This window comes from Dipodomys merriami, unplaced genomic scaffold (genome assembly GCF_024711535.1).
Source record: "Dipodomys merriami isolate MVZ:Mamm:240054 unplaced genomic scaffold, mDipMer1.0.p SCAF_2, whole genome shotgun sequence".
NCBI lineage: Eukaryota > Metazoa > Chordata > Mammalia > Rodentia > Heteromyidae > Dipodomys > Dipodomys merriami.
This window is the reverse complement of record NW_027203381.1, coordinates 87,268,203-87,340,291: the sequence shown is the minus strand read 5'-3', so window position 1 is coordinate 87,340,291 and position 72,089 is coordinate 87,268,203. Positions and strand designations below refer to the sequence as shown.

Genomic DNA, 72,089 nt, shown 5'->3' with positions numbered 1-72,089 from the left:
CTCATAGTTCTCAGCATGTTGGGAAATACCTTGATGCAAGATCAAGGGATGTGCAGTGTCTGGTATTGTCTGATTCTGTTTTTTGTTGGGTCTTTGAAGGAAAAGGAAATGTTATATCCTCACATGGTGGTGAGGACAGCCCACTCCGACATACTCTTTCACAAGGACACTAATCATGACTATAGATCTCATCTCTTAATACTATTGCATTTGGATATTAGATTTTGAAATAAGGAATTTGACAAGGGATGGCTAACATTCAGATTCAAGCAGATTTAGCCACTTCCTAAAATTAGAGATGCTGTTCCTTATGGATGTGCTGAGGAAGTTTCTCATTAGTTTCTAATTTGTAACTGCTTGATTAAAAGCTTAGAAAATATTGGTAGAAAATATATACATACTTACATATGTATATGTGTAGATATATGTATATTTGTATACACATATAGATATATGTATATTTATTTATATATGTATATTAATATACACATATAAATGTATATTTTATATATATATATACATATATAAGTTGGTTATTTTCACTCTTTTAGATGAAGTCTCAAATGCTGTCTCCTTCAGTAGACTTCCTGCTACTCTTCCCCTTGGATCAATATTTTCAGCTCTTCCACAAGTTTTCCAGACTTACCAGAACATATTTGGTGTCTCATTTTTCTAGGCATGCCCATCTCTCACTCGAGGTCCCTCCACTGTAATGTTTCTGTGAATCTTGGGAACTGTTGGCTCATTGGCGTTAATCACAGTTTAAAACTTAACTACCTTGGAACATTCTGCAGGAGTGAGAAGATGTGCGGTCACAATATCGATTTCTTAGCTAATTTGCGATTGGTTGCATCGAAACATTGCTTTAAGGACAGAAAGTTAGCTTTGCAGGGAATATTGCTTCATTTCTATTGTCTATGATTCAACATACCTTTGATCCTAATTTCTCATCCTGAAGCCCAGTGAGTTACTCAAGCTTTGCTATATGTTAGTATTTCTTCCATCTCCAGAGATCAGAGCTACTGATCAGTGCCATTGCAGTGCCACTGCTATTTATTGATTTATTTGCTTTTATTTGTTATTTTTGTATTGGGATTTAACCCAGGGTCTCACGAACATTAACTACCACACTGGAGTTCTTTTCAGTTTGACAAAGGACTTTCTAACTTTATCCAGACTGACTTCAAATTTGCTGGTTTTTTTATATTTTGAAATATTTATTGGGCATTGAGACATTTAAAGAATAAAATCATGACGAAAACATTTATCTGCTGACATATTCAATAACAAATATAATTCAGCCTATCTAAATTAATTTTGTATTGTTTTATTTTATTTTTTTAATTTAATTTTATTTTATTTCTGAACATACTGTACAGAGGGGTTACAATTACATGGGCAGGATAATGCGTACATTTCTTACCAAGCATTGCACCCTCCTCCTTTGGTTTACCCTTCATATCCCCCCCCAATCCCAATCCTTCTCCTTCCCCTCCCTTTCCTCACCCCCCCCCCACACCGACCTTGTAAAGCTCATTTTGGACATGACCACTTGTACTTCTCATTGTTGCAACAGGTCCACCTGTATCCTTAAACAACTGGTTTTTCCCCATCTCCTCCACAAGTTATACTGACATCAAATATAGTGAAAGCAGGGGTTATATTGTGGGGGAGGGACATACAAAGCAACAAAGAGATAATCTTATAAATGCACTAGAAACACATGCATGAAAGAAAAAAACATTAAAATACATATCTAAGGGTTCATTTTCCTGACATCACATTATCTGACCTTTTCCGCTTGACTCATACATATACCAGATATTGCAAATAAGGGAAACCATGGGACCTATGTTTCTTTGGGCCTGGCTTACTTCACTTAATATAATTTTTTCCAAGTTTTTCCATTTCCTAACAAATGGGGCAAGGTCATTCTTTCTGATGGAGGCATAGAATTCCATTGTGTATATATACCACATTTTCTTGATCCATTCATCTACTGAGGGGCATCTGGGTTGGTTCCATATCTTAGCTATGGTAAATAATGCTGCAATAAACATTGTTGTGCTGGTAGCTTTAGTGTGGTCTTGTTTGTAAACATTTGGGTTAATGCCCAAAAGTGGGATTGCTGGGTCATAGGGGAGTTCTATGTGAAGTCTTTTGAGGAACCTCCATACTGCTTTCCAAAGTGGTTGAACAAGTTTACATTCCCACCAACAATGAAGTAAGGTTCCTTTCTGTCCACATCCCCTCCAGCATCTGTTGTTAGAGTTCTTGATTTTTGCCGTTCTAACTGGGGTGAGGTGATATCTCAATGTTGTTTTGATTTGAATTTCTTTTATGGCTAGGGATGTTGAACATTTCTTCATGTGTCTATTGGCCATCCTTCTTTCTTCTTCACTTATTTATTGGGTAGTTGTTTCTTTGAGGATTTGTTGTTGGGGGGTTTAATTTTTTGAGTTCCAAGTATTTTTTAGATATGAGACCCTTGTCCGTTCTATGGCTAGTAAAGATCTTCTCCCAATCGGTGGGCTTTCTATTGATCTTGCTAGCTATGTCATTTGCCATGCAGAAGCTCTGCAATCTTATGCAATCCCATTTGTCCAACCTTTCTTTGATTTGTTGTGCTTCCGGGTCTCTATTCAGAAAATTTCGGCCTGAGCCAAGGAGACCTAGGGTTTCTCTTATTCCATCCTGTAATGTTTTCAGAGTGTCTGCTTTGACTTCAAGGTCTTTGATCCATTTGGAGTTGATTCTGGTGCAGGGTGATATATAAGGATCTAGCTTTAGTTTTCTACATGTAGTTAACCAGTTTTGCCAGCACCATTTACTGAAGAGGCTGTCTTTCTTCCATTCTATTGTTTTAGCTTCCTTATCGAAGATTAGATGGCTATAGGTCTGTAGGTTCATTTCTGGGTTTTCAATTCTATTCCATTGGTCCTGAGGTCTGTTCTTATGCCAATACCAAGCTGTTTTGATTACTATGGCTTTATAGTAGAGTTTGAAATTTGGTATTGATATTCCTCCAACAGTGTTCTTTCTGTTGAGGAGCGTTTTTGCTATTCGGGGTCTTTTATTGTTCCATATGAATTTTTGGATTGCCTCTTCTATTTCCTTGAAGAATGAGGGCGGAATTTTGATAGGTATTGCGTTGAATTTGTAGATAGCCTTGGGAAGTATTGCCATTTTCAGGATGTTAATCTTGCCAATCCAGGAGCATGGGAGGTTTTGCCAATTTTTTAAGTTCTGTGTTGATTTCCTTTTTCAAGATTTTAAAGTTTTCATCATAGAGGTCCTTCACTTCTTTGGTTAAGTTAATTCCTAGATATTTTATTTTCTGTGGGGCTATTACAAATGGAGTTGCTTTCCTAATTTCAGCCACACTTTTCTCATTGTTGGCATATAGAAAAGCCATTGATTTTTGGGGGTTAATTTTATAACCTGCTACTTTGCCAAAGTTTTGAATCAGCTTGAGTAATTTGGGAGTGGAGTCTATGGGATTCTTTAAATACAAGGTCATGTCATCTGCAAAGATGGAGAGTTTTATTTCTTCTTTCCCTATTTGGATCCCCTTTATGTCTGCATCTTGTCTTATTGCTGTAGCTAGGCATTCTAATACTAGATTGAACAGAAGTGGAGTGAGTGGGCATCCTTGTCTTGTTCCTGAGTTAAGAGGAAATGGCTTTAGTTTTTCACCATTGAGTATAATGCTGGCTGTAGTTTTGTCATATACAGCCTTTATTGTATTGAGGAATGTTCCATGGATTCCTAATTTTTCCAGAACCTTCATCATATAGGGGTGTTGGATCTTGTCGAATGCTTTTTCTGCATCTATTGAGATAACCATGTGGTTCTTATTCTTGGTCCTGTTGATGTGATGAATAATATTAATTGATTTGCGTATATTGAACCAGCTTTGCATCCCTGAAATGAATCCTGTTTGATCATGGTGTATGATTTTTTTGATGAATTGTTGAAGTCGATTGGCCAAAATTTTGTTGAGAAGTTTTGCATCAATGTTCATCAAAGAAATGGGTCTATAGTTCTCTTTCTTTGATGAGTCCCTGCCTGGTTTTGGGATGAGGGTTATGATTTCTCCATAGAATGTGTTCGGTAGTGAGCTTTCTCTTTCAATTTCATTGAAGAGGTGGAGGAGTATTGGTGTGAGCTCTGCTTTGAAGGCCTTGTAAAATTCCGCTGTAAAACCATCTGGTCCTGGACTTTTCTTAGCTGGGAGGTCTCTTATTGCTGTTTCTATTTCAATGCTTGATATGGGCCTGTTAAGCTGGTTTAACTCATCTTGGTTTAGTTTTGGCATGTCAATATTTGCTAGGAAAAGGTCCATTTCTGTAAAGTTCTCAAACTTACTAGTATAAATTTTTGAGAAGTATTCCCTTATAATGTTCTGAATCTTGGTTGTTTCCATGGTGATGTTTCCATTCTCATCTCTGAGTTTATTAATTTGGGTGTGTTCTCTCCTTTTTCTGATAAGGTTTGCTAAGGGTCTGTCAATTTTGTTAAGTTTTTCGAAGAACCAACTCTTTGTTTTGTTGATTCTTTCTATAGTTTTTTTGGATTCTAATTCATTTAATTCTGATTTAATTTTGATTATTTCTTTCCATCTACTGGATTGGGGTTTATCTTGCTGCTCTTTTTCAAGGAGGTTTAGATGTGTCATTAAATTGTTAGTTTCAGATCTCTCCAATTTGTTGATGTAGGAGCTCAGAGGTATAAACTTGCCTCTGAGTACTGCCTTTGCTGTGTCCCAGAGGAGCTGGTAATTTGTGTGTTCATTTTTGTTGAATAGCATGAACATTTGAATTTCCTTTCTAATCTCTTCCATGACCCACTCTTGATTCAGCAGTGTGTTGTTCAGCCTCCATGTGATACCGGACTTTCTTTGGTGGCTTTTGGTGTTGAGTTCTAATTTTATTCCCTTGTGGTCAGAGAGAATGCAAGGTATAACTTCAATGTTTCTGAATTTAGACAAGTTTGCCTTGTGGCCTAAAATGTGGTCTATTTTAGAAAACGTTCCATGTGCTGCTGAGAAGAACGTGTATTCTGATGCTGCTGGGTGAAATGTTTGGTAAATGTCTGTTAAGTCTAGTTGATCTATGCAGCTGTTTAGATCTGCGGTTTCTCTGTTGAGTTTTTGCCGAGTTGATCTATCTAGTGGGGAGAGTGGTGTGTTAAAATCCCCAACAATTAATGTCTTTGGATCTATATGGGATTTGAGGGAAAGTAGTGTTTCTTTGATAAATTTGGGTGCTCCATTGTTTGGCGAATAGATATTTAGAATTGTAATATCCTCCTGAAGGAGGATATTATCTCTTCTCACGAATTTTAATTTGAAGTCTATTTTATCTGATATTAGGATTGCAACTCCCGCCTGTTTATGAGGGCTATTTACTTGGTAGATTTTGTTCCAGCCTTTAACCTTGAAAATGTGTTTGTTTTTATGGGCAAGGTGTGACTCCTGCAGGCAGCAGATAGAAGGGTCTTGTTTTTTAATCCAACTAGTCAGTCTATGTCGCTTAATTGGAGAGTTTATTCCGTGAACGTTAAGAGATAGGACTGAGAGGTATTTGGGAGTTCCTGCCATGTTATCCACCTTCTTGGGGGCTGTGAAAACTGGGTTCTTCCTATGGTTCTTGGATTCTCCGTTTGGGTGCAGTTTCTTAGCCTTTGTTGCTGTCTTGTTGGTTTTCTATGTGTAGGACATCTTTAAGAATCTTTTGTAGGGCTGGTTTGGTGGAGATGTATTGTTTCAATTTTTCTTTGCTATGGAAGGTTTTTATTTGGCCTTCAGTTATGAAGGAGAGTTTAGCTGGGTACAGTATTCTTGGTTGATAGTTGTTTGTTTTTAGGGCATGGCATACGTCATTCCAGGCTCTTCTTGCTTTGATTGTCTCTGGTGAGAAATCTGAGGTGATTCTAATTGGTTTCTCTTTATAGGTGATTACCCTTTTCTCCTTGACAGCTTTAAGGATCTTTTCCTTGGTCTGGGTTGATCCTGTGTGGATTATAATGTGACATTGGGATGTCCTATTCTGGTCTGGTCTATTTGGGGTTCTAAAAGCTTCTTGTATCTGAATAGGCCTATCTTTTTGTATGTTTGGGAAGTTCTCTGCTAGGATCCTGTTAAACAAATTTCCTAGACCATTAACTTCTGTTTCTAGGTGCTCCTCTACACCCATTATCCTTAGATTGGGCCTTCTGATGGTGTCTTCCAGGTGTTGGATAGACCTATCATATTTCTTGGACTTGTCTTGGATGGTTGTATGTTCTTTCTCTATAATATCTAGGCTGTCTTCAATCCCTGAGATTCGATCTTCTGCATGGTCTAACCTGCTGTCAAGACTCTCTACTTTGTTTTTTATCTCTTTTCCTTCTAATTGGTCAGCTTTGATGGCTTCAAGTTCTTTGTTGAAGCTCTGTTTTAGGTCTTGTATGAATTTCTTTACTTCCTTAATTTGGTGTTCAGTGTTTGTTCTCAAATCACTTAGTTGATTGGTTATGGTTTCTTTGGACTCCCATTCCTTCTGTTGGGTTCCATTCAGCATTCCCTTTGTGGTCTCCCTGACTTCCTTCAGCTCTTTGTTAATGGATTCCATGAATGCCTTTAGTGATCTTTGTGTATTCTCTACCTGGTCTCTCAATTCCTGAATTACTCTTTGATTAGCTTCCTCCCGTCTGTGGGATTCCTGCAGTTCTCTTTGAGTGTTCTCTGCCTGCTCACGCCATTCCTCCCTTTCTCTTTGAGTATTCTCAAGTTGTTCACGCAAATCCTGTATCAGTTTTTGAGTAGCTTCCTCACGCTCATGATATTCCTATATAAACTTCTGGGATGCCTCCTTTCTCTCCCTATCACACTCATACAGTGTCCTTTGTACATTGTCAAACTTCTCATTTATCATGTTTGCCACCAGTGTTTGTAGAGCTATTTGGAAACTCTCCTCTGGATTATTCTTTATCTGTTCTAATCCCTGATTATCAAGATTGGGAATTGAGATACCCGAATTTGCCATTTTTCTTGTGTTTTTCCGGCTTACTCGGCCCATTTGAGATGAAGATTGCACCAGTTTTGTGCTAGAACACTATCTTAAGGCAACCATCAACCAAAGTTTGCGTTTGTACAGTCAATAGTCTACAGATATAATCTAGTTCAACAGATACATCTATTCAACATCAAACAACTATATGTTAAAGGACTTCGAACCGCAGAAAAGAATTTGGAAAACTAGAAATTATTGGGATTAGGGAGAGATGTGGGTAAAAAATAGGAATAGATTGGAGTGGGGAGGCACAGGGAGAGTTAACTATGTCCTAATCACAATGCAGGAAATGGGTTGGGTAGGATGCAAGTAGAGAGAGAGAGAGAAAGAAGAGACAGAAAGGGGAATGAAGAGAGACCAGAAAAAGAATAGAAACGTAAAAATTAATGTTATTATAGAGGATAAAAGATCGTCTATTTAGAGAGGAATGTGAATATGTTCAGAGAAAGGGAGGGACATAGAGGAGATGTGAAAAACTTTAAGGATGGGAAAGGGAGAAGAAAAGATCAGAAGTTCAGTAGAGCTAGACAAAAAACAAAAAGATAATTAAGAAAAAAAGAGAAAGAGAAAGAAGACAAGAAAAGAAAGGAAAACGCTCATTCACATATTCCTAAAAAAAAAAATTATAAGATGAGAAAAAAAAAAGTTACTGGAAAACAATTATTTTTTCAGAAGAGGCAAAAATTAAAGATTAATAAAAGTTTAGAAGGGAAAAAAATTTATATATATATATATATATATAAGGTAACAAAAAACAAAAAACAAGCAAAAAAAGAAAAGAAGAAGAAGAAAAAAAAAGAAAAAAAGTCTTTTGATTTTTTTTTTGGGGGGGGAGGAGTGGGAAGAATCCTGTATCTCCCTTTTGTCTGTAACCAGTCTCTTGTTGGAGTCTCTGGTCAGCTTGAGGTCCTGTGGCTTGATTGGTTTCTTAAGTCGGTTGGTTGGAAGAGGCTGAAAAATGCTCTGCTTTACCCAAGATTTTGGGTAACCCCTCCCAGGTTAGTTTTCTGGGAGGGTGATCTGCTTTGAGAATCACAAAAGAGGGGGATGTGGTGATGAGGCTAGGTTCTGGGCAGAGTTGAGGCCTTTCAACAAACAGTAGCTTTTCCCTGGGGCTATTTTGTGATAAAGCTCACAGCGCCCAGTCTGGAGCCATTCTCAGGGTTTCTGTTTTTCAATTGATTGTGGTGGCTGCTAGAGGGAGGGGCAGCTTCTGGCTCTGGTTACCCAGTGAGGCAAGGCACTCCAATGGCTGGCGCCTGAGCTGGGTGACTTTTCCCTGGATGGAGCTGAGTCTGGCAGGTCACTTCACTGTTAAGTTCTTGTGACCTGCTAAATGACTCTTTTATTCCAAGGCCTGAGCTGGAGCTAGCAGCTCCTCCGAGCTTTGTCGGTATTCAAGATGGAGATCACCGGTGCTGGGGGGGGGAGGGGTGGCCTTCCCTCCTCTGCTCCCTGAGAAGGAGTGAGGACGTCGGGCTTGTACTCACGCCGAGTCTTGGATCCTGGGTCGTCTCTGGTCTGCAAACTGCAGGATGAAGATGTCCGCTCCTTGTCGGTTCTTGTTGGTGTTGAGTAGAATCCTCTCGTCCGCTGCGTCTGGCTCCTTCGTCCCGGACTCTCTGTGTCTCAGGTATGAACCCACGGCGGTGGTCGCCGTCGCGACCCTGCCGCCGCAGCGGCAGCTGATGTTTTTCCTTGGCTTCCCCTCTCTTGTCTAACTCTCTGTCCTGTGATGGCACACTTGGTGTGATTCTCTGGCTTAGGACTGTTCACTGGAACTCTAAAACTGCTTTCTATGCGAGAGCTTGTTCAGATTCCAGCTTCTCCTCCGCCATCTTCCCGGAACTCAAAAAAATGCTTAAAATATTATATTGGTATAAAGAGGTAGTACTGCTATTAAGGAATTTAAGGCTCAGAGGTTTTGGATTGAGTAATAAATTTGTGGATTAAGTGTGTACACAATGGGGGATAGGGTCTACTAGTTAACTATGGGTTTATCTGAGGATGTGCAGGACAAGAGTTAAGTCACATACAGAAGAACAAAAGAGAGGAAAAGGTTAAAAGGATAAGAAAGGGAGAAAAAAAAGATCAGAAGTTCAGTAGAGCTAGACAATAAACAAAAAGATAAGAAAGAAAGAAAAAGAGAAAGAAGACAAGAAAAGAAAGGAAAACGCACATTCACGTATTCCTAAAATAAAAATTATAAGAGGGAAAAAAAAGTTACTGGAAAACAATTATTTTTTCAAAAAAGGCAAAAATTAAAGAATAATAAAATTTTTAGAAAAGGAAAAAATTTTTTTTATATATGTAAGGTACCAAAAAAAAAAAGAAAAAAGAAAAGAAGAAGAAGAAAAAAAAAAGTTCTTTGATTTTTTTTTTGATTTTTTTGGGAGGGGTGGGAAGAATCCTGTATCTCCCTTTTGTCTGTATCCAGCCTCTTGTTGGAGTCTATGGTCAGCTTGAGGTCCTGTGGCTTGACTGGTTTCTTAAGTTAGTTTGTTCGAACAGGCAGAAAAATGCTCTGCTTTACCCAAGATTTTGAGATCTCCCTCCCAGGTTAGTTTAATGGGAGGGTGATCTGCTTTGAGAATCACAAAAGAGGGGTGATGAGGCTAGGTTCTGGTAGAGTTGAGGCCTTTCAACAAACAGTAGCTTTTCCCTGGGGCTATTTTGTGAAAAACTCACAGAGCCCAGCCTGGAGCCATTCTCAGGGTTTCTGTTTTTCAATTGATTGTGGAGGCTGCTAGAGCGAGGGGCAGCCTCTGGCTCTGGTTACCCAGTGAAGAAAGCCACTCCAATGGCTGGTGCCTGAGCTGGGTGACTTTTCCCTGGATGGAGCTGAGTCTGGCAGGTCACTTCGCTGTTAAGTTCTTGTGACCTGCTAAATGACTCGTTTTATTCCAAGGCCTGAGTTGGAGCTAGCAGCTCCTCCGAGCTTTGTCGATATCCAAGATGGAGATCACCGGTGCTGGGGGGGAGGAGTGGCCTTCCCTCCTCTGCTCCCTGAGAAGGAGTGAGGACATTGGGCTTCTACTCACGCTGAGTCTTGGATCCTGGGTCGTCTCTGGTCTGCAAACTGCAGGATGAAGATGTTCGCTCCTTGTCGGTTCTTGCTGGTGTTGGGTAGAATCCTCTCGCCCGCTGCGTCTGGCTCCTTCGTCCTGGACTCTCTGTGTGAGTGCTCAATTATGGCCCCGGCTGCAGTCTCCGCTGCGACCCTGCCGCCACTGCCGCGGCGGCTGCTGGCAAGAGCTCAGATATGTCTTCTTGCCTTGCTTTCCCTCTCTTGTCTAACTCTCTGTCCTGTGATGGCACACTTGGTGTGATTCTCTGGCTTAGGACTGTTCACTGGAACTCTAAAACTGCTTTCTATGCGAGAGCTTGTTCAGATTCCAGCTTCTCCTCTGCCATCTTCCCGGAACTCCTGCTGTTTTTTTTTTTTAATTGTGAAAATACCATATAGAGGGGTTACAATTACATGGGCAAGATAATGAGTACATTTCTTATCAAGCATTGTTGCCTCCTCCTTTGTTTCTCCTTCCCATCCCTCCCCATCTCTTCCTGCCTCCCCCCATGCCAAAGTTGTAAAGTTCAATTTTCAACATAATGACTTGTACATCTCATTGTTACAATGGGTCCACCTGTATCCCTACACATATTATACCAACATCAAATACAATGAAAGCAGGGGTTGTACAATGGGGGAGGGATATACAAAGCAATAAAAAAATCATCTTACAAATATGTTAGAAACATCACAAGAAAGAAAAAAAATTTGAATACTTATATTGGGGTTCATTTCACCTAACATCAACTTATCTGACCTTTTTTGCTTGTCTCAGACATATACTAGTTATTGCAAATAAGGCAAACCATGGGACCTATGTTTCTTTTGGCCTGGCTTACTTCACTTAATCTAATTTTTCCAAGTTTTTCCATTTCCTTGTGTTTTAGCCACCTAAGTAGCTAGGATTACAGATGTGTACCACTTAGCTTGTCCTACAGATTCTTGATGAGGGTTGAGAGAGAGTGAAAATGTACTCTCTGGTAATGTTTCTGTGACCACTAAAACATTTGTATTAGAACTATCATAGCTTTAAGATTTGTTTTACTAGCTAATTCAGTGCCTTTTATTCTTCAATATTTATTAGGTGGCTAATTCAACAACTAACTTTACACACAGGGTGAACCAAATAAATTATAGCTCTTGTCACTCTTTTCTGGACCTAATAGCTTCACCTTTTTATTCTTCTAGATTGGTTTTAAAATGTTTTGATCAAATTTCAAAAACAATATTTCTGATGCATTCAAGTTAATTGCTGTATCATTACAGGAAGCAAGGCATTATGAAAAAAATGAGAAAGGGGAGGAAGAACTCTGAAATAATTGGGTTGGAAATGAGTAGAAAACAATGTTTTGAGCAAATCAATAATATGATACATAGCCTACTCCATACAGGAAGGTATCATAAAAGTACCTAAAGATTCTGAGCTGTTTGGGGCAGATAGCTATCTAACCTGACCCTGAGACCTTCAGCTCCACACAGAATTTAGGTGTTGTGTGTCAGTTGTATGAGATGGAAGAGATTTTTGAGTAGTCTCAAACACTATTCACTTTTCAGAATACTTTTGACAAGTGATCATGCTCAGAATCAGTTGGCTCATTTAGAGGCAATTCATAGATATCACTTTAAATGGAACAGAAGTCCATGTCTTGAAGAGGATGTGAGGAGGCAGGAGAGTTATCTTACAAATGGACATGAGGCTCAGTTTCCTTTTCTTTTCTTTTAGTTCTGATGAAACAATCCCTTAGATGGATACAATGCACACTTTGCTACTTACTTAGTGAGCACTGTTAATTCTTAGAAGATTTGAGGGCAAAGCTTGATTTGAGCACTTGAGCACCTGCCTTATTAAGGGCAGAGGTGTTAATATAAGTTTTAGCCCCTCAACCAGAAAAGCACTGTAACAGCTGCAGCCACTAAATGATTCAATTAGTCTAACTTCGCATTTGCCCTTCATAGAAAAGAAATTTCTCTGCCATTGCAGTAGCTTCAGACCATACTCTTTGTTCACACTGCTCAGGGTGGAGTTTTTTTCCACACTGAAAGCTTTTGTAGAACAGATCTAACTCTAAGGGAAAGGAAAAATGATTGCTGATGATCTGAGGCCATGACTTGTACTATCACACTTGCCCATTCTAATAGACTATAAAGTGTTAAAAAAAAAAAAGAAGAAGAAAAATCTCACTAGTATCTGTGTCAGTGCTTTGACAACCTTCACGTTAAGAACTGGGTTTACTAACAAATTGTGGATTCCCAGGCTTTTTCACTACACAGTAATTTCCAGGCAGTTTAAAACCACTTCTGGTCTGCCCTCTTTTCTCCAATACTGCTGAGTGTAAAAAGCCTGTCTTGATTCCCCTGCATTTATTACAGATTCCTTCCCATTTGAAGAATCAATACTAAATGCAGGCATAGTCTGACAGTGTTTTATACTTGGAATGTGAAACAATGGGAGGTCATTATTTATCTGTACCTTTTCAGACAACAGAAAATTATAACGCAAAAGAAATTTGTAGACAGAACCATTTTTCAATTACAGAAATTATGGCATATCAGTTCTGAACTAGATACACTTAATTTACTCACACACACAAATCCCTGATAAGAATGTGAAAATGGTTTCAAAGGAACCAACACAGTCAGTCTAGTAAAGCCAAGGAAAATATTTTGTCTCTTCAAAACTTTTCAAGAGTCCTAAAAGCAAGAGCTGCTTGAAAAGTAACACTATGTGGAGTGACACTTCCAAACTTTCCTGTTGAAAAGGAGAAAGAAAATGGTGAATTAGTCATTTATTTATGTACACACACACACACACACACACACACACACACACACACACATGCTTTAGATGTGCTGCATATTTTGGGAAAATGCACTCATTCATAGTCATCAGTGTGAGACACTGATAAGCTTATCAAATGTTTCCATTTGCCATTGTCAGATGCCAATCAAATCTGCATTAATTTGATCCAAATGATTTGGGTAATATTCTCATTGATAAATTATACTTTAAACATAACCATTTAGTTCATATTCTTGTGCTCAGATAGATACAATTTAAGACAGGAAAAGAGCTGAAATTGTAAGTTGAAACATTCTTGTAGCTCATGGATAAATCTGTATGGATTGTCATTTGCTGCAGCTCCCCCTTTACTGTAGAAGCTGTTTTTTGTTTTCTGTTTTGTTGTCGTTGTTGATGGTCTCCATTGTGCTGGGTTTTGAGTTCAGGGCCATGTACTTTACTAGGCTGGCACTCTATCACAGATCTCATAAACTTTTCTTCCTCGACTGCCCCAGAACTGGGATTCTTCAGCTCTCAGCCTGTTGAATAGCTTGAATTAAAGGCATGAGCCACCAGCCCCAACCCTTACTGTTTTATTTAAATGTCAGAGATTAATTCCTGCTGTCTACTAGTTTCACACAAAATCTTAGCACAACCCGGAGTTATATCTCAATTACTCTGGAGAGTGTGATTTTGTAGTAGCTAAACTAAAATATTGCTTTTATTTTAAAAAGAACTATAATAAAATTAAACTTTTATTATCTTGGAATGTAGAAAAATGTTTTCTATAATTTATATGTTTCTACTGGATTTCTTTCACTGTTAGCTGTATCAAAATGAAGCTGTAGTTTTGCATTTGGCTTTTTATTTAACATTTTATCCAAAAAAATCCAATCAAAGTTATTACTAACTCCTTCATGACTTACCTCCTAAAATTTTCTGCATCTGATTACTTCTCTTTGTTTCTATCATCTTCAATCAAGCCACTAGCTTCTCTTTCCTGGACTTGAAGCAAGATCTTTTCAACAGTTCACAGTTAAGTAACTTTGTTCTATGATTAGAATGTTCTTTCATGAAATGTGAATCTACTCATAATTATTAATACCTTTCAAATGTATACTGTTAATCTTGAGATTAAAACTAATCTTTTACAAAGGTTTTCCATTTGCTCCTCCAGCCTCATTTTACTCTCCCCAGATCTGGAAACTAAAAGTCCAAAATCCATGTCTTTAGGGCCATATTCTCTGGGCAAATTCTAAGGGAGCTTCTGACTTTTCCTTTTCCTGCTCTTTGTGGCCCCATTACATTCTGTGTACCTCTGAGTCCTTTTCTCTTATTAGGACCCCAGTGATTGGAGGTACAGCCCAACATTAATCTAAGATAACTAATTATATCTGATATTCTCAATTAATTGTATCTTAAAACATACTGTGAAATGATAATGCTCCATCTTGAGGTTACAAATGGATGTGGATTTTAAGGAGACACTATTCAACTCACTTTGAATTTGGATTATTTATAGACTTTGCATATGTTTTCTATTCTTGTTTTACATTTAGAAGCTTCATAATAAATTGCATAATGTATAAAGGATTCCCTGAAATTAATTTTAATATCCAACAAACCAGGCTTTATGCATTAATCCCCTTTTCCATGCCCCCTGTGGCTTTCTTACTCTTTTTATTTGTGTATATTTTTCATATTAGCTTTATAACAAATGTCTATTTTCAGGAAAGAATCCTGCTGGTATTTTTGTGGAAACCATTTTAAGTGTAAAAAATTAATGTAGGGTATGTTTCTGTTATAAATATACTTAATTATTTTTGCTTCAGATATATTATCCTTTTTTTTCCTGTCTTGAGGCTTTAACTCAGTACCTGGAAGCTGTCTCTGAGCTTGTTTCGCTCAAGGCTAGCACTCTAATGCTTGAGCTACAGTGACACCATTTTTTCTGAGTAATTTATTGGAGATAAGAGTCTCATGGACTTTTCTGCAAAGGAGGGTTTGAGCTACAATCCTCAGATCTCAGACACCTGACTAGCTAGGACTATACACATGAGCCACCAGCGCCTGGCTTATATTAGCATATTAAAGATAAAACAATCTCTCTTTTTAAAAATTTCATCTGGGAAGTGGCGCTGTAGCTCTAGTGGTAGAGCTCGCCTTGAACTGAAGAGCTGAGGGACAGCGCCCAGGCCCAGAGTTCAAGCCCCACGACCAACAAAAAAAAAAAAAAAAATTCATCTGTTCTATTCACTATTTCTTTCTTGCAATTTTGGTTTTTGTGTTGGTGTCTTCTTCCACCTACACCAACATTTATTATGTTAGGCTTGTATTCCCCAATAATCAAATTGAATTGGTTTGTTTTTTAATTTATTTCATCACCAAATTTTGTTTTTTTTTTAATTTTAACAATTTTGCTGCTTCTTTTGTAAGTTTTGAAATGCCCTATCTAATACTTATTTTATTGGTATTATTATATCATGTTACTAAGTGAAATAAGATGACATTTACAGAAAGGTAAAATCATAGATATCATTCAGATATAATAACTAACAGTACATTAGGTATTTTATTAACAAACAAGAGAATCACATGGATTTACAAATTGTTCAAAGATAATTTTATGAAGACCTCTAATATAAATCCATTATTTTTTCTTGCAAATAATTTGAAAAAATCCACATATGTTAAAGAACTGATTTTATTTCATTGTCTTAGAATTGTTCACTTGGGGTCTACTCATTTGGGGCCTTTTCTAGATGTAGCCTTTCATAGACTTGCATTGTTTTCAGGCAACCTTAAAATATGTGACAAAATCATAGATGACATATCATTTAAAGAACTGTTCCTTATTTTAACGTCCTTATAACTTTTATAAATGCTTTAAAGTTTTTACTGTCGTTAAATAGTTGTACAAAGGAGTTGGCATTCAACCAAGTAGTTTCTAAATACAATGCATTTTGACTACTGTCACCTCTATTAACATTATTGCCCATTCCAATCCACCTTTTCCCTCATTTTTCTTAACTTAATAGGAAATGTATTTAATAGGAAATGTATTTAATAGGAATTGTATTTTTGACTGCATTGTCCTCCTTTCTTTATTTCATTCATCTACTACCCTCTCCTTAACCCCACCCCATCTTTTTTAAGGACTTGTTTCCTGGTGTTTATTTTGTTGAACTATATTTTGCCTTTCTAAATAATGACACTGAGTTCTCTCCTTGAATCTATAGTATTTGTCAATACATTGTGTATACTTGAATACCACCTAATATATTTACTTACATATTTATAAAAGAATTCTAGCCTCCACATATGAGAGTTTAATCATCCACAAAGCTAGTTATGGCAATGAAATGGGTCTGGTATCAGTATCAAAGTTCACAAATGCTAGAATATGTTGCCTGGTTTTAAATAAATACCAGCACTGCTGCTTTATTAGCTGTGCAATCTTGGACACATTTCTTAACTTCTCTCTGCTTCACTTTTACCTTCTATAATACAAATGGATATAGTAGCTTCTTCTTAATGGATTTGCTGAAACTGAGATAAATTAAATCAGATAAATTAATCAGTTAGTAATATTATAAGTGGTACAAGGTACAAAATGCACTAAGACTCACATATACTCATTTTCATTTCATAAGAAAAACGTCAATGAGTTCTGCAGGTTATTACTATCAAACAATTTCAGCTTCAAATTTTCTGTGTAATTACAAACGTTTCTTTGCCTAAGTTATATATTATAAACAAATACAAAAATAGTTGAATCACTTAAGGGAATTGTGTCTTCTAATCTTTGATTTACTATGTACTTGAATCTATCTGCCAATGACTTGCAAGACAGATACAATATCTGCACAGACCTCAGTGATGCTTCACCTGCCTCAGGAACTTTTTTATTCTCTTTTCCTGGTCACCTAATTATTATCATTAAAACTTCAGGCTGTGTTTTTCTACGTTCTCAGGGTACGAGAGCTCCCAGAGCAGACTCTATTAGCTTCAAGCTAATTTAAATTATATGACAATCTTCTATGACAGTCTTCCAGTTTTATGACTATTCCCTTCTCTCAGAAGTGACTTATAGGCAAAAATAATATTTAAGAACTTGTTTCCATGGAAAATGAAAAAAACGTTAGTTAAGTTTTCCTGAAAACATAAGTGTAGGGGCTGGGAAGGTGGCTCAGTGGTAGAGTGCTTGCCTTGCATGCATGAGGCCCTGGGTTCGATTCCTCAGCACCACATAACCAAAAAGAAAAAAGCCGGAAGTGGCGCTGTGGCTCAAGTGGTAGAGTGCTAGCCTTGAGCTGAAGAGCTGAGGGACAGCGCCCAGGCCCAGAGCTCAGGCCCCACGACGGGACCCAAAAAGAAAAAAAAAAAAAAAAACAAAAAAAAAAAAAAAAAAAAAAACATAAGTGTAAAATGTTTAACAATGATAGATAACAGAACTCAGAGTCAGAGAACTGAATGAAAGGAATTATGCTATTTAAAATCTAAATAGATTCACCATTGTAAATAAGAGAATCAAGGACATCCACTCCTTTTTAAACCAAACAACATTACTAATATATCAAATGATATAGAGTTACCTTCTAAGAGGCACACACCTCACTAAGTGTTGCTTAATTATGTGCTCAGTCATTTAAGGAGTGAACAATTGACTGTTCATGTTGTTTTCCTCTGTGATGTGTATGAAAACCCAGAAAGTCCCAACTAATATCTGAGCTCTCTCAGCAATGCCCACTTATAAATGTTGTAAATGTCTCTGCCCTATTAACAAAGGTATAGCACCATTTCTATTCATGTGATATGCAACAAAATATAGTGCCACTTCTATTAATGCAGTGTGTAAACTTTCTATTTAGTAATCATATGCTAATGTAAAAATATAAAAGCATTGTGAATATGAAGTCAAAACTCTGTGCAGCTAGAAAGTATCAGTGCCATTAAGGTGAAATTTGTTCTCATCATCTTTTAGTATTTCATTGGGGTGTTTTGCCCATCTCAACCACATCTATAATCATCATTATCATGATATTTTAGTAGATGAAAGAGAAGAGTATGGTGTCATAGAAAACAATTAGGAAACTGTAATAGTATGAATTACTAGTATGATCCTACAATCGCTCCTTTTCCTTACTGAATTAAGTCTAGATTGCCAATTTAAGAGTTCAAGTATTATTTACATGTGTTGCATATGTATCTTTTACCCTAATATATTACCTCTGCAAGATTCTGCTCTTAATTCACAGTAGCTATTGCTTATTCTATTTTTTTTTTTATTGTGAAAATACCATACAGAGGGGTTACAATTACATGGGCAAGGTAATAAGTACATTTCTTATCAAGCATTGTAGCCTTCTCTTATGTTTCCCCTTCCCATCTCTTCCCATCCTCCCCCCACTCCCCCCACCCAACCCCCCCCCCCGCACCAAAGTTGTAAAGTTCGTTTTCGACATAACGACTTGTACATCTCATTGTTGCAATGGGTCCACCAGTATCCCTATTTAAATGATTTGTTTTTTCCCCTTCCCTTCCACAAATTATACCAACATCAAATACAATGAAAGCAGGGATTATACCGTGGGGGAGGGACATACAAAACAAGAAATAAATATCTTGTAAATATGTTAGAAAAAAATCACAAGAAAGAAAAAACTTTTGAATACTTATCTGGGTGTTCATTTCACCTAACATCAACTTATCTGACCTTTTCTGCTTGACTAATATTGCAAATAAGGGAAACCATGGGACTTATGTTTCTTTTGGCCTGGCTTACTTCACTTAATATAATTTTCTCCAAGTCTTTCCATTTCCTAACAAATGGGGCAATGCCATTCTTTCTGATGGAGGCATAGAATTCCATTGTGTATATATACCACATTTTCTTGATCCATTCATCTACTGAGGGGCATCTGGGTTGCTTCCATATCTTAGCTATGGTAAATAATGCTGCAATAATCATAGTTGTGCTGGTAGCTTTAGTGTGGTCTTGTTTGTGATCATTTGGGTAAATGCCCAAAAGTGGGATTGCTGGGTCATAGGGGAGCTCTGTGTGGAGTCTTGTGAGGAACCTCCATACTGCTTTCCAAAGTGGTTGAACAAGTTTACACTCCCACCAACAATACAGGAGGGTTCCAAGGGATCCAAATAAGGAAAGATGAAGTAAAACTATCCCTCTTTGCAGATGACATGATTTTGTACTTAAAGAATTTGGGACTCAACTCCCAAATTACTCAGGCTGATTCAAAACTTTGGCAAAGAGGCAGCGTATAAAATTAACTCTCAAAAATCAGTGGCCTTTCTGTATGCCAACAATGAGATAAAATACCTAGGAATTAACTCAACCAAAGAAGTGAAGGACCTGTATGATGAAAACTTTAAAAACCTAAAAATGAAATCAAAACAGAACTTAGAAAGTGGCAAAACTCCCATGCTCCTGAATTGGAAGGATCAACATCGTGAAGATGGCAATACTTCCCAAAGCTATCTATAAATTCAATGAAATGCCTATCAATATTCCAACCTCATTCTTCAAGGAAATAGAAGAGGCAATCCAAAAATTCCTATGGAACAATAAAAGACCCTGAATAGCAAAAATAACCCTTAACAGAAAGAACAGTGCTGAAGGAATATCAATACCACATTTCAAACTCTACTACAAAGCCATAGTAATCAAAACAGCTTGATACTGGCACAAGAACAGACCTCAGAACCAATGGAATAGAATTGAAAACCCAGAAATGAACCTACAGACATATAGCCTTTGATAAGGGAGCTAAAAATAATAGAATGGAAGAAAGACAGACTCTTTAGTAAATGATGCTGGCAAAACTGGTTAATCACTTGTAGAAAACTAAAGCTAGATCCTTATATAGCACCCTGCACCAGAATCAGCTCCAAATGGATCAAAGACCTTGGAGTCAAAGCAGACACTCTGAAAACATTACAGGATGGAATAGGAGAAACCCTAGGTCTCCTTGGCACAGGCCGAAATTTTCTTACTAGAGACCCATCACCACAACAAATCAAAGAAAGGTTGGACAAATGGGATTGCATGATTGCAGAGCTTCTGCATGGCAAAGGACATAGCTAGCAAGATCAATAGAAAGCCCACAGAATGGGAGAAGACCTTCACTAGCCATACAATGGACAAGGGTCTCATATCTAAAATATACCTGGAACTCAAAAAATTAAATCCCTCAATAACAAATCCTCAAAGAAACAACTGCCCAATAAATAAATGGGCTAAAAACTTAAAGAGAAACTTCTCTGTTTATTCTTTCTTTAAGATACAGCTTAGTGATTTTTCTCCACTTCAGGTTTATTGTCATGGTCACTTCTGTATTTTTTTCTACATGCAATTATCACTTATTATTCCTTTGTTCATCCATGAAACTCCTATTTATTGCATTATTTATATGTAGAGCCCAGTACTTTATACTGAGTATTCAATATATGTAGTCTATGTCTATTAAAGTAATATAGAGAAACAATGAGCAGTTGTTCCTTCATTTTTACATGATATTTTGTATTGTTTGTTATAGAAAAGTTTTACTCTTTATTGTCTCCCTCACGCCATTTTACATTTTCAAAGAATCTTTATTTGCTCTTTTCTCAGAAAGCTTATATTCAGAGAAACTGCTAAGTAGGTTGTAGACAATAACACAACCATTGGACCATACGGGCATACTCATGATTTCAAGCTAGGACAGTACAATTTTCTTTCTAGGAACTTCTAATTTGGACTCACAGTTGATTTATCCTTGTGGCATTTGAATTATGAGATGGTGAAGAATGGGAAACAAATGCAGGCAGTCTGCCATGTCAACAAAGAGTCAGAAAAAATAACCAATGTTAAAAGGAAGACAATGCCAACACAGATTTGCAGCATAAAATAGGGAGTTAGGGTCACTAATCTTGGTTATCAACTAATTTCACTCTTGGAGAGTCCTGACCACATTATCAGTATTCTTCTAATATATCTTCAGTTTGCTTAAGTTGAGTGAGTTTTTGTGTCTTGTGCCTTGAAAGACATTTATCAGACAGTAGGCCTGGAAGTAATAGACCCTTGGGGGAAATTATAGGCCATTAGGGACAGTGGCCCTTCATTCATTCAAAGTAGAGAGAATGATCTTCCTTATGGGTGATGAAATACTTAATAAGCTGGTTCTTGTGTTTTCTCAGAACATGCTAACACTGAGTATTAAATGAAATTATCATAAGGGAGAAATTTGCCAGCCCCAGGAAGAAAGATACAATGTAGCAAATATTAAAAACTCTTGTGACATCCTGGCTCTGCCTGTTCTAGATTCTGAAATTGCCGAAGTCCTGAGGAAGGAACAAGGTAAGTTCTGTGTTGAACAGCAGCTGCTGAATTCTCTGCACAGTCATCCATCTGTGGCCAGACTATATAGTTCAGCAAAAAGTGTAATTCTGACTTTCAAGGTGATGAGAAGGAGTAGCTAAAGATGTTGGAAGATACCTCAATCTTTCCATATTATTCCATATATTTGGTGGTCATCTTGTCTTGAAAACATTGATAATGATTCCAAAAATCCTGTGCCTGCAGTTACTACAATTCATTCGAAGCTTAGGGGAGTCTGGTATCCTGTACATATTATAAAAACAACTATAAAACATCTGATTGCTTTCCTGACTTTGTTTATTCTACCATCCATTCATTTATTCATTAATATCTTTCTTCATTCATTGGTCTTCTAGTGAGTATTGAATGTGTGCTTAAGCCATATACTGCTCAACAGTGAAGGAAAAAGAGTTTCTCTTCACAGAGGTCACATTCTAATGAAAAAGAAATTTCACAAATGTACCAACATCCAGTACAGTGAAAGCAGGGGTATTACCGTGGGGGAGGGACATATAAAGCAACAAAGAAATCTCTTATACATATGTTAGAAACAATAGCCAGAAAGAAAAAAAAATTTGAATCCTTATCTTGGGGTTCATTTCGCTTAACATCAACTTATCTGACCATTTCTGCTTGTCTCATACATATACTAGTTATTGAAAATAAGGGAAACCATGGGACCTATGTTTCTTTGGGCCTGGCTTATTTCACTTAATATAATTTTTTTCAAAGTCTTTCCATTTCCTAACAAATGGGGCAATAAGGGGAAGGGAAAAAACAAATTGCTTAAATAGGGATGCAGGTGGACCCATTGCAACAATGAGATGTACAAGATGTTATGTTGACAAACGAACTTTACAACTTTGGCACGGGTGGTGGGGATGAGAGGGAGGGGGGGATATGGGAAGGAATGGGAAGGGGAAACAAAGGAGGAGGCAACAATGCATGATAAGAAATGTACTCATTACCTTGCCCATGTAATTGTAACCCCTCTCTATGGTATTTTCACAATAAAAAAAGAGAAATTTCAGACACCTGTATGTTCTTTGAAAAAAATATGAAGAGATGCAATAGAACTGATGACAGAGGTGTAGAAATACATAATTTAGGGTGACCAGAAAGGTATTTGGATTTTATTTCAGTTCTGACTGCTGAGATATTAAAAAGTTGTTGGAAGAGGCATATAATCATTTGTAGATTGTAAAAAGAAAGATGCTGTGTTTGCTTTAAGGAAAAGGAATTGAAGAAAACATACAAAGGAAATGCCAAAAAGAGACATTGGATGTGGTGTGAAGCAGAGGAAGTGACTCATATCGTTTAGGGTTAGGGCTTTACCATCTGGGTTGCTATTGGTGTTGTAAATTAAGATGGAGAGGGGAGAGAAGATTTGAGGGATGAATATTAATAACTGGATTTTAATTGTATAGAGCTTGAAAAGTCTGTTAGCAATCATGTTAAAGAGAATTGGATATGCGAGTTTGAAGCTAGCTCATAAATCTGTGCTAGGCAAGAGATTTTAGAATCATCTAATTTCAAGAGATTTGAGAGTCAACAGAATATAGGTATTGCATAAAGCAGAATGTAGAACTAGATTAGAACATTTATGGGGTGAAAATAGGTAAGGGTGTCTAGGATTGCATTCTTAGTAACTGAAGTCAAGGAGAAAAAAAAAGCCAATTAAGACACCAGGAATGTATAGTCAGAGAAGACCAGAAAATGCGTACTTCAAAAAATGAGTGACCAATCATGTGAAACATTGCTGAGAGGTTGAGCAAGAAGTGAAGACAGACTTAAGATATGATTTAACAAGGAGGTACTGCAAGTGGCCTCAATAAAGAGTTTAAAGAATAGTGAGCGTGCTCTTTAGGAGACATCAAGAGGAGAACAAAAATGGAACACCAATTATAGAAAAAGAAATCTTTTGAAGAGTTTGTGCTGAAGAGTCGCACCAAAATATCAAAAAAGTTCTTAAAGATAAAGGAAATTAAATTGGTATATGGACTAAAATGATCCAGGAGGTGAAGGGAAACTAATATGACTGGAAACATGGGAATAATGGCAGAAATGAAGACAATGTGTAGGCAAGAAGGGGCAGGATTTGGGGGCAGCAAATCCTATAGAGATATTGTGTGAATCCCTTATTTCTAGTGGCTACAAAAAGGTAAAAATGAATTGGTGAAATGATTTTTATCAGTGCCTTTAACACAATAGGCTGAAATATTATAATGGAGATATTTTTCATTATTTTCAATGAAGTCTTTGAAATTTGATAAATATTTTATATGTACTACATAAATGTGCTTTGGTTAGTTACATGTAAATTACTACAATGGAATTTAAATACGGAGTTTGGCATGAGATGAATGTGTAGAAATTTCATCTGCTGTAACACAAGATATGAGAAATATTTCTCCTATGTTTAAGGCATTGTTAATATTTTTAAATTACATAGAATATTACGTATGTTAGACACATAAGAAAAAGACAAGGCAGAATCATTATGAAATGGTCATTTAGAGGTTAAAAAGACGAATCTGATTAGGATCATTAGCTTAAGGACATTGGAAATGGCTAAAGTCCTGGTTTAAGTCTTTGCTGAGCCACCAAAATTAGGAGTAGCTGCCAAATTTGACTGTTGCACAGGGGATAGCATTGAATAGAGCAGTACAACTCAATCCACTTTCTACCTGGAGACTTTTGAAAGGAGTTCATTGTCACAGAAAAAGGAAATCCAAACACCATGATTGAGGGACAGTATTAGAACCCCAAACACTTTAGATCCACTACAGAGCAGAATAGATTCAGGGGAAGAGGAGGATACCCTCCATTATATGTGAGCAGGAAGGATGAAGAACTTTTAGGAAATGGTGAATGAAGCATTTCAAGACAAAAAAAGAGATGAGACCAACAAATTCAGAGTAATGGAGAGAAAACCTTTGATTCTGGTTCCACTCCTATTCCTTTAAGTATCACTACGTTTCTTGGTTTAGGGTTGTAAGACATCATTCTACACAACTGTTAAGGGAATCATTCTCCTTTTGTTATTCTAGTTTAGTAACAGTTAGGAATGGCAATGTTGCCCCTTTCTCCCTCTCTTCCTTTCTCTTTCTTTTTGGTGCTGGTGCTAGCCCTTGAACTCAGGGGTCTGGACACTATCCCTGAGCTTTGGCTCAGGGCTTGCTCTCTACCACTTGAGCCACAGCACCACTTCCGGCCTTTTTCTGAGTAGTTTACTGGAGAATAAGTCTAGTGGACTTTCTTGCCTCGGCTGGCTTCAAACTGTGATGCTCAGATCCCAGCTTCCTGAGTAGCTAGTGTTAAGGCATGAGGCACCAGTGCCCAGCTTTGCTACTTCTCTTAAATAAAGAGATAATGAGGTCCCGACTTGCGAGTAGCGTCTATTGGGTGAGAGTCCTAACATGCAGTCCTGGAACAGAGCAAATTCTTACTAAATGCCGTTTTGTTTTTGTTTTTGTATTTGCCAGTCCTGGAGCTTGAACTCAAGGCACTGTCCCTGAGCTTCTTTTGTTCAGGGCTAGCACTGTACTACGTGAGCCACAGCACCACTTCCAGCTTTTTATGTTTATGTGGTACTGAGGAATCGAACCCTGGGCCTCATGCATGCTAGGCAAGCACTCGATCACTAAGCCACCTTCCCAGCCCCTAAATACTTTTTACTCTTACATAAATTATACTTAATTGACTCAACATGTAGATCACAATATTAGAAATAAGAGAAAACACTAAAAACGAAAATCTAAAACAAAAAAACTAAAACAAAAATCACCCTAACTCCGATAAGCAGAATGCATTACTATTCTGATTTCTTTTTAGTGTATCATTTACTAAATTGAATGAATATATATTTCCAGTCACCAAATTACCTCTTCTTTGCAAGTATCAAAAAGGCTCAATAAGTAGAACTCTGTCTCTAAAGAACTTTATTTTCCTTGCCTTCTTTTTTTTAAACAACAACAACAACTCTGCTTTGTAATTTCATTTTTGAAAAGAATTATTTTCAGCTGTTATTTCTTGAACTCCCTTCATTGCAGTTCTTCAAAACACCATAGAAATACTGGCACACTTCTGGAATCTCGGTGAGAAATTCCATTCATGCTCTTGTAATTGCTGTTGCACAGAGCGATCAGGCTATTGCTGTCCAGGAGATTTCTAGAGTAATCACATTTTTAATTTCTGCAGCAATAACCAATGTTTTGTTTGGGAGCTCCTCGAATGCCGCCGCTTAGAGATGGCCTGTGGATCTCGAGACCAGCTCAATGTAGCTGTCACTGTAATAGCAACAATCTCAACAGAACCTTGAACAAGAAGAAATAAAAAGCTTTGCACTGTTTACACAGGGGTTTTTGCAAAGGCTTTTTGGAGTGAAATAATTAGTCTGGAGCATTACCTGTTGACAAAATGGCACCCCAAGAAGCTAGAGTTAAAGGCCAGCGACTTCTGAAAGCAGAAAGAAGACAATCCTCAATTTCAAAGTCCTTACCTTTGGCAGCCCCATTGTTCTGTGATGGGAGAAGAAATTTGCCCTAAGCTTAGCACCGTGATGAGCATGGGTTGTGAGAACTTTTTAAGATTCAATCAATTTTCTGTTCTTCTCCCTGCTACAAGGCTCTAAATAATGCTGCCTATTCGCCAGTCAAGAGAGGAATTTGATTTTGTTTTTTATTAGACTGAAACATCCCTGGATACTCACAGTGAGTCCATTGGGGAGCAGTAACACAACATGTATCTGCTTCTTCAATTTAGGAAATCTTGCTGAATTTGTAATGAAATGGCTGGGATGGGCTTTCACAGAAGCTGTACATAGCCCTATAAAGCCAGGAACATTTTTCTCATCTACCTCTCTCATCAGCTCTCTTTCTTGTCTGCACATGTGTTACAATCATACTGTTGACACCAAAATCATTCACATTTTCTTTTCTATTTAGCAAAGATCCTCTGGCCCACAGATGACAGTTTACATTTGTGCACAGAGTGTCTTTCTTCTTTTCTTGAATGCAATTCTTATGCCTTCGACGAATAAAATATAAGCATCCATTTATTGAAATGATATGTATTTATTACATTATCTCTTAGAATGATCCACAAAGTCAGGGCCCATCTCTATGTGTTTGGTCTGGACTAAACTAATACAATCATTACCAGTTAAGTCATAGAAGGTGCTCCCAAAGTTTATTGAATGAGCAGACTTGCCTTCTCTAGTCAAGACTGCATAAATAATGATAGGCCTCATTTTATACAAGGGCAAACCAATGATTTAGTTACCAGTTAAGTAACCATACCAAGGTCTCACAATAGTAAGGAAAGAGCTGTGTTGGAATCCCACTGTTCATCTATTATTCTTCCACCTCATATCACAATGCTTCCACAAATACAGCTTTGATATACAAGTCAACTTTTCTCTCAAATTTTCTTGGGTAACTTCATACTTTTTGCTTTAATGGGAATAAAGTATAAACTACCTGTGTCATTCAAATACTAGAAGGCATGAGGTCCTTAGTGTAGATTTTTTTCATTTTGTTTACTCAGATGTACAAAAGCTGTTGTCCTAGTTAAGAGATTGGAAACTGTGTCAACCATTTCCTTTTCTGTATACTTCTTCAATAAACTGTTCTGTTGCTTCAACCTCCTACCCAAATATACTACTCTATTAAAAAAGAAACACATGGGGAAAAAATCACTTTCTAGGTGGCATTAAAGGGGACATTCTTAGGTTTTCATAATGGTAACAAGGTTTGGTCTATAGTCTTGTGAAAGATAACTGGTAATCTTCCATCTTCTAGTTAGCCAAATTTAATGATTGAGGTTCTTATTTTTCCAGTTGGATTTCATAAAAACTTTGTCCTGAAAGAGTAGAGTAAGATACATACACCAACACACGAGCTCCTAGAGAACTCATCTCCACCACGATATTTTCAGGTGAATTCTTACAATTCTGGCATTTTAGTTCTGCTTTCCTTCAAGGCCAATCACATTCCCCCAATGTGATTTAAATGCTCCACTTTTCTTAGTAGCATTTCATTTCTGTTTTTGTTTCTCACTTGTTCATTTTTGCTACCCTTCTCTCTTCCTTTTAGTTTTCCTTTTTATAAATATATTCTATGTATACTTAAGTTGCTACTTTGGAGAATATATTTGGTAGGAAGAAAAGTCTGTTCTCATTAATGACCAGACAGCCACCAGCCTTTTCTTCCTACCAAATATATTCTCAAAGTAGCAACTTAAATATACATAAAATATGTTTATAAAATAACACTAGTCACAACAGCAAAACATACAGAGTTTATGTGGAGAAGAGATTTCCAGATATATATTGTCTGACTTGTTTTCTAAGTATGTTGCTTTTCTTTTCTTTACGTTTCTATTTTTTGCTATATCACCTGTAATTATGTCACTTATATTTTTAATGTTTTCATCTCTCATATTTTTTCTTATTCCTTCTGCTGTTCTTATTTTTTTCTACATTAAGCTATCCAGCGTGGAAAGATAGGTTAAAAGCATTAGGACTCTGCTTTATTTTATTTCCATAGGATCCAGGCAAAAACTGGTGTCCTGCTATTTTCATTTAGAAAAATATGCTCAACTGAAAGAGAACTATTAATTCTGATAGTCTACTTTCTATGTGCCTGGTGGCATGTCCTGAGTTTATTCTGATTCATCCAACATCACCTTTTTATTTTGTGAAAGATGATATGAGATTATTTTGTTCATTTGGTGACTGGCATGAATATTAGAACTTCCCACATTTGGCACCATAAATGTTATTGAATACCAATTCAAATACATTCAGCTGTTGAGTTTTAGCCGTGTCTGTTTAGGAATCTTGCCAACAGCAGGTTGTGGGAAAAAAATCCCCAAACTGGGCATGCATTATATCATTCTGATGGAAAACTCGCCCATCAGGGATTGACATAGTCATTAGCAGAGTTCCAAAGTCCTATTGAGAAGAGATATGGGACATCCGGGGCTTGCAATGTCCTTTCTTCCACTTGCTCTCCATCCTGCATGCAGGGAAATTTTTAATCAAAAGTTCAAGTATATCTTCTTCTCTCTTCCTCTCATTTGGCAATTATCATATATTCCTTATATTCTTTACATGCATAAACTTTGGACATAAATATGTTTGAAACAAAGCATCTGTCTCTACTTTGGGCTTATAAAAATTCATTCTTAGTCATAATTTTGAAGCTTGATAGATGTCTTCTGATTTTGTTTTACACAAGAGCTTCACATGTGTTTTCTCTTGTTTCATGTTCACAAACCTTTTCCTAATTTTTCATCAACTTTTTCTCTGTTTAAACCAGGGCAAAGGAGAGTTTTCTATCTGACGTAGAAGAATATGGATTACAGTCTGCAGGTGGTGGTTCAATGGGGTAGAAATGGTAAAAAAGCATGAAGTTGAAGATTGGATCATTATGAAAGTAAATGTAAATAACTAAATGGAGACAATTGGCAAAGGCATCACCATCTTAATTTTATGATGTGAGAAACCTGAAGTTATTCTTGACTCTTCTTGAATTTATTTTGAGCACTTTTTATAACCTGCAAGTTTTATTTTTAAATATCTTCTTGAATCTTTCCAAAAGATCTTTATGTTCACTATAATTCCTCTTGTCAAGGCCTTTAAATTACCTTTGTGGAGTCTTATCACTGCATCTTAATTCATTTATTTTTTCATTTCCTTGTTTATTGCATTCAATAATTACTGAGCATCTCTTTGGGAAAACAGCAATGGACAAGAAAGACATTTCCCCTGCCTTAATGAATCTAGCTTAGTGGGAGGAGCAGCCTTTCAATGAACTGTGCAAACCATGATGAAGTCAGGGACAGAAAACAGAGCTGGGCTCTGCCTTCAGTGTGTTTTCTATGTCACATTCAGGATGATTTCCCAAAGAGCAAATATACATGGCACTACTATCGCTAATGCATTTCAATTGTGTAGCTTTGCTCTCTGCATGGACATCAAACTCCTTGCTCACCTTCCCTGGCCCCTCCCCTGTTCTGGCTTCTTCTTCACCCTTTTGTCTCTTTGTATCTCTGCACAATTTTCTTTTAAGTTCTCTTTCTTAAGGCTGTTTCTCCTCCCCAAGCCTTTAAAAATATATCTCTTCTTTTCTTGAAAATCTCCTCTTCCTCTCTTAAGATTCAGCTTAGATTTTCTTTCCCCAGGAAAACATTACTGGAACTCATGTCTGGGTTTGCAGACCCTGGACTCTGCTGCCATAGCAACCTGTATTACCCCATCTAGCACTTACATTCCACTCTAAAGACTTGTTTACTGTTCTGCCTCTTCTGTTATACCATAAGTTCTAAGTCTGTTCAATTTAGCCCTGTCCCTAGGAACTAGCAAAATGTCTAAGCAAAGTGCAGAATAGAAACCCAAGTCCATTTAACACCATTGTTATTTGTTTGTAAGAGTATCTCACACATGTTCCTTTCATCCTTTTTTAGTGCAGGCTTCAGTTATCCCAAGAATCTGAAAGCCACTAATTTTACCTTTACTTTCGTGTGATGCAATCCATTCTGTATGTTTCAGCCAGAGGTGTCTCATCAAAAGGCAAGCACAATCAAATTATTCCTCTGGGGGGAAAAAGTATTGAAGGTTTTTGGCTGCCTAAAACATAAATCCCCAAATTACTGGATGACATAAAACTCCCTCTAATTTATCCTTGAAAAATTTCTGATCTTGCTTTTTTATGTTATTTCCTATTCTTTGTTTGTTTGTTTGTTTCCACTAACTAGAACACATTCCTAACAGTCCACTCAGATATCTGCTTGGGACATTTCTAGTCATCTTGAAGAACTTCTCAAATGTACCCTCTTCTGAAATTTTCTGCCATGGCTAAGGAAAGCTGATTCCTCTTCTTTCTGTTACCAGTGCATGCTGAACATACTACTATCAAAAAGGTGCTTTGCACCTGCTAGTTTGAATATTCATATAGATTTCCTCTTCTTCTGGACAGTTTATTTTTGACACTTTGAATTTTTATTGGTGGGAATAAAAAGAAAACAAAGAACCAATTTTTAGAATTACTATGACATAAAAACTCTGTTAAAACTGCTGGGTGCTGAGTGCTCACATCTGTAATCTTAGCTATTCAAGAGGCTGGATAATCTTGATCTGAAGATTGGGATTCAAAGTCAGTCCAGGCTGGTTAATCTGAGAAACTTTCATTTTCAATGAACCAGTGAAAAGCCAGGTTTGGAGGTGTGAATCAATTGGTAGAGCATCAGCCTTGAATGAAAAAGTCAAGAAAGATCATAGAGCCCTGAGTTCAAGCCTCAGTATAGACACACACACACACACACACACACACACACACAGAGTATATTATATTAAATCTGTATTGTCAGTTGCAATTTTGGCACCAGGTAGTCTTCCAGTTAAAGTTACTGGTACACAAGGATCCTAAAATCTCAATTATCATTTGTCAGTCATCTACCAAAAAAAGATTTTTATGAAGGATACAGGTATGATAACATCATATGGTATACCACAAATACATATTTTTATATCAGTTAAAATAAATTCAATTAATTAATAAAAATGCTGTTTTTGATGACATTTTCACTTTCCATATAGAGATAGAGATAGGCCAGTTGGCTCACCATCCTGGCAATCTTCTCTGTTCACCTTCATGTATATACTTTGGACAGTTCAGACAAAGTCACCTTCTATAGCCCCTTCTCTAGTGATTATAATATCATAACAATAATAATTTTCTAATAATTATTATTATCTAAGCTCACTTACTTTGTTAATCATAATTTTGGCGTAATATATCCCGGAGTAATTATAGTAATTACACATGATTCCTAATATTAACAAGCAAAATAAGTAAACACAAGTATGAAAGCATGTGAAGGGCATGTCCCTCATTGGTAATCAGAGTCAAGATGGGCACACGTTTTGCTTCTCTCAGTTATTTGATCAATGTGTTATCTGCCAATATTCCTCCTTGCCATGAGGATGGCTTAAACAAAAGATGGTTTAGCACCTTTATCCTGAGCAGTATTTGCATAGGATTAATCACATTTGAACAGGAACCATATCATCTGGTTTACTAATTTTCATGTATTGTGTAAGTTTCCCAGGACTGACAGACAGAACATTCTCAACAAATGAGACTCTAAAAACCCTACAAATAGGCAGGAAATACACAGTCCAAGGTGGCTTGCTAGTGTAATCTCAGAGAAACATTAATGGTCATAGCTTTCTTTCCTTTCCTAGGAAAGGGGCAGTTTAAGTAATTTATGAAGCACTAGCCAGAAATTAACTATGCAAAAGCTTCCACTATCACAGGCTGTATAGTAAGAAAATGAACCACAACATGAAATATGTTTCCCAAATTGAAGTCAAGGTCAAAAATATGTTTGAGCTATATATGGCTTACAAAAAACTTATAAAAGAAGGTTTGGTTGTAAAGAAATATACTTTGTAGGAGAGAGGCTTTTGAAAAGGGTAAGGTTAGAATAATTCTGCCAAGCATGCCAGTAGCCAGGTAGATTTTGAATTGTTAGCCTGAATTATTCTATCATCGTTGAAACTTCAATAGGTTTGATTAATTCAAATTCACTGGGGGAAATGTCGTTTTGTCTTTTTTTTGTTGTTGTTAGCTCTGGGGCTTGACTGGGGGCCTGCTCAAGGCTAGCATCATACCACTTGAGCCACAGTACAACTTCCGACCTTTTCTGCTTATCTGGAGGATAACAAATCCAGGGCTTCATGCATGCTATGCAAGCACTCTACCATTAAGGCACATTCCCAGACCCCAAATTGTGTCTTGATGGATATCAATAATCACAGAGGTTTCTTGTGATGGAGAAAATATTCATTTCCAAACAAACATGTCTCATTTCTGGTGTAAAGAAACATAAAGGAGTTGTGTCTAAAAAAATCTCACTTGCAGATGAGCAATCAGATACCCAGAAAATTCTAGAACCGGTGAGTTAAAAAGCCATGCCTAAAATATAACCTAATTCTCTAAGTGGCACTTAGTGCCACTTAATAGACTCTTTCATATTTAAAATATCATTAGAAAAGACTGAATAATTTTTAAAACATTGAGATATTTAACTAGTCCTTTTCTTACTGGTCAAATCTTTTATAGATAGTGAAATTTGAAGCTTTTGTTCATTCATTTTTACTTAAGAGAACTGAACTATTGAAAATACTTACTGAAAAAAAATTTTGTATAGAGCTTGGAAGCCAGTCATTTTATCATGGGCTCTAACCCGAAGCTCAGTTTCTCAACTTTCCAGTTGTTATATAATAACGACAAGCTATATTATGCCAGTCCTGGGGTTTGAACTCAAGGCCCGAGTCCTATCTCTAAGCTTTTATTTTGCTCGAGACTAGTGTTCTACCATTTGATCCACAGATCTACTTCTGATTTTATTTTACTAGTTAATTAGAGATAAGAATCTCACAAACATTCCTGCGTGGGCTGGCTTTGAACCACAATTCTCAGATCTCAGCCTCCTGATTAGCTAGTATTACAAGCATGAGCTACTGGTACCTGGTTCAAGGTATAATTTTTAATAATTCTATACAGAGTGTTAATAAATCTTTGCCTTATTATTCTTTTCTTTCCCTAATAGGGAATATTTCACTGTGCTCTACATTATTAACATCTCTTTTATCCAAAAAAACTTAAACATAATTTTTATAAGTAACAATATTATAGTATAAGTAAACATATCAGTTTGGAATATGAAGACTTAAGATACCCCTTCTTACTTCTTCACTGATCAAGAAATGGCCCAACAATGTATTCTACAATGTATTCAACATTCAACAATGTATTTGACTAATCTGTAATTTATTTTGCTGTTGAGCTTCAGTTTTACACTATAGTGTCTGATTGAATTCAATGAGCAATTTTGATTTTCTTTGTATTTGTTAAGACTTGCCTGATGTCCTAGAATCTGATATATTTTGGACAAAGATTCATGGACTCCCTAGAAGAAGCTTTTTTAGACGAAATATTCCATAGATGTGTTTGTCAAATCTATTTGACTTATAGTTTCATTTAATTCTGAAGTGTCTTTGTTTAGTGTTGTCTTGATATTCTATCAATTGGGGTACTAAAGTCTCCTACTATGATTGTGTGAATTCTTAAAGTTCATTAATGTTTATTTCACAAAGTTAGGTGCAATGCTATTTGGTGTAGAGATATTAAAAATTGGTATTGTTAACAGTTGATGGATTGTGCCTCATAGAAATATGAAATGTTTTCTTTGTACCCTCTGATTGATTTTGATTTAAAGTATACTTTATCAGCTAAGCTACTCTTGCCAGTTTTAAGGGTCTATTTGCTTGGGAGAATATGTTCCAAACTTTAACTACAAATAAAATATTTGTTTTTGTGAATAAGTTGTATTTCTTTTAAACAACAGATGGTTGGATTTTGCTTTTTGATCTAGCTTTCAGTTCTATGTCTTTTGATTAGAGACGTAAGACCATTGACGTTGAGTGTTACAACAGAAATGTATGTAATGTTTTCTGCCATTTAAATATTAGAATCTTTCCTACTCCTCCTTTGCCTATCTACTCATTTGGTGGGATTTGTCTTCTCCACTGTTTTCATCATTACATTGATCTTCTTTTCTGTGAAGGATTTGTTAAAAAAATTTTGTGTGTGTGTTGGTCCTCGGGCTTGAGCTCAGGGCCTGGGTCTGAGCTTTTCCTGCTCAAGGGTAGTACTCTACCACTTGAGCCACAGCTCCATTTTCAGTTTTTTATTTTGGTAGTTAATTGGAGTTCAGAGTCATAGACTTCACAATAAAAATAAATAATTAAATGAATACAAATAAAAAATAAAAAAAAGAGTCATAGACTCTCCTGCCTGGGTCGGCTTTGAACCACAGTTCAAATATTTTTGCCTCTTGAGTAGCTAGGATTGTAGGCATGAACAATCAGTGCCATGCAGAATTCTTTTGAGTATGGTCTTCAGTGCTTGCTTATTGGTTATAAATTACTTTTGGTTTATTTTTTTAATATATTTTTATTGTAAAAATACTGTACAGAGAGGTTACAGTTACATGAGCAAGGTAATGAGCATATTTCTTATTAAGCATTGTTACCTTCTCCTTTTTTTTTTCCCCTACCCTCTTCCGCCTTCCTCCCTCCCCCACTCCCCGCCTAAATTGTAAAGTTCATTTTTCAACCTGTATCCGTATTTAAGCATTTTGTTTTTTCCCTTCCCTTCCCAAGCTAGAGAAGTGTATATACAAGATGCAAGACACCGACATCAAATACAGTGAAAACAGGGGTTATACCACGGGGGAGGAACATATGAAAAAAAATCACATAGTACATTATAGATACATTAAGAACAATAGCAAGAAAGAAAAAAACCATTGTGTCCCTGTCTTGGGGTTCATTTCGTTTAATATCATCTTATCTGGTCATATGTACATAGCTTTTGACTTTTCCTGCTTGTCCCAGACATACTAGTTATTGCAAATAAGGGAAACCATAGGACCTATGTTTCTTTGGGCCTGGCTTAATTCACTTAATATAATTTTTTTTCATGTCTTTCCATTTCCTAACAAATGGGGCAATGCCATTCTTTCTGATGGAGGCATAGCATTCCATTGTGTGTGTGTGTGTGTGTGTGTGTGTGTGTGTGTGTGTGTGTGTGTGTGTGTGCATCACATTTTCTTGATCCATTCACCTACTGAGGGGCTGAATATCTTGTTTCCCATCTTTTCATTTCTTTTCTTCCTCTTTCTTTTCACCTCCTCTCCTCCCTTCTCTCTTTTTTCTTAATTTCTTTCTTCTTACTTTCTTCTTTTTCAGTATTAGAATTTAATCTCACAGTTAGTGTTTACTATGTAGGTGCTCTAATACTTTTTTTTACTTTTTTTTTTTTTTTACTATGTAAGTGCTCTGCTACTTTTTTAGTTTTGTTTGTTTTTGAGATAGATTCACTTGCTTTTGCCTTAGTCTTCCTTGGACTCATCCTTTGCAGTTTCCTGAGTAGCGAGGAATAAAAGTACGTACTAGCATACCCGTGTATCCTTAAATCCATCAGGTTCTAATAACCACAGGCCCTGTCTTCTCTCAACTGTGGAAAGTAAAGCGTATTTGACATTCATTTTGATCAATTTTTATCTATTTTATCTACGTTGTAGATGATGTTAAAATGACCAGAAAAAAGACAGTTAACAGTTACAGCTTTCACCAAGTTCATATTTTATTTGTTCAGTGAAGTGGGAGGGGGTTAAAAATAAAATACAGGGATTTTGATTTATTAATGGTGTTGTTATCACTATATTATTATAAAAGAGTAAATGAACTAAGTCCAAAGGTTCCTAGATGATGTAGACTTCATGTGTTCTGCCTTGTACCCTAAGCTAGACCAAAGAAGTGAGATAATGATCTGACTGGAAAGTATCATTACTTAAGGGCTTTGGAAGGATGTAGACATAGAGAAGTACCACAGGCTACTTCATGTAAAAGAAGCCAGTAAAATTCAATTGGAAATACATTGAAAATGAGATAATTGTTATTTCTTCTCTTTGCCAGTGTAATTATCTCTGTAACTTACATTCAAGGTAAGAGCTTAGATAGTTGAGAAATGTATAGGTGTTCTTGGATTAACTTCAGAGATTTTCAGTGGAACCTAGAAACATGAGTCATGGCTTTAATGATAATCAAATGCCTTGTCATAAACACTGAAAATGAAACAGATTGGTTCTTGCTTTTTACCCACAGTGAAGTTTTCCTGTCTATAGTTATGAGGCAGATGAGTAGGGGAATCTAAGATGACTGGATATTTGAAATATTAGTATTTCTTCTGGAGCAATTTTTAAAAATCAGGATCTAATAGAGTTTTTCACCTGAGAAATATAAGCATGCAGTACAACATGTCTATTTAGTTTCATGCTTATAGTGTAACAAGTAGCTTGATTCTTAATTTAAAATTCTTGGGCTTGGTATATTGAGACAGCAGCTTAGAGTACATACAAAAACATACAAGAACACTTGTTATCAAAAGCTAAAATCCAGGCAAAACCAGGTAAAAACTGATTCATTTTGGCTCATTGCCAACATCTTTACCTCAACATCAGAAAGTAAAAGAGGAATTACACTCAGTCATCTGCAAAGAAATTGGAGTAGATGAGAGACACTGGTAGAGCAACACATCCTAGCCATGTGTGGATACCAGAAGCCTTTAAGGTACAACCTGGGTTTCACCACAAGGTTAAATGCTCTCATTTACTAAAAACCTTTTTTTAATTTATTACTTGTTTCCTTGAGACATGTCTGATCTATCCCTTCATCTGGCTCACCTTTCTCCTGCATCAAATCTATAACTACAAGCAATGTTTGCTGACTTTCCTGAAGTCGATTTCATGTCTGATGTCACATGTTTCCCTTGTCCTAGTGTTTCTGAGGATTGACCCTTTACTTCCCATATAGTGACACTGCCCTTTTCTCATACGTATAGATGCTCTGGATGCTTATTGAGAATTTCTTCTATCCTGGACTTTCCTGTGTGAGAAGAAAGCATGGTATAGCTATCCAGGATAAAATTTGTCTATTATTGGTATTTATTCCTTTTGGTGCTCAAAGTTTCTTTAGCATTTTAAGTTAGCTCTGATTTAACAGAAACTCACAGAAACTCAAAAATGTTGTCCAAATTTCCTTGGACAAAGTATGATAGCAAAGTATGACAGACAATATCCAAGTAATATCCAAGTTTTACTTTTTACAGTTATTATCTTTAAATATTTGTACAAAGGAGTTGCCAAAAAGGAAGTTTATGAATGCAATATATCTTGATCAAAGTAACCCCCTTCAATATTCTTGCCAATCCTCCCACCTACCCCTTCCCTTACTCTTCTTAATTTTGTAGGATATACATTGGATTCCTGACTGTGTTTTCCTCTCTTCTTCATTAATCTACCCATTTATCCTTTACCTCTTGCTACCCCTTTCAAGTACCCTCTCTCTGGTGTTTTCTTGAATAAGTGTATACAAATGTGTTAACTGAAATACAGTAGGTTCAAGGGAGATCTCAAATAATGTAATTCCTTAAAAAGGCAAAATTTGCAGTTTACTTTAATTTTCATAAGTAACTAGGCTACCATTTTATAAAACATGATAATAGCAAATGACTCCACTTATAGATTTTGCATATTTATATAATAATTTTATTTCTACTTAAGTGATTAAGCTATAAAAATCATCTGTTTTCCAAAATCTGCCTGACTTCTTTTATTGTATTATTAGGAATTTTAAAAACCCCTGTAAGTGAAGTAAGCCAGACCCAAAGGACTATAGGTACCATGGTTTCCCTTATTTGTAATAATTAGTATACATCTAAGACAATCTTAGTAGATGAGCAGAACAGCTCAATAGCTATGTACATATGACCATATAAAATGATGCTAAGTGAAATGAACTCCAAGACATGGACACAAGAGGTTTTTCTTTGTTGTTGTTGTTCTTAATGTACTATGTGATTTCTTTTTTCTTTAGTGTTTTCCCCCTATGGTTTATCCCTTGTTGTTACTGTATTTGATTTTGGCATCCTGGGTATTGTATATACGTTTATCTGAATAAGGGAAGGGAAGGGGACAAAAAGTGGGGAGACAAAGGACAAAGGGGGAACCAATGTAACAGCGATACTCACAAGGCACTATGTTGGAAATGATCTGTACAACTTGGGGAAGGGATAGGGGTGAGGGAAAGTAGGAGAAAAATGAGGGAGTTGGTAACAAGTTCAACAAGAAAGGTACTCACTGCCTTACTTGTAACTATAACCCCTCTGTGTATCACCTTGACAATAATTTTTTAAAAAGAAAAAAGTAAAAAGAAAAAAATAACATTGGGAAAATATTTTTTAAAAACCTAGAAAACTAAGTTGATTCAAGTGATGTCTATAATACAGCTTTGTAGTAGTCTTTGTGTGATGGTTAACGTTTTCCTGTTAGGAAAATGTGAAATATTGGGTTGCTCAACACTAATAACTGATGCTGGAGGGGATGTGGCCAGAAGGGAACCCTACTACATTGTTGGTGGGAGTGTAAACTTGTTCAACCACTTTGGAAAGTAGTATAGAGGTCACTCATAGAGCTCCCCTATGACCCAGCAATCCCACTTTTGGGCATTTACCCAAATGATCACAAACAAGAACATACTAACGCTACTAGCACAGCTATGATTATTGCAACATTATTTACCACAGCTAAGATATGAAAGCAACCCAGATGCCCCTCAGTAGATGAATGGATCAAGAAAATGTGCTATATATATATACAATGGAATTCTATGCCTCCATGAGAAAGAATGACATTGCCCCATTTGTTAGGAAATGGAAAGACTTGGAGAAAATTATATTAAATGAAGTAAGCCAGGCCCAAAGAAACATAGGTCCCATGGTTTCCCTTATTTGCAATAACTAGTATATGTCTGAGACAAGCAGAAAAGGTCAGATAAGATGATGTTAGGTGAAATGAACCCCAAGATAAGGAAACAAGTTATTTTTTCTTTCTTGCTATTATTTCTAACATATTTATAAGGTTCCACATGAATTTTTTTGTTGCTTTGTATGTCCCTCCCCCACGATATAACCCCTGTTTTTACTGTATTTGATGGTAGTATAATTTGGGAGGGGAAAGGAAACAGGGATATAGGTTGACCCATTGCAACAATGAGATTTACTAGACGCTATGTTAAAAATGAACTTTACAATTTAGAATGGGGGTGGAGGGTATGGGAGTTGGGGGGGGGTGTAGTTGTGGAGATGGGAGGGAAGGGATGGTAAGGGAAAAGCAAAGGAGGAGACAACAATGCTTGATAAGAAATGTACTCATTACCTTGCTCATGTAACTGTAACCCCTTCTCTGTACAGTATTCTCACAATAAAAAAACTTATTAAAAATGATATTTATTAGGGGTTTCTAGAAGTTTAACTTAACTTTTATTTTACCAGTTCTAGGGATCAAACTCTGGGCTTTGTACATATTTAGGCAAGTTCTTCACCACTGAGGCCCTGGCATTTCTGAACTTTATGTAAGTTATCTGTAGATTAGTTATGACTGTTGATCTGTGTCATGGCTCTTATGGGTATAAATTACTCTATTTGGAAATTTTGGTGTATAGAAGAAGTTTAAAATACATTAGCTATTTTGATGACTATAGGAGTACTAGCTGTTCTCTTTTGTGAGTCCAAAACCCGATTCTGTCACATATCTTGAGAATAGACTTCTTGAGCGTATGGTATAGAATAGATTAGTTCTCAGGGTAGTGTTTATCTTCACAAAGGCAAACTGTATTGTTTACCATATGAACATATCACATTTTTCTGTATTAATTCTCTTTAATGCTCTTTAATTCTCTTTAATTTCTGCTTCTTCGCACATCATGACCCTAAGATAATTTGATGGTTAGAAGGCTAGATGCCATGCTTCAATTTCAAATATTTTCTCCCCTCGTCTGCTCTTTTTTCTCCAGCTACCTATCTTTTCAAAGGGTGATTTCGAAGAGGCATGGCCCATCAGAGACCAATAAAAAATTAATTAAATCCAGAGGACTAGGACAGGTAAGCCAGAATTAAGACTATAAGACCAAGTGGTAACATCAGCTCTTTGGATTTTGATGGAACAATTACTTCGGTACTGCTTTGGGAGCATCTCTAAGCTGCAGATGCAGCCAAAGCCCATGATTCCAGTCTCTATGAAACATACCTTCTGAGATTGTGCTTAAGCCTTGCAGCCACCGCAGTCACTGAGAATCGTGCCCTATTTTCTCGAGAAAATCACACCCTTAGCTTGTCAAAGGGTTTTCACCATTCTTCTATGAAGCATTTGTCCTCTTTTTCTAAGAGGATAAAGTGGACCAAATCTAGTTTGTGCTGTCGCACAAGGAATAAAGGCTTCAGCGGTTTTAAAGTAGTTGAAAAAATCAAAAGCTGGCCATTATTTCATAAAATGTAAAAAGTATTTAAAATTCCAGTGCTAACTGTCACAAATAAAGCTTTAATGAGTTATAGTCATCTTCATTCATTTATGCACTGTAACTGCCTTTACATGGTAAAGCTCAGCACAAGTGCAAGAGATCACTTTCAGGCAAAGCCTAAAATATTTATAATCTGGACTTTTGCAAAAAAAATGCTGCTAATCTCTGCCAGAATGTAATACCCCGAATCTATTTCCTCAGCCCAACAAACAACATCCATTAACTATCTTCTTTTTTATTTATAAGACCTTTGGTAAAAACAACAACAAACAACAACCACCACAACAACAAAAACAACCAAATCTGTATAACATCTAGATGCTTTAAAACACTGCATTTAATGGAAGACATTTAAACACTTGCAGATGTGACTACAGCACTCTGGTGCAATATTAATTGTGGAGTGCTTCATTCCCTCATTTTCTATGCCAGCATAGAGATTCATCGTAGGCACATTCTCAGGATGTGTTCAGAAATAAAGTCCTTATGCACATAGCCCCTGACTCTACTACAACTCTGCAAGCCTCTTGACCAATTTATTTAGTCTCTACTCCCCTGGGAACACTTAGTAATATACCTGGGCTAATATTTGTTATGGCTCTAGTCATTTTCTCTCTTTTATCCTGGGGAGAGAGAGCAGCAGTGTGAAAAAACACTCAGCTCCCACACTGTGAGGCTGCAGGGTGGGGGGTGGGTGGAGCGGGGCTGTAATCATTCACTTCTCTTGTGTAAGGCAGAAGTGAACAAATAAGCAGGAAGCAAATTTATCAAATGCTCATCTGTGCAGAGTGCCCAGATTTAATTTAGTTAAATACACACATACTTACAAAGCACAACAGTGATTCCGTTGGAGGCTGAGCCTGAAATCGGAAAGTGAAGGTCAAACTGGTTGTGTTTCCGATGATAGAATGAAATGTTAGTCTTGCTGTGTGTGGTCACCCGGGAGCCTTCTCAGCATCATTTTTACCTACAGTGTGTGTGCACTATGGCTCTTCACCCAAGGTGCCCTATAAGCTTGACTCGTTATGGAACAATTCTCTTCAATCTCAAAAACTCAAAAGGTATCACTTATTCTTTCATGTGTCTAAGTATTCCAGCAATTCTCCCTGTAATTTTGGCCATTCAGTTTATTCTTATAACCCAGTTTACATTTCAAGAATATATTATATAGTATTTGTGATAGGACTACTAGAGTTGGTCAATGACATGCAAACTTTCCAGGTTCATTAAAGGCTGCAACATTTCTGACAGTCAAATATGCACACACACGCACATGCATGCCCATGCACATACACATATACACAGAGAGACAGAGACAGAGACAGAGACAGAAATGGAAAGACAGCAACAGAGAGATCTTCATTATTCACCAACTCTAGAAATACGAACTCACCTATGATTAAATTTATTTTTAAGCTCCAAATTAATACTTAAGATACTTTTACTCATTTTTAGCATAGACATAATAGTAGAATATTTGAATTGCTCAATGGACATATTTTCTCATACTGTAAGCAAATATTCATTCTATGGCCTGCTTAGTGCCATTTTTTCTCCTTCCTTTCCCTTCCCTTCCCTTCCCTTCCCTTCCCTTTCCTCTTTCCTTTCTTTTATTTTTTTGGTGTATTTTTTTTTTTTTTTGGCCTGTACAGGGGCTTGAATTCTGCACCTGGGCACTGTCCTTGAGCTTTTTGAGATCAAGGTTGGTGCTTTACAACTTGAGCCATAGCTCCACATAGCCTTTTTGGCATTAATTGTCCAATTTGAATCACAATTTTCAGATCTCAGCCTCTTCAGTAGTTAGGATTACAGACGTGAGCCACTGATAACTGGCTCTTGATGCTTTTTGTTGGAGATTTTGCTGGTTAAAATGCCGCTAAGGTGTAGTGATGCAGTGTCTTGAGTTCCTGAGTAAAAGAAGGAACAAAATGTGTGGTTGTTAAGCTTTTTTTAAAATTTAATTTAATTTTTTTGTGAACATACTGTACAGAGGGGTTATAATTACATGGGCAGGATAATGCGTACATTTCTTATCAAGCATTGCAGCCTCCTCCTTTGTTTACCCTTCACATCCCTTCCCAGCCTCCCCCTCCACCCCCCCACCCAATCCTTCCCACCTCCCCCCACCCCCAATGCACCCACGTTGTAAAGCTTGTTTTTGACATGACAACTTGTACTTCTCATTGTTGCAACAGGTCCACCTGTATCCTTAAATGACTTGTTTTTCCCCATCTCCTCCACAAGTTATACTGACATCAAATATAGTGAAAGCAGGGGTTATACTGTGGGGGAGGGACATACAAAGCAACAAAGAGATAATCTTATAAATGCGTTAGAAACAAATGCATGAAAGAAAAAAAACATTAAAATACATATCTAAGGGTTCATTTTCCTAACATCACATTATCTGACCTTTTCCGCTTGACTCATACATATACTAGATATTGCAAATAAGGGAAACCATGGGACCTATGTTTCTTTGGGCCTGGCTTACTTCACTTAATATAATTTTTTCCAAATTTTTCCATTTCCTAACAAATGGGGCAATGTCATTCTTTCTGAAGGAGGCATAGAATTCCATTGTGTATATATACCACATTTTCTTGATCCATTCATCTACTGAGGGGCATCTGAGTTGGTTCCAACAGAAAGTTGTTAAGCTTTGTTCAGGCAGTGATGTTAACTTTGAGTTCAATGTCAATGAATCAATAAGATACATTGCAAATGTCCTGAAGCAGAATCATACATAAGTCAAGGTTATTTATTGACTGGATGTCAACAATATTGTGACAAGAATCTAGTCATGTGTTTCCTGTAGAAGAATACATATACACACATGTGTATATATGCATACACACACATATATATACATACACATATATATATACATATATACATATACACATATATGTGTATATATGTGTATATATATGAGTGTATGTTCAGTATTCACTAACTTAGTGTTCATAGTGATGTCACAGAACATAGATTCTGTGAGTAATGAGAACCAGCAACACATGTTTCCCCTTCAGGTAAGACAAGGCATTCATTTCTACACCCATCCAGTCCCCAGTGCCACAGAGCTTCAGTGGCTCATTTTCCCATTCATAATTCTACATCCCTGTGGAAATATTTCATTGACATTGGATTAGTAGACAGGCAACAGAAAAGGTAAAAAGTAGCGCGTTACTGTGGACATTGCAAAATGGGTTGATGCTGTCCATTATCAAATCATAGTTTTCTTACATCTCAGCATAAATTGACAGTCATCTCTTACTTCCATATCTGTTCTTCTAGTGAAAGAAAAAGTTAACTTTGGCTTGGAGATGGCAAATTTACAGCCCACTTTCCACCTCTCTGTCCTTGCTTATAGGACCCATTGCTGATCACTCCTGGTATTCAATGCTGCACCCTGTGCAATTATAGAATCATCTTCAGCATGGTGCTATAGTCACTAATAACAGACTGGAGAAAGCGCACTGATTGAAATGTTCCCCATAACCATAACCGTAATAGGTTCTCTTCTGCTTTGATAGACGCTAAATTGTATGCACAGTGTGGATTCTGTAAGTCAATAAAAAAGCTTCTAGGAAACCTATCTGAATGGCTCGTCTATAACTGAGTCCTCACATGTAATACAGGGTTGTAGCATAAACACTCATTGCCTTCTACTGCGGTCAGAGAGCCTTCATGGTGAACACAGGGAATACACTTGTTGTGACTACCATCACCAGCTAACATCTCCAAGACCAAGTTCATCTTGTTGCTTTATATCACAAGGAGTGACGGTACAGCTAAGCAGACTTGCTCAGCTTCCCTATTTTTCCTGTCTCACTTTCCCTCCTCCAAACTTGATTTCCATCACGCTCTGTGGGATCTCCATTTAAAAGGAAGTTCACCATGTAAACATTAATGTATTACTTCTAATTCATTATACCATTTAATTCAGACTTTACTTCAAAGTTGATGTAAAATCTGGTGGCAGTGATAGAAATTACAGGGACATTTTGAATAAGTGAATGAGCTATGTTTTGGACATATATCGTGTGTAGAGTAGAGTTGATGGTATTCATTTATTCCTAATTATTTTTTTGTTTTTTTGTTTTTTTGTTTTGGGTCTGGTCGTGGGCCTGAACTCTGGGACTGGGTGCTGTCCCTCAACTCTTCAGCTCAAGGCTAGCGCTCTACCACTTGAGCCACAGCGCCACTTCTGGCTTTTTTCTTTTTGCTTATGTGGTGCTGAGGAATCAAACCCAGGGCCTCATGTATGCAAGGCAAGCGCTCTACCACTGAACCACCTTCCCAGCCCCAGATTCCTAATTATTTTTAACCTGTCTTGGATTTAAGGTTAATTTAAGGAATATATATATATATATTTTTTTCTCCTTTACTATTGACTTCAACAAATTTTATATTGACTCTCTCTTGTATATCTACTGAGTATATTTTGAGAAGATGGCATACATTTTCTGATCTTAAATAGTACCTTGTCAGATATAGCTAGTACAAACAAACAAACAGACATGATAAAGTTCTATATTCCATATAGTTTCAAGTTCTGACTCTCACAGATCTGTCTGTCCCAAGACATCCCACTGCAATGATAAGAAGGGGATGCCATCAGTGCTTTCTCTATTCTCTGCTTCAATTCCTTTCCATTTGCTCTTTTGCTTCAGGGTACCAGCAATAAAAAAAAAAAGCAGGATATTACTTGTCTGGCTATCTATAATTCCTGTTGTTTGTTTAATGGTCTCTGTCATGCAGGGTTCTCTCATGGAGAACTTTTGTGGGTTCTTATAAAACACTTTCCACACTCAGTCTCCTGAACCTATGATGAAGATCTCAGTCCCACAAATAACAGTTTTTCAACTCCCATCCAGCAATGTCTTCTGGGATTCTCTCATTCTGGCAAATAGTCTTTGAAGGCGAGACCTTTTCTTCTAAAGTGCCCACTTGGCTTTTAGGGAAACATATATCTTGTCTTTCTAAACTAGAAATATATGCCATTCATACTCCATCTTCTTTTCTTCCTTTTGGACAAGAGTCCTGCACTTTTCTTTATGTTCACCAGATTCCAGTAGTCATATATCACATTTTTGAAAGAAATCTTCCACTGTATAAAGATTTTGTTCTAAGGTAGTGCCAAATCATTGTCTCAAAGCTAAAAGTAGAAACAGAGTCTGGTTACAGGAAAAGGTGTGACAGGGGACCTGGAATTCCAGCGGTGAGGTACCTTACACTCTCTCATCACAACAAAGGATGAGAGACAACATGGTAGCCTTTCTACTAAGTAATTTCCCTCATCCTTTCTTCTCTGCTAAGTTGCATTGAGCTTCTTGTCTCTTCACAGAGAGCCAAGGTGGAGCATGTTCTAGGGATGGCAGGGGTGATTTTGTCCACTCTGGGGGACAAACACCATGCAGTTTGTCCATTGTTCATTCCCTTCAGCTTTGAGTCCACCAGAAAAGCAGAGAGAATGATTTGTGGGTTAAGCCAAGCTTAGAGAGACAAACAACACATGTTTCCTGTCATATGTGGAAGCTAGATCTAAAACATAACTGGGCATGATAACCTACAAAAGACTAGAGGTAATTACACACAGTAAAACTAAAGGATACCTTTAGGGAGCAACTCAAAGGCAGAACTCTGCTGAACATTTACAATACTATTTATCAAAACAAATTCCAGGAAATGGAAACATGGGATTTTGTTGTTATTGTTGTTGGTTTTTGGTTTGCTTTTTTTTTTTTTTGAGGGAAGAAGAGGGTACAGAAAAGGAGGGAGGAAGAGTAAACATATGCAATCATCCTATTCAGTATATACCATGTAGAATAATGAACTATGTAACTTGTGGGCAGGAATGGGAGGGGGAAACTGGGGGAAAGGGAAGCAAGGGGTAACATTGTCCAAAAAAAGAGAGAAATATCTTCATTACCTTACTAACAAAGGTAACCCCTCTGTACAACACTTCGATAGTAGCAAAACTTTTCCATGTAAAAAAAAGATAAACAGAAAACTAGCATACACAGAACACTTGGGAAGCAAGTAAAGCCAACTACTATTGGAACTGGGTTTACTTACTTTTATAGATATGCGGAAGAGATGAGGATCTTTGATGTCAGTTAATTCACCCACACAAGGTCAAAATTAACATCATGTTGTTAATTTATTCAGCCTTGACACCTCCAGTCATGGCAGTGACTCATTGTATTTAGAAACAGCTTTAGTTACTAATCTGTCCATGTGGCATGCCAAAAATCTGCTTTGCTGTAATTTCTACCCAACAATCCTTCGTATTCTGTTCTTTGAAGCTAAACTGGACAAGCTGTTCTCTCTTGAAAATTTTTTTGCATGAGAACCTTTAACTATCTGAGGATAGTAGTGATGTTTCTCTCTTTCTACAATACCCAGATTTCCATTGCTTTCAAATGTGGCTTAATGAGAATATGCCAAATCTCGTCACTACAGGGTTCTTTTTTAGACCCAATTCACTTGCCAGATGGGCTATGAACCTCCACCAGGTAGAATGAAAGAATTAGTGCCCTTATTTGGGGTTCCTTTGCTTTTAAAATCCACCCCTGCTATCACTGAGCCTCTCTGTTCCTAGTGAAATCCTATTCATTCCTTACAATTCCAAATCTTCATTCTTCTTTCCTCTCTCTTTTCTCTACTGAAATGTCATTTTACAAATACATCTCACTCTTTTTATTTAGCCTCCATGAAATGGTGAATTAATTAATTTGAGGCCTGTTTCTTACCAAATGCTAAGGTCTTGAGACAGGGAGAAGGGGCTATTCATCACTAGGTTCCTCTTATGTCTAGCACGAGCTGGAGACATGATAAATAATGTTGAAGGAATGGATAAGTGATGGCCATCTAGGACTGCGGTGTACTTGCCCCAGCTTTCTTAGTGTGGCATTCCTTGCTGAGTTACCTACTGAAGACCTTATTTTTTGCTCAGCTCAACCAGGTTTGCTCCATTATACTTATACCTCCACACATGTGTACTGAAAATGTAAGATGGGAAAAGTCTATTTTAATGAAAAATATTACAATTATTTAAGCTGTTTGCTTCCTAGCATTGAATTTGTTTTTCATCTCGTCCTCTAGATCAAACCCTGGTATTTGTGCATGCTAGGGAAATGCTCTACCACTGAGCTACACCTCCAGCCTAAGCTGTTTATTTATCTAGAGATAACTTTATATTAACTCATGGTAATGATGTACTTAAAATTATGGGCTTTTTTGTTTTGGGGTTTTTTTTTTGCCAGCCTTTTCACTCCTGACATTGCATGCCTCTAGGGATATTGTTATTAGCTGCTTATATGGAACTTTCCAAAATGGCTTGACTGTGAATCTAGGAGTCAACAAAAGTAGCAAAGTCAAGCAGTGTTTTGTTTGTGTATTTGTTGTTTTGTTTTTATTTTGATAGCTGAGAGGGGTATGTGGGGAAAAAAAGCTTCTAGTTCCCATTGACAAGTCATCTCTGGTAGATGATGCAATCCCTTTGTTGATTTATGTCTGCTGCTTGGCAAATAGGTTTTTTTTGTTGTATTCCTATGGCTCTTCCTTCCCAAAGACCAAATCAGCTTGTTCATTTTGGCAATCTTTTGTCACATCTTGTAGCAATGAGATGATGTTTGAAAAGACAACATGTGATTTCAGTCATTAACCACTGGGCAGAGAGAGTAGAAACTCATTTCCCTACCTGGGCTAGTCTCTTCCTTTAAACTGTCCTTTTGTTATAGTCCAGGTGATGTGCAACATACAAACAAGCAAATGTCACCTTGAAGAATGCTATTCATAATTTCGATGTTCATCTACTAGGTGCAGAATTTATTTAGTATTTTAAAGTGGTAACATACGTGTTGTTGCCACAAAAGGTCTTTAAACCTATTATGACTATTCATTATAAAAGGTATCTCTCCATTTACCATTCTGTTAAGTGTATGTTTTCTCTCTCTCTCTGAATCCATTTTTTGTTCCCAGGAGAGAAATGCCTCTAGGTATATTATGGATCTCCAGGGAAAAATCAGGTCAGATTAAATATAAACTTATTGGATTTAGCTATTTAAAAGTTGTTGTTGTAGGTTCCTAAACACAAAAGAGGAGAAGAAATGAACAGGAGGAAACAGGTAATCACAAATGAAAGAGCCAAAGATAGCTTTGCCTTCGGCCTGATACAGACTTTCCTTTTTCATGTTTTCATTCATTCACAAATATGCTTTCAAATATGTAGAACATTTTCCCAACAGTTGTCATTACATCCAAAGGAGAAATCTGAGACCCTGATGAGTCTGTCTAAAGGAAGCAGAAATGTGTTGCAATAAGAGCTTCTTTCTCTTTTTATGTTTTTTAAATGATTTTTAAGCAATTGTACAAAGGTGCTTTATATCTCTCTTCTATCATCAACATCTTGGGTAGTTTTCCTCTTTCTTTGTCCCTGTCAACTCCCCCCAATTCAAAGCCTGCCTCTTCTATGACATTTGACACCTCATTGGTGCTCAATAAATGTTTAACTATTGGGGTACTTCTGTTTAACAGCTGCAACATTGACTCCAAGGACAGCTACATTTTAATGGTGTGTGACATGATTTATCTGTAAGCTGCTAAAACTCATCACGAAAGTACTTAGCACTTTAGGCTCCTCTGGGACCAAAGGTGATAGATTAAGGTAACATGGTATTATTATTTAATTCCGAAAGAGGTAAATTACTGTGGCAAAATGCTATTTGATGTGACTGGCAAACCACTGTGGTCTAATGCTCTGTTACCATCAGGAAACGTGGTCCCGTGGTTGAAGCTGTGGTGAGGGAGACAGGAGTCCTGGGTACTATTTCTGGTTAATTCACTGACTTCCTGGGTGACCTTGGGCAACTCATTTAACCTTTCTATGCCTCAGTCTCCCTTGCTAAGAGTAGAACAGAACAAAGCTTTTCAAAATGCTGTTCTGAAAGGACATTTTAAAGAGTACATCTTTGAAACGCCTCATTTGGTGATAACTATTTTGCAATGATCAGTGATTTGTTTTATTTTTCCCCAGCTGCCTTGTTGGCTCTTACAAAAGCAGTCATATTAATGTGTCCTCAGCTCAAACACACAAAGGGGTTTTCAAAATGGACAGAGGAGCTTGCATTTTAGAACAAATCTGCACCACTGCTCAAAGGCTCTTTGATTCCACACTGACGTGTCTGGGTACATTTATTACAACTCTGTCTTCACCCATTTTGTAAAGAGATTTTTGAAGAACTTGAATCATCATTTTCCTGAATTCTTGGTGGTGAAAGCAGTCTGGAATTTCAATTCATGATGGCAGAGAGCAAGTGATTTGGGATTTTACAGAAAATAGAAAACACAACCTCCAACTCAAAGTTTCTGCTGACTCATTGGCAGAAGAGCGTAGAAGACAATGGAAGGGGTCTCTGCTTAGTCTTGTCCAGTAAGTAAGCTGTCCAGTGGGTCTGGGAGAAGGCTGGAACAGGCAACCTTTCAGACTCTGCAGACATTGAATTCTAACCTCTTCCCTTCACTCTGAAGCAGTGTGGTGGCCTAGTAGACTGCTCTTCTCCTGATGACGCATCAGTAGACTGTTAAAATTCACCTATCCCACTAGTTTCATGTAAGTCCTTCAGGAAATAGGTAAGCCTGCAGTGAGAGGGAAAGGAGCAAAAGCAAAGTCTAAGAGAAGATCAGCACATGATATGTATTTGGGGCTGTTGATTAATGCATTCAAATGTTCAATGGAATTTTTTTAATCATTTATCAAAATGTATTAGGCATTTTATGAGGAGTCTCATCAACTCTGATCCTCATTGTAACCATCTTTAGGAAGACAATAATTAGAAATAGTCATTTTATAGTGCAATGTCTTCTGTGCATGGAATTTGAGCTAACCTTGGAGGAAAATAAAGGTTATTTTCAGAAGTATAAATATACTCTGCTACTTTTTTGAGTTGATGACTGCTCAACTGCCACCATATTTTTTCTTTATGATTGGTGGTTGTAAATAGTGTTATGATGCTTGGTATTTAAAGAATCCATTTCTAGTTTGTGCTTTGTGGAGTCTGAGTGCTAACATTGATAAGATTCTCACATATCTCCATTTAAAGGAAAAAATAGGTAGTCATTTATTTTTAGGTTACTTAAGGAATTAATTTTTAGGTTGCAACAAAACACTATTAACTATAGAAACCAATTTTAGTATTTAAATTTCTACAGGAAAAAAATAAATTGATATTTTGAGTCTAAACCTTTGCTTACTACAGAATAGTGCCTACAATGGTTTTTCTCATCAGCAATCATCATCTTTACAAAGGACATTCTAATACTCTGAGGTTTCTTACATCTATTCACTTCCAGATTTTGGTGGAAGAAGCAACCTGTACCAAAAGCCAAAAACCTTTTTCTGGAAAAAAATGTATAGACATGCTATGTATACGTACTGCATGCAATACAATCTGTAGACAATAAATGAAACCAAGAGCTGGACAAGAACAAACTTGCAAAGAATAGCTGCTTGAGGGGAAGAGATTAGGGGATTGAAGTTTGAGTCCAGCTCTGGTGTCAAAGTTCTCAGTACTGTTTCTCAACCAATGGTTGGGTATGGTATCACACGTCTAGAATCCTGGTTGCAGGTGAAGCACCATTCTGGAAGTAGTGGCACATGCTTGTCATCTCCAGTGACAGAGGAGGTTATAAGTTGGATGCTCATAGCCCAGATTATGACATTTCTCTCAAAAATAACCAAAGCAAAAAAAGACAGGGGTGGGGAGAGATAGCTCAAGTTGTAGATTCTGTCTAGTGAGGCTCTGAGTTCAATCCCAGGACCTAAAATCAACACCAACAAAAAACAACACCAACAAACAACCATGCACATCAGTGTGACTTTATTGGGTTGGTCCCACAGGTGTACGAAGAGAACACTATCAGTTGATGTTGGTAAAGAGGACGCTGTTTAAGCTACTGAAGAAATTACAGCACTAAAATAGATTTGTCTACTATGTGGCCCATTTTAGATCATGATAAATCATTAAATGAGACAAAAAACAGCATTATTTGATTGCTTTACTTTTTAGGGTGAAAACAACAACAATTACCAGCCACCAGATTTTGCCAGAATATATACATCATTAATTTCAAGAAAGGCCCTTCAATAGCTCAAGATTCCACAATTCTTAAGTGATAGACCTAAAATCTTAGCACAGTCCAACTTCCCCATCCGCCCTCTCACTGTTTTCTTCTCTTATCACCTTATCACCTGGTAAACAACTCTACAGCTTAACCAAAGAGTGTCAGAATTGTAAGGACCATACATCATTTTAAATGCTCTAAAAATGCATAAATCCTGAATGATGAAAGGGATAACATCGATCATTGTATGTTCTGTATTCATAAAGGGACTTCTTGAAGCGTCACTCCTTTGTACAACTTCTTAACGATAATAAAATGGAATTCAAATAAAACAGTGCAGTAGCATGAACCGTATGCCTTCTGTAATGTTTAAGAGCAGGTTACACTCACAAATCAAGTTTCAAGATTCACATTCTGCAAGATATTATTGTTCTGGCAACTCGGAGACCCGAGCTTCCTGGCTTATACAGGAAAGGCTTTGTGATTCCTGGCAGAACAGGCAGCCTGAGTTCATGCCTGCCTGGGTTCACTTGTCCTCACAGAGGTCAAGAGGCTCAGGAGCAGGGGGCATGCTCTGTCACAGTGGGGCATTCTTAGCCTGAAAAGGGTGCGTGCAAGTCCCACCAATCTCTGTCCACAGAGAAATAGCACTCGCTTTCATATTCTTATAGTACTAATTAGCAAATCCCTCTGCACTCGGCCCAGGAAAATGATGCTGATACTGTCTTCCAAGATTGCTGTCAATCTTGAAAAGAATATGTTGAAAAGACACCTTTAAAGATTGTTTTTACTAATAAATGTTGGTAGTATGGGGGAGCATTTTATTGAGACAGTTCTACGCATGCATAGAATATACACTGATCAAATGCACCCTGATATCTCTCTACCTTATTCATCCTCAATGTCCCTTCTCCCAATAATCTCAATATGTTCATTGTTCCACTTTCCTACATGCGTATAAATACTTCAACCATATTTATTGTTGTTCACCCTCTCCTTTAGTTTCCAAACATAGCCTGTTTTACTTTTTTGTCATTCACTTTTTTTAAAACATGAAGATAATCAGGAATAAAATCTCTTAGTAACTCTGAACACAAGACATACAAGACTCAAAAAGCACTGCCTTCCACCAATATATTATTTCCTATAATCCATGCTTTCTCATCTGACCCTATACAATTTTTTGATATTAATATGAAATATCTTATATGTTCTTTATTATACAGACTTGCTTATGAAATGACTTGGTTGGCTAGGTTCAACCAATGTAGTTTAGGTAGCATGAACATTTCTAAATATACAAATTGTTTAAGAGGATTCTTATGAAAGAAAGAGTTGACATAAAGAATATTTTCCTCTATTAGTATCCTTTATGAATTTGTAGCTACTTGGTTAGAAGTGACAAAGCTAAGTATAAGGATATGAGCTTTCAGTCTCTGGCAACTGAAGGAGAAATAGAAATGAAGGTTATTCTTCTCCTAACTCATATTCCATACAAAAACACAGTCCAAATGAATATACCATGGAGAAATAGAGTTAGGTTAAGCAAATTTGTTTCACAATACCATAATGGCATAATGTATTCAAGGATCAGAACCTAAGATGTTTGACTTCAAGGTGTGTTTGATTTGGAGCCAAAGAATCCTTTAATATCTGAAAGAATTTATGTCCCAATGAATATGGTGACCCCAGGAATTTAATAGTCATTTGATTACTCTCACTAGGCTCTTTCATTTTGAAAGGGCAGGTTACATTTCAACCCTCCTTGTTGAATAAAATGAAGTGATAGAAAACTGTGATTTTTCTAGTTAGCATTAATGAGCAAAGAGGAGATATTCACAAGGTTTGGTTATATAGCAAAGTTTGATGTTCAGGATGGTTTATGCTTTTTTATCACTATTGTACTAACAGTAGGAAGCCAAGAAGCAGGCCTAAGGGAGCTAGAACAAAGAGTGGTAGATAGTGTTGATAGCTTTCAAGTACTCTTTGGGTCTACAGCTATTTCAGTGCCCAATAAGATGATAATTTCTCAGCTTAGAGAGCCTTTCCACTATTGATGGCTGACACAAATGGAAACATCCAAGATATATTTCCAGTAAATTCTGGAAGGTTTTGCCTCATCCATCAATTGAGCAAGTTGTCCTAAATACACAAGACCATTCTGCATTCCACAGCATCTCTGTAGCAGCTGACACATGCTCTTCACTCAGTCAGACATTTAAACTTTGTGTTTCTGCAAGGTGAGTTGCATGATTTCAACAAAATTCAAAATCTAAACAGATTTTGTCTGTTGTATGATCAAGGTGGTAAAGGTGAAAAATAGAATTGCTAGGATATTAGATCTTTTTATTTTTTTGACCCTGGTTTCCATGGCAAATGGAGAGTCTTTCTGAGGCAAACTTCTTTATAGACATATTTCATAATTCTTTGTTCATCTATCCATGAGCTCAGAACTAATAATGCTACTGTCATGCCACCAATTTTTAGAGATTTATTCTGATCAATGGGTGCAAGTATACACAAATGACTAGATTTTCAAATCTCACTTTCTTCCAGTTAATTTTTAGCTGAAAGCTTTATATCACTGAACAAATGGAAATCCAGTATAAAAAATATGGAGTTGATTTGATTTCACATCTATGTTATTACTGTTATTAGTAATGACTATATTTCCAGTGTTTACATATATATATATATATATCAATACCTGAAATAATAATCATAGGTGGCAAATATGATTAAAGTCATGTATTTTTTCTTACAGTCACATTTCAGGTAAGTTCTAATAGAAACCTGCAAAATAAAAGTTCTGCTAAATATCAAGTTTATTTAGAGGTGGGATAAGGTTGTCAATTAAAATATATACGGCAGCTTAACCTAAAACTGCAAATAAATAACAAAATGTTTCTTAATGTATCAGTGTACCCTAAATATTCATGAGACGTTTGCAGTAAAATACTTTTAGCTGTTTAAGTGAACATCAAATTTAACAATCTTTATTTTATTATAAATCTAGCATCTTTGGGGTGAGAGAAAACTAATGTTTGAACAAATAATCATTATTGAAGTCTCAGAAAGGCTACAGACAGGTTTCTTAAAGCAACATGTTAAGGTTTTCTCTATATACTTCAACTTGACAAGCCACATGAAAGACAGTGACATAAAGCAATAATTATTTACCCCCACTAAGGTCTTGGCTTACTATGACTTGTTTCTTCCACTCCAGAACTAGCATATAGAGGAAGGAATAAGCACTCTGGTTGGAAACCGATTTGTCATTTTTCCCTGTGTTGTGTAGCCACTAGATGGCAGTATCAGTCCATCATACCCCACCCCCTCCCGAATTCTATAGCCAATTTTCTCTACCTTGTCGGTCCTCTTACTCTTCACAGGTTTTCCTTTCCTTCCTCGTTTTCTATTTTTACTGGTATTCAAATGCCAGTAAAACCAGCTGGTTAAAGAAGTCATGCGGGGCTGTAACTGAAAAGCCTAACTGATTGTCTATATAGCTGTGGCTGGATTCCGGGCACCAGAGCAAGAGACCTTTGCCCTGGACTCTGGCTGACTTGATGAGTTAAGAGCATGCTTTACTAATCCCTGGATGCAAGTAAATCTCTGAGCTGCTGCGAGGTGTGAAGAAGTGGATATCTAATTCACGCGAGATTTCCCAGAAATAGCGGGATTTGTTGTGATGGTGGTGGTGGTGGTGGTGGCTGAAACCATGGATGGTTCTTCGCGAAGAGGTGGAGACAGTGCTAAAGTGAAGGATCATGACATGGTCATGGGTTGATGATAAAGAACAATAAACGGAGACTAAGAGAGTCCACACAGTTTAGAATCTGTTTACCGATTCCTTTTCAGGATATGAATTCCATTTTATTTTAAGTCATTGTGTTGCAGAATTAGACACCCATATTGTGTCAGAAACTGGGCTTGAGTTTGTGCCTTGGGGATTTTTTTTTAAGTGAAAGGAAATCACTGTATTTTGCTAAAGACAAATATTGTACAATTTTTATTCCAAGGAAGGAAGAGGAAAGAGGAAGGGGCCTGGTGTAAGAAAAGCAATGAGTGGAAAGGGCTTGAGTCCTGTCTGAACTTACCTTGATGTTGTTACCTGTGCAGTAAAGACTCTCACCAGACCTTCCCAAATGCCCCCTTCTATTTTGCTAGTTCCAGTCACCATTTGACCTTTTACTGTGTCTGTGTAGAAGTCTGTGCCATTGGTAATGACTGATCATCTTTACTAAGAAGCCATACGCAGGTTATCAACAGTTTGGATTCTCTTAATCTCTATTGTTCTTTATTGCCAACCTATGACCTTGTCATTCTCAGTCTTTTTAGCACTGTCTTCAGCTCTTCAGGGACAAAGATGGAGGGTTCAAAGCATGCTTGTTATAGTGCTATTCTTCTTGCCATTGGGCAGTTCTTGGGTCTGAGAATGTATCAAGTGTTTGGTTCTTTTCATTTTGAAACACATTTTAAAAGAATTCTATGAGAAACTTCTTTGTTAATTATCTGTAAATTATCTTATCTGCTCTGGTCATTTATAGGCAGTGATTTGCTTCCTTTCCAGATGTTTCTGGTATATATGAAAAGTTTGGCAACTAAATGGGCATAGATTATGTTTTGAAAACTTTTCCCACTAATTAATGTATAATTTGTAATATTCATTCTACCATGAACTCATTCTTTTTATTCATTCATACAATACCTGTTTTGTTCATTTAGTGTATATTTATCTCTTTTGTACCAGGCACTCTATGAGGAGCTGGGTAAACAAAAAAGAACAAGATCAAACTGGATATTGCCTTGTTCTTCATGGTGTGTACATTACACTTGATGGCTTATTTTAATAAAAGTTGTGTGTGAACTATCACCTACAACTGGTGGTACTATAAACAGAGCAGAAACTGAGAAACTATTATTGCTGATTGCCTCCATTGAATATGGACATCGTTTTATTTATCCTATCTATTTCAGGGTGTCATCTTACTTCCTGAATTCACAGGTGTCACTTTTAAAAGGTTATTTATAAAATTTAGTAGTAGGAAAGTGTCAATAGATCTCTAGTTATAAACCCCCTACATAAAATCATCCAACAGCAGTTATTGTAATATTATTCAATGCCAGATGTGTTACATGTGATGGGTAGTAAATAAGATGAATAATATCCCTGCTGGCACTGAGATTCTACTTGAGTGGCTGTAACAATTATACAACAGAAGTAGCAATTTTTTCTATTTCAGTATTAAGGAAAAGAGAGTGGAAAAGAGAGATCCTTTTCCTGTGAACAAAAGACTGATAGGTATATTTCAAAAATTAATAAGATCTAATGATCAGTTCTGGTAGAGTCTGTGTGCGGAGAACATGGAGTTAGTAATTTTTCTTTTTCCAAACAGGTTTCCCAGGGAAGTGAAGAGTTAGAGTCTTATGCTCAAGGCCATTTTGTTTTTCTTACTTTATTGCTGTATTTTATAGTAAGCACACTATTGAAACAGAAAACAGGGTTTGTATTTGCCTACTATTTTTTGAGATAAAAATATTTAAGATATTTTGAGGAGAGAATACCAATTTTTAATCATTCATTCTAATATTTGGTTGGCTATCAGATATCTGTATTCACATTTTGTTCTATTGATTATCTCTTGTATGTAACTATCATCTAGTCTCTTCCTCCCTCCCTCTCTCCCCTCCTTCTCTCCCTCCCTTCCTTCCTCCCTGCCTCTGTTCCTTCCTTCCTTCCTTCCTTCCTTCCTTCCTTCCTTCTTTCCTTCCTTCCTTCCTCCCTTCCTTCCTCCCTTCTTCCCTTCCTTCCTTCCATTTGCTTCTTACCTTTGTTTTATTTATAATTTTGGGAAGATGATTACTAAGAGTATTTTTTAAAAAATGTCCTAGGATCCAGAGAAATGGCTGATGCATTGCATGGCGCACATTGCTTAGATATAGGAGGTGACAAAGATTCTCACAAAGTCATTGGCAAAAGCCTTCCTTTTGAAATTTAGCTAAAAGCACATGGCAATTTTCTTTACAGGCAAAGCACGATGGAGCTTCAGTTTTAATGGATTTTTCTCAAGTTATCTGGATTTCAAATGTCTCTCAGGACAAATCTTCACAAAACTTTACCCCTATTTCATCCCAAAAGTTGAGTTTGCAAACTAGCCATGACTAACTATACATGCAAATATAGATGGAACTTTTACCCCTGCACATAAAATGTTTTTTATTTTATTTCTCCTGATTGCTGCCAAGATGTGTTGATAGATGCATTGCAGCTTGTGGTTTCTGGATGTTGTTGCAAACGTTGGAGCAAGGGGCTGATTTTGATTGGTATAAACATGTAGCAATGGCAGCAGCTGCTTAAAAAAAGTAGAAAAGGAATGAAATGATTTAAAATAAACACTAGTTACATTTATGACATACATACTGCCTGGGTATTTTTAATTTTTCTTGCCCTTGCTAAAAATGAGCCACTTGTGAAGACACCAGGAAAACAAACATGTTCTAAATACAAACGTTCTTGCTTCAGAAGTGTGAGTCTTTTCTCAGATGCCATTAAAAATGTAATTGTCTTCTTCAATTACCTTAAACTCAATCTCTCAAAAAATGTAGCTATATTTATTTAACTTTTTCAAGTTACATCTAGCTCATGGCAAATCATCTTTCTTTCTCTGCTCCCTTCCTTAACTTTCACTTTTGAAAAGATAATTTACCTATTGTTAAAAAGCTACATGATATTTTAGCAGTCAATGATGCAATACCAAAAGTCATATAAAAAGCTAACATCTAAAACGACATTTGCATTTTTCAACTATTCCCAAATGTTTAAAGATGGCTCTTTGAATGATCTTTCTATAATTAGGAAACCTCCCCTCCCCCCACACAAGCAGTCTAATAGGTCACAGAAATTTGTATTTTCTAATTTGGGGGTTAGCAAAACAATTTATTTCTGAAATATCTTTCTTTGAATGATTTCTGTCTTGTTATAAAACAGCAGATTCTGAGAACCAAAATGGTTCTCAGACTACGCTGGTGTTCAATCTCCCACATCCTGAAGCTGATGGTGTGAACTGCTAAGACTTGAAAGGCGTTTATTTCCTAACCTCTTTGAACGTGTAGATGAAAGAGCCAGAACTAGATCTCAAGTTTTGGTGACAACTAATCTTTATCCAAAATAAACCAAAACAAAAACAAAAAAAACCCCAAAAACCAAAACAAAAGAAAGAAACCAATCTGTCTCCTCAGGAAGTAACAATCAACATGTCCTATTTCTTCTCAAAATTATACTCCTATGGCACTGCTTGTGAGTTTTGAGCACTCAGAAACAATAGGAACAGTTCTTCAACTCTCGGGTTTTAATTATCCTACTAATGTCTCACCCTGTGGCATCTACAGAGACTGTGGCTGTAAATGAAGATCCAGATGGAAGACATATACACCACACGTTATTTCGATGGCAGAATGCATTCAGATTTTTGTCACGAAGTACTGGTTGCACAAAATACTGGGGTGTGGGAGAGGAAAGGAGTTCTTTCTGCCATAGTTTCAACTGTTCAGTGTGGATGAAACCCTGTCACAAAAGGTAGCTGAATAAGAGGAAAACAAACCAGCTTGCTAATGGGAGCTGTGTACATACAGGACAAGAGAAAAAAAACACTACGGAAAGTAAGTCACCATGACCACTGGAACTCCACCCACACAGCACCTTCAAAGCAAAACAGGAAGTGTGGAATCAAGATGAGACAAAAGCCAGCAGTTTGAGGGTTCCTGGACATGAAAAGGAGGTGACCAGGGGAATAGAACTTTCTTTTCTTTCTTTTCCTTTTTCTTCAAACTCCTTGGTGCTCTGGAATGTTTTTAGTCTAGGGTTGTCTTCTATAAAGGAAAATTTATACCATATTTTTTGGCAGAGAAGGGGGAGGGTAGGAGGATAAGGGAGAACTTTTCCTTCGCTGCTTCCAAATGCTTGAGCTCAAAATGATTTTTACAAGAGATTTATTTTGGGTGACATTATTGTTTCCTTCAAGGGCAAAATGATTTGCAGTGTGGTCATTAATATAAATCTTGGGTTGTGGTAAGGTATGTCTGCTCTTAATCCTATCCAGTCCCTTCTTATAACTCTTCTCTAAAATGTTTTCTTCTTAGGGAGCAGGGTATCTGGTTTTGCCTCCAACACACATTGAACCAATCCTGGAAAGAGTGGGGGTGAAGGCATATGGCTTCTCTTAGGGATAAGTAGAAAGGAGGCTTATTTTACCTATGCTTCAGAAAATTAGGCAGTTTTGCCTTGATTTTGAAATGCTTACATATTTTGGGCTGCTTTCTTTTTAAACAAACTCTGGTGTATGGATATAAAATTAGATAAGAATTACATATCTATTTAAGGTAAGAAAAACAAATTACAGATTTTAAAAAGCTGGGAAGTACCATAAATATCCCAAGACTAAGGCATAGAGTTTATAGGAGAATTATTTTATGGCATATTTTTCATCAAAAAATGAAATGTACTTTGATCATTCTTCTAACATGATTGACTATATTGTCTTATTATTGATATTGAGATTCACAAACATGCAGTTCCAAATAAAGAATTGGTTGTTTACCATGTTTTTATAGGCTTGTGACCTCAAACAGAGATATCCCATAATTTACCTTGTTTCACATATTTCCCTAAAAATGAGTGATATATTTGTACCTATATACACATTAAGTGCATTTCAAACAGGATAAGACCTTCTTTGTAACTAGATATTAAAGAGAACAGAATCATTGGCTAATAAAAGCTTACATCTCTGAAGACTGGAAGAAGTTTCCATAGTTTGACTTCTGAAATAATACTTCAAGCCCCTTTCATCACTTACTTCTGGTACATTGCACTGGGGAAAACATTCATATTGTATTATGCCAATGAGTTATGTGCTAATGATTCTATCTGGAAGCTGTTTCTGCACTGAGATGACTAGCAGCAACTTACCATGAATGGAAATGATTATAAAATCACCTGAGTATGTTTCACTAAACTCACACTAAATACATAGTCCACTTAATGTCTCTTTTGCTAGATCCCCAAAATGGTCCTAGCTACTCAAAACTATCCATATGGAATATGAGATGTGATAGTAAAACTTAAGAGGGTAAAGATTTTTTTTTAAAGTTTTCATAGATTGTGGCTAAATAAGTTCTTCCAGTTTACAAGGAAATCTAACTGTGTAATAGTTGTTAGTTATCTGTGCAACTAAAGAATCTTGAGGTTGAATGTCAGTAGCTTTATGGTTAAGCAACCACTAGACCCTACATACTTTTTACTTTGCTTTGTTACTGCTCTCCAGTCTCTCGATCCTGCCCTTTGAAGTGTAACCAGCCCAGACCTAAGCAGAGGCTTCAGTTCTCAATCTTTAATCAAATCTCGTTGGAATGTTCTTAATAGTGCCTTTACCAGTATAATCAACGAAAACTCCATATAGTTTATTGCAGGTTTAATATAGACTATAGGTTATTATAAGTTCACATAGACTAGGCTGATACAATACATTCAGTAGAAATTAATTGATGATTTCCACTTCCAGTCTAGGAGTTAGAAAACGCTCAGCCTAAGGTGTTTAAGGAATTCTTTTTAAAGTCTTATTTTGAAATTGAATATTTTTTCTCTATTGGAAAAGTTTGTATCTCCTAAAGTCCTAGGTGTTAAAACTTTGGTCTGCAGTTTTGTGTTGCTGGTAACTGGAAGTTATTTTCTGAAGAGGAGGCCATGGGAGGATTTACGTCATTGGAGGCTGATCCTTAAAGGGGCATGGGCATCTTGTTCTCTTCTTGCTCTCATTCAGATTCTCATCACTAGGAGAGTATCTTCACTCTGCTGTACATTCCCTGAACAATGTTATGCCTTACCACAGGCCCCAAGCAACCTTTATACAACCTTTAAACTGAATCTGCAACCTTTAAAACAGCATCTTTTCTCTTTTAGAACTAATCTCAAGTATTTGTTGCAGCAATGGAAAGTTGACTTGTATCTCTTTGCTCCCCCCTTTCTTTCTTGTCTTCTTCCCTTTCTTTGCTTCATTCCCTCATCTTCTTTATCTTTGTCACATATTGTCTTCTTTTAATATTAGGTGATTTGATAAATTCTTAAACAATAACATAATGAACATTGACTTGAATATCTAGAATAAATAAAACTTACAGCTTGCATACATGTGATGCCTTTCCAGTATCAAATCACTTAATCTCCCTGCATAGATCTCTACCGTCCTAATTTTCTCTACCGTCCTAATTTTGTGTGCAGTATTCCCGCACACAACTTTGTGTGCCCAACAGATACATTTCACTTCTTTCTGAATGTCACAGAAAATATATCATACTGTAAAGTATTTTGAGACTTTCATTCACCTTGAATATTAAAATAATGCCGTATTATTCTGTACTGTAGCATTTAATTGTGTTCAATTGCTGTGATGTTATTGTTCATCTTTCAGTCGAAGAGTAATTACATTGCTTCCATTTTTTTTAGTAATTTCAACCAGTTCTGCAGTGAATATTATTTCCTGCTATCCTTCCTATAATTCTCACAGTTAAACTTATTTTCAAGAGAATTTATAACCCCCACATTCATATCAGCACAAAATGAAGAGGTTGTCAGAGTCTAGTCCTTTAACAGAAACTTAAGTTGTGCCACTTGACTAAAGATAAAATGACATTTTTTCAGAATCGTGATTTATACTTTCTTAAATAGAAGTAACACTATCTCTTTATATATTTATTGGCTGAAAGAACTTCATTTTTCTTGCTCATGTTTTTATGAGTTATCTTTTCATCTTGAGAGATTTGTAAGAGCTCTCTTGGTTGCATTCTTGATGTCCATCTTTTATCTGTTGTATGTGTTATAAATAGCTTTTATGAATGTGACATTTTTCTTGTTAATTGTGTTTTTATTAACAGAATTCCTTCCTTCCTTCCCTTCCTTCCTTCCCTTCCTTCCTTCCTTCCTTTCCTTCCTTCCTTCCTGCCTTCCTGTCTTCCTGCCTCCCTCCCTCCCTCCCTCCCTCCCTCCCTCTCTCCCTCCCTCCCTCTCTCCCTCCCTCCCTCCCTCCCTCCCTTCCTTCCTCCCTTCCTCCCTCCCTTCCTCCCTCCCTCCCTCCCTCCCTCCCTCCCTCCCTCCCTCCCTTCCTTCCTTCCTTCCTTCCTTCCTTCCTTCCTTCCTTCCTTCCTTCCTTCCTTCCTTCCTTCCTTCCTTCCTCCTGCCTGCCTGCCTGCCTGCCTGCCTGCCTTTCTCCTGTCTTCCCTCCTTGCTTGATTCCTTCTTTTCTGCCTCCCTCCACCCCCCCTTCGCAGCACTGGGGTTTCCTCAGGGCCTCATATTTGCTCGGCTTTCTGTGATACTCCACTGATGCTCTATTACTTAAGTCACATCTTCAGCTTGATTCTTTGCTGAATATTTTGGGGATGAAATATTGAGGACTTTCTGCTGGGGTTGGCTTTGAACTGTGATCTTTCAGCTCTTCTTCTCCCAAGTAGCTAGAATTATAGCCCTGGCTACTAGAATTTCCTAATTTGATATTTATATAGTTTTTAGCTTTTTCTCTCATTAGTGCTTTTGTTGTAAAATTTCCTTGTCAATAAAGAAAACCTATGTATAACCATACAAAAATATGAGACTTTGGTATATTGATTATTTGGAGCTGATGGCAATCGAGAGATGACAAATACTGAGAAAAACTTTCTCTGATCCCTTCTTTGCCTGAAGATGGACCTAGTACAAACTCAGTTGTCATCAATCTCTCCCCAAGTTTCATCATTGAGGAGATTAGAAGTTGTATCACATACAGAAAACCTGGACACAAACTATCATGTCTTTTATCTATTCTTCTAATGGTCCATTCACCTTTTCTATGGGCCTAAATGGCCTATCACTTTCCACCCTTTTACTGTTAAGCCTGTGACTGGGTTTAGGGCAAGCTGCTCTAAAATACAGCACCTTGGCTTTTGAGCACATAGGAGAGGCAGGAATCCCACTTGAATGCTCCCTTGTCTCCTGAGGCAAGTTCTGAGATGCTCATTTGAGAAATATACTCCCTGTACCTAGATTTCAGAGGAAAGAAGCTAAATATCTGAACATCAAAACAAATCTGACAAATAGATCTCACTCTCCCCAGGTTATTACCATTAGATCACTATCTTTTGTCCTTCGTTCTATTCTAATTCTTCAGGACTGTTCACTCTTCATCAAATCTAAGAGTAAAAATACACAGATTTTATATGGCTCTTTGGATCTTCCTTTCTGCTGTCTTGCGTGTCACACAAAATTTGTACTAAATAAATATGTATGCTTTTCTTTGTTAATCTATCTTTTGATACAAAGAGCTTAACATTTTGACTTTTAATCTGTCTTTGGATCTCAGCTGTGAAACCACGATGAGAAGAGATTTTTCTTTTCCCTTCCCATGGTATTTAAGGGTGAATTTAAAGTCAACATTTCGAGTTAATCTTTCCCTGAGTTTTCTCTAATGTATATATGAGATATTCATATTAACAAACCATATTAATAAAACTTTGTTTTTCTCTTATTAATCTTTCTTCTCTTACAGTTGAGGATTTATTGAAAATTATTTTTCTCCTCATACTCCATGTTAGAAAATAATTATTGTAACAATTTTTTTTTAAGTTTTGCTTTCTGCTCCTTAAAGCGCTCATCATCTGGGCATTGATTTTGTTGCTAGTGTAAGACAGAGTTTGCAACAAATCATTTCTTCTCCCTGTTCTTTGCAATAGTTTTCACTTTGTATATGGAATGTCTATAAATAATTGAGATGTTTCATAGACTAAGTTTTCTTCTAGTGTTCCAAATCACACTGTCTTTATTTGCAGATTTTAGGAAATTAAAGTATTGTCATCTGATACATTAATGAAACAATCTAATTTTGAGATCTGAAAAATAATTTCCTTTGCTAGTATCCCTGTATCTGTGAGGTTGTATTTTGTTTTGTTTTTACCACGCACGGTTGTAGTAACATGGATGCTGTGTAGTTTGGTTAAATAAGTTTGTTAGCATTTTTCTGGCTAACCTGTCTTTTCATACAGGAGTTTCAGTTGTGTCCTTTATAATGGATGACCTGTATGAAAGGTATTTTTTTTTCTGTACCGACAAAGCTTTCTTATATCAGGGTCACTAATTCATTTACATTTTCACTAATTTCTGATTTTAACAGAATCTGACCTACTGAGACAGGTCAATTGCTGCCTCCTACACAGTTTCAATAAACATAGAGTTCTACTTGTTAACTTCAAGGAACGTTTCTTCAGCGTTACATTGCATTAGAATAGCTTGGGTGGTTTGTTAAACTAAAGATAGCAGAGCACTACCCTCAGAATTTCTGATTCAGAAGCCTTGGAAAGAAGCCCAAGGATTTGCATTTCTATCAAGAGCCTGATGAGATGGATGCTGCTGTTCTAAGGACCTCACTTTGAGAATGACTTTCTAAGACTAACCTTTTACAAACAACACTTAGCAATTTCTTTCTGTCTGTCCTTCTGCCAGTTGCTTCAGTGCCTTCTTTCTTACCATCCTATGACAATCAAGTGTATAAAAATTCCACTCCTTTGGGGGAGAAGGAGAGTCTCCTGAAAATTATCTTCCCTGGGGAGATAATTTAAATTACACTTAAAATAGCAAGCTATTGACTTTGCTGTATAATTGTATCACTCTGTTTTGGCTACCACAGCCTAAGGTTTTACCCGTTAGTCATTTACATATTTGTTGTATAAGGCATAGAGCAGATAAGACTTCTACAAGGGAAGGGAAGAACAAAGCAAGAGAGACTCGAAAGTTCGTATTTCTAGAGGAAGAAAGGAAATTCACTCTAGAAGCACTAGTCATAGGTGACTTTTCACTTAGAAAGCAATTACTTCAAATGGTTAGGCATAATTCAGAGATTTAAGGCATACACCTAGGATTTTGGTACTATCTGCTTCCTAAACTTATTAGAGATGCCTATGATTTGTTTGCTTTGGTTTCAACCAGACTTGCTCTAACTGAATGTCATGATTAATAAAATCTTCCTCAAACTCTATTAGCACTGCAATTGTATTTGCCATTGAGCAAAGGAAACAAAAAATTTAACTCCACTGGTAGAATTTCAGATTCATGAATGCCAAGGTAGATCTACTCTCTGAACCTCTATTTGTGTGTGCATTGTGGAAAACTCATTTTTCTTGTAAACTCACTTGCTCTATTACAAAAGTACATAACAAAGACAATCATGTTAACAAAAACAACTCCATTATTCATTTGTGCAGGAGAAATTAATTGAATGCCACCTGTGCCAGGCCGTCGGTTAGGAAATGGCAGCAGAATGATTAACAAGATTGATAGACTCCCTCTCTGCCTTGATCGGGGAGTTTTTCAGAGGAGACAGGTAAGTAAATGTGCTCTACCAGAAATTTCTGTATGGTTAAGTAAGATGTTCCAGCATGTTCCAAATTGGTGATGGGTTCTAATATGAGATCTGGCAGTGAAAGAACTCAAGGATGCATTGGCACAATGGGAAGTATGACATCATCCAAACAGGAAGGAAATGAGAAGCATCTCTCCTAGCTCAGATTAGAAAAATTGATGTTCCTCAAATAACCCCTGTCTCTCAACGGCTGAAGTTTCACAACCAATAAATATTCATGGATATGCATTTTGTTTAGAAACCAGTTTCCAAAGGGCAGGCAGTAGAGACCTGAGTCCCTACCCACAGTTAGCAATTCCTACAGGGAAGCAGGGGCAAAGCCTATTGGTTCAGACATCAGGAACTAAGTAATCAGCAATTAGCAACCATAGAAATAGAAGTTCCCATAGACTTAACAGCGTATGAGGAGCAAAGGTTGTCCACTAACCAGTAGGTGTGAGGGCTGCTGGGCCCCCAACCATTTTTTTTAAATACATTTTGTCTACAGCCTGAAATGCACAGCAGTGATCAACTGTGTAAACCAGAATAATAGCATCTTTGGCAGTAATGCTTGCAAAAAATAACAGGGGAGTAGAAGGAGACCTGCTGTGAGCACCCTAGGGGACTGAAATGCAAAGCTTCCTGCACTGGTTAGATAATGGGATGAAATTCCTGCTGGCCACCTGTTGTGCTAAATGAGGCCCCCCTAGGGGATAAAATCCCCCTGCAACCTGGGCTGCCTTCACCAGCTTGACATTCCTCCTCCCAACCTTGCTGGTTTTTATTTTATTGATTTATTCTCTTTTTACAAATGAAACTTCAATGCTTCAAGTAAGCTCCCCAATATTAATGTGTTTCTATTTTTAAATGAACATCTGCAATTGCAGGAAGTATTCATAAAACCTCAGTGAAGTGGGTTTTTCCGTTTGTTTCTTTTTGTCTTTTATTTTTATTTATTTATTTATTTCTTTAGGTCCAGTCGTGAGGCCTGAACTCTGGGCCTGGGCGCTGTCCCTCAGCTCTTCAGCTCAAGGCTAGCGTTCTACCACTTGAGCCACAGAGCCACTTCCGGCTTTTTTCTTTTTGCTTATGTGGTGCTGAGGAATCGAACCGGGGGCCTCATGCATGTAAGGCAAAGCGCTCTACCACTGAGCCACCTTCCCAGCCCCTCTTTTTGTCTTTTATTTTGATACAGCATCTTCTACTACAGCATCTTCTACTATCACCTCAATGTCCTTGGCCAAACCGGAAGCTGGATGACTGATACAGATAAGGGATAACAGAGCTTCAGGGAAAGAGGCCTGAAGGTTAAGTTTCCTGACCTGAATTTCTCCTTAACCTTGTCACTCTCCCCCATGCATACACACCTCCAAAATCAGATTCTGGAACAATGGTTGAACGTGCATACCTGCTACATGAGAAGAGGGAACAGTGGAGGGCTTTGATGAACAACTGAAAATTTCAGACTTAAGCAGGGAGAAATTTAAGTCTGGGTAGAAATAGGGAGGAAGCAAAGGTCTTATCTATTTCCTTGCATTTGATATATATTTTTACTGTTTACAAATATTCAATGCAGTAGCATTCATACAATTAATTCTAAAAGTGGCAGTTTTCAACATATTCATATGAATAAATTATTAATAAACATAGTAATCAATTGTTAATATGTTTCCCCAAAGACTCATAGGTTACGTGTTCCATCTCCACCAGTGAAGCTCTTGGTTGGTGGGTGTCTGAGGGGACCCAAAGCTGAAGAGGGCCCAAGCCTCTTCACTCTGCTTACTGGATGAGAGCTGAATAGCTTTCCTAACCCAAGTACTTCTGCTCAGATTTATTACTTCACTACAGACGCAAAAGCCAAGTCACCATGGACAGAAACCTCTGAGATCTCTAGTCAAAAATAAACATTTCTTTTTTCCATGTTGTTTACTTCGGATATTTAGCCATAACAATAGAGAGCTACATAGTTCATTATTGTCTGACTCTTCTGGTATCATTGGCAGAGTTTTAGGGAAAAGCCTTGGTACTGGAAATCCCAACAGGCCTGGACTTGACTGCCATCCTGATATGCCCATCAGAGACAGGGGTAGGGGTGAAGGACAGATAAAATTTTAATTCATGTGGCCAGGGTGGGTGGGGCAGATGCAGGGTGTCAGAAGCCTCACATCTGTCTTTGAGAAGGGCTAACACAATGATTGAGGTTTGGTTCAAAGGTGAAACAAAGAGAGGGTTGAGGTATACAAAGCTGACAACAACTGATGATCTTGGTAGGGCTAGGAATCTGATCTGTGATGATCTCAGTTCTTATTCTTCAGTGAGTACTGAAGAAATTGTTATCACTGTCATCACTTGAGGGGAGCAGTGGAGTTCCCATGAGAAAATTTCTCTTGCTGTAGGGTGCAGTCTCACAGTCATGGGTAATTGCCCTTGGATAGGGGTGATCTCATCCTGCAATGATCTGTCTTAAGAGGCTCACAGTTGCTTGGGGGGTAGTTTCAGCCCCTTGGCGTGAAGATGTTTATTCATCAATTCTGCTGTTCCTGGAATCCAAAGTAACTGCAGAAGGGAGTGACATGAGGGAAAAGTTAAAGAGGCAAAAATGGATTTGGAGAGGGACAAAACAGAATTAGCTATGCCAATGACTGGTGTGTCTGCCTTCATTATAATTTATCTATCAAATTATTAGTCAGTCAGAAATATTTTGTGTGTACACACACACATACACACACATCTTTAGGTGTGAAAAATTGAATATGTTTGCATTTGTACCTAGAGAACAAGGTGAGAAAAATATCTGGGAAAAATGTATTTTCCTGAAGTCATTTCTTTTTCTTTTTTTTTTGGTCCGGTCGTGGGGCCTGAACTCTGGGCCTGGGCAGTGTCCCTCAGCTCTTCAGCTCAAGGCTAGTGCTCTACCATTTGAGCCACAGCACCACTTCCAGCTTTTTTCTTTTTGCTTATGTGGTGCTGAGGAATCAAACCCAGGGCCTCATGTATGCAAGGCAAGTGCTCTACCACTGAGCCACCTTCCCAGCCCCCTGAAGCCATTTCTTTTTCCATTAAATAACTATCTACTACCCCGCCTTTTTTCCACTTGCAAAGCAAATGTACACTGAGAATAATTCTGGGCAAGGTTTAGTTGTAAGTGCATTTTATAAAGTTAGGTAGAACAGCTCCTTTGTCCTGAAGCTGAGACAATTGAACTAGGAAGTTGTTAATAACTTTCTAACATATAGTAAATTAATGCTTTGGTTCTCTGCCCCTGGGGAGCTACGTACATGTATTGTATTAAACTTCCTAGTGGTTAGGAGTCCCACTAGGCAAAATCAAGTTTCGCCAGACAATTAGAAGTAGTGACAAGCTGTTCTTAATAGTTCCTGCACAGCAAATAAATGCAAAGGTAATGCATAACAGTTCATGGCAAATGAACTCTACCAGTAAAGGCAGAAGGACACTAATCCAAAGTCATTCATCCATTCACTACTTTGGTATGAAGTTAGGAATGTCTAAGATACCTCTCTCTCTCTCTCTCTCTCTCTCTCTTTCTCTCTCTCTCTCTCTCTCTCTCTCTCTCTCTCTCTCTCTCTCTCACACAGACACACACACACACACACACACACACACACACACACACACACATCTGTATATCTATCAATCTATACATTCTAGGCCAAATTTCCCCAAATCCTTTTCAATCTCTGCACACTCTGATCCTAGTTTTTGTTTTTTGTTTTTTTGTTTTTTCAGTGATAGAACCAAGACCAAGAAGTTATGGAAGTAAGAACCTCAAATCTCTTCTGTTAGAGTGTAGAGATGCTAGGAGCCGGAGGTTAATGTAATTTGGAGAGGTCATTTCTCTTCTTTTTATATAATTTTAAGCCATCTAATGTGTCATGGTCAAAGTACTGAATATGAAGAAAACAATGTTCTTAGATAATACACTTTGGATTATTCAAGTATTGGAACTAGGAGGTTCTTTTTGGTATAGGCCTTATTAGAGAATTTAGTGCTATACACCATTTATGTAGAGTGAAGTTTAGTATCATGTATCATGCTAACTAAGCATGTAATGATGATATAAAATCATTTGAGAAAAGTGAAAAAAATCATTTATCCAAACTCTATACTAAATACTAACTCTATTGTGTAACAATACTTCATAAAATATATAAACCCAAATAAAAATCCAACCAAAACTATTAAATGCCTTTTTGATTTGTCATTATTGCTATTCCTTTTTTTCCTTATGAAGGACATCAGTCTAAGTGTTTTTCTGCAGATGAATGTATAATTTTTGAAAGTGTGTTGAACTTCTAAGATAATAAGGCCGGAAGCAGTATGTCTTGTTTTCATGATGTCTAGAATAACTTGCAAATCATAATGACACAGACTCTCTTCTTATTTTTTTCAGCTCTGAAACTTGCAAAGGTGCCCAGAGGCTAATAAATGATGGGTGAATCTCATAAATGTAATAAATACATAATAACTAGCTAAATAAATAATAGATATATAGCTTTGCTATTGACTTTCATGAGAGACATGTGGGTATAGGAAGAAGGGGTAAGGTTGACAGTTTTTAAAGTGCTTTATAAAAGAAGCCATTTAAATATAATATATTGCTATTATTCTAGAAGCAAATACTTTCCTATAAGTAAAGGGCCTGTCAGCATTTCTATTGGAAGCTTTCATTTTAAGGGTATGTAACTCAACCCTAAATTGTGCTGTCAGCTAAAATACAATGTATAAAGTTTCAGTGCCATTGTCATTTTTTCAACATTTAGAGTCACAAAACTCCACATTTTTTCTCACATGTACATACTAACCTAAAAAGAAGTCAGTAATTGCCAGTATTATTACATTTTATTCCATCTGAATAAGATAATATTTCCTAAGAAACCAAAGGCTGCCAATGCTAAGGGGCATATGTAAATATTTTTTTGTGATTCTGTTTTATGTCAGTGTTCTGGTCAAACATAATGTATAGGTGGATGCTGTAATAGCAGCTTCCAAGTCATTTGGAGGAAAATAATTATGCTTGGGGCAGTGGAAAAATTTCAATTTGAACTAGGGATGTGAGCGTATTAACAATCCCACCCACTGAGATGAACTATCTACCGGTGACATTTAAAACGAGCCTATTCATTTCTATTCTTTATGGGCTAGATGTCTATTTCAAGAATTTATGGCAAACATCTGATCCAAAAGTAGTTATGTTCTTGACAACAAAAAGTGATGAAGAAGCTGTGGAGAGCAATGAAAATTGATGGGGATACAGAGTGATAAACAGCCAAAGAGACCCATTAAGGACCAAATGATTGGTAAAGCCTGAGGAGAAGGGACTGAGCTGAATTGGAGTGTGGGCTGATCATTTCACAGGTGTAATCACACAGCCCTTACACACTGTGTCTGGATTGTTCCAGGTTGAAATTTGATGGCAACTTACTGAGTTTGAATCTGATGTCATTCTGTAGTGAGAGAACAAAGGAAGAACTTTGACTTGGGTTTTCAGAAACCTGATGTAAAATAACTCCAGCAAATTTCAACTCAAGTAAACAATGATTGCTTACCTGGACTGAGCAAAAGAAGCATAAGCGCAAGTGTGAAGATGCACCTTCCATGATGGAAAGCCCATTGCTAAGGAGCTCTGACTTTTAAAAGCATAACATGATCTTATATCCTGATATCAAGGCTTCATTTAGCCAATTTTCTTTTTTTCAGCAGAATACTAAAATATTATAACATTTTAGTATTTCAGAAGTGACATTTAAGAATTACTTCCCTTCCTGCTCAGCAAATAAAAATCAAAGCCAAGTCACATAGCTATTGTTCTAATCCTCACAATGCAAACACAAGCGAAGTGGATATATTTTATGTTCTATTCTCAGAAGTAGGCACATGGGATGTGGGTATGTTGTGCTTGTATTTCATTTAAGCATATATGGCAACATCTATCCAAAGATGAGTCACTTCCCCTTTATATAGATTAGGAAGTTTATACTCAAAGAGGTCAAAGTTATTTATCAAGTTCCTGGAAATAGCACATTTCCACGTGTGGGTTTTTTCTGGTTTCAAAATGTATTTTCTTTATGTGGAAGGATATTACAGAAGGTTTATCTATTTGACATGTTATTTTTAGGATTAGTAATTTTCCTGAAAAATTAAGATAAGTTGATTTTCATTTTAGAAGCTATTCTTTAGTTTCTACTAACAAGTATTTATAAGAGCAAAAGTGTTTATGAGATGGTTTTGGAAATATCAAATTTAAAG

At 37.0% G+C, this 72,089-nt stretch overlaps 1 long non-coding RNA gene across 1 annotated transcript; it reads left to right on the top strand.

The window, feature by feature from the left end:
* Positions 1-43,370: 43,370 nt before the first annotated feature.
* Positions 43,371-67,699, top strand: LOC138831688 (uncharacterized). The gene is made up of 4 exons (XR_011373431.1): positions 43,371-43,440; positions 65,686-65,804; positions 67,018-67,129; positions 67,502-67,699. It is a non-coding gene; the product is annotated as an uncharacterized lncRNA (long non-coding RNA).
* The last annotated feature ends 4,390 nt before the right edge of the window (positions 67,700-72,089 follow it).